Source organism: Carassius auratus, unplaced genomic scaffold, assembly GCF_003368295.1.
Source record: "Carassius auratus strain Wakin unplaced genomic scaffold, ASM336829v1 scaf_tig00217339, whole genome shotgun sequence".
NCBI classification, from domain to species: domain Eukaryota; kingdom Metazoa; phylum Chordata; class Actinopteri; order Cypriniformes; family Cyprinidae; genus Carassius; species Carassius auratus.
Genome location: NW_020529015.1, coordinates 1 through 66,555, shown reverse-complemented (window position 1 = coordinate 66,555; position 66,555 = coordinate 1). Strand labels below are relative to the sequence as shown.

The 66,555-nt window shown below is 36.9% G+C and overlaps 1 protein-coding gene across 1 annotated transcript; it reads right to left on the bottom strand.

Annotated features, from left to right (window-relative positions):
• Nucleotides 1–15,135: 15,135 nt before the first annotated feature.
• Nucleotides 15,136–50,928, bottom strand: LOC113100738 (ubiquitin domain-containing protein 2-like). Its single transcript, XM_026265328.1, has 2 exons — nt 50,303–50,928; nt 15,136–15,534 (listed from the first exon to the last, which is right to left on the bottom strand). Exons 1-2 carry the CDS (start codon nt 50,382–50,384, stop codon nt 15,224–15,226), a joined length of 393 nt encoding a protein of 130 aa, XP_026121113.1. The 5' UTR covers nt 50,385–50,928; the 3' UTR covers nt 15,136–15,223.
• Nucleotides 50,929–66,555: the final 15,627 nt, after the last annotated feature.

The window sequence follows — 66,555 nt, the reverse complement described above, 5'->3', positions numbered from 1 at the left end:
TATAGTCAATGAAACTATGCATTATTTCCTCAGAATGACTTGTCTTCTATGTGTAAATTTTTTTGAAGTGTTTAGAAGCTGCACTTTAAAAAAAAAAAAACATTTACTGGTTACTTTTTTACTGTTATTTTCAAAAAAATCACCACGACAAAACCATTCAAGCTATCCAAAATTCATTCGCATCTGTTCTGTAAGATAAATTCTTTAAACAGTGGTAAAAGAGGATGTTGTGCTGAACCTTCAATGAGTCACTCAAACGTATCTGTCCATAAAGCCTATAAAGAATTATTCTTAATATACAGTTCACAATACTTCAGCTTGTTATTCTAATTAAGTTGAGGGTCATTTTTATCAGTAAAATACATAAAATTCATATTATTTATCTCTGAAAGATTTCTATAAATGATTTTAAATCATACTTGTTTCTACAATAATTATTTAAAAGTAATCCTATAGCTCCATCTGGTGGCCATTATTGGTACTAAGAATTGCAAGCTTCATTTATAAGTTATGATAGTTTTAATTTTATGCTGGCTCTTGAAAATGATAAAGCTTTGAAACTTACTGTGGTTCCTTCAAATGATGACTTCTACGTATATAAAAAATTATGAAGAGTTTGGAATGAAAAAATTTAAAGATATAGTAAAATAACTATTGTATTTTTTATGTTACTTTAAATAAATCGCTATGGCCACACCATTTAAGGTATCCTAAACCCATTCGCAATTTAACATCTTCAGTATATTGGCTTCATGTTAAAAAAAAAGTTTGGTGTGAACTACTTATGTCTTCTTGGAGGAGAATGAATTCATTTACAGGCTGATTTATCATAAATCCACAATAGAATTTCTGAGTTCTGTATCAATCTGTGTTGTTGTTTGTTTATTTTTTATTTTTTTATTTTTCAAAGGAAGATAACTGATCCTTTACTCTCCTTTTTAATAAATGTGCTTATAAACCAAAAACAAGCTATTTATAGCTGTATTTATAAACTGCTTACTACTGACTATTAATATTGGGACAAGGCTTTATAAAGCATGAACTGACTATTTACTTTTTGAGTTTGAAATTATTTATTATTAAAAGGTTTTTTACGATTTTTAAAAATTCCTAAAACTGTAAGAAAAGGATAAGGCTTAAGATTTCTATGTGAGTGGCTAAATTTATTTGTTTTTATAACTATAATGCATAAACTATGAAATTATACAAAATATATAAAAAAGTACAACAGTTATTGTTTTCCAATGTTTTTTAGCCTACTGCAATCATTCTAAACAGCTTGAATAAAACCTGTTAATATTTATTATAGACCACTGTAACTGTGTATAATCTAACAAACAAGTTTATTATTGAAAATAAAAGTGTGTACACCAGATAAATTGGACGATAAAGAAATTGCTAACAATAGTATAATAGAGCATGTTTTATGTTTTTAGGCGTTTAGATGCAGAAATGGATAAATCAAATGTAAAATAAAATGTAATTGATTTAATTAAATATAGATTAATTCTTGTTAGAGCAAAATAATAAATAAATAAATACGTACACACATTAAAAACGCAGCCAAAATGAATGAATTACATTTTTTATATAGATTAAAATTGAAGACAGAAGCAGCTGGTATATGCGGTCACTTAATATTCAAATCCAGTAGATCCACTTCAGATATATTTCTCAACGGTTTATGTTCACGTGGCTGTTTTCGTTTATATTCGGCAAGCTATTTTGAAATAATCTTGTCCGTGATGTGTTCGTTTCGTACGACGAAAGGCAGAATCCTGCAGCTCGAGAGATATATGTTATTGTCCCAGTCGCGCTTTCAAATAGTCTTGCACACTTAAACGGGTCACAGACACCTGCATTTAGCTCTTGTAGTGTTACAATGGGTTTATTGTGTGCATTTGTGGTAATATTTTATTTAAAAAAGCTCTTAAACAAGAATAAATTCGTTTGTTTTGAGCTCGACACTGTAAGCGCTGATCGGAGGCGTGATTTCAGATAGGCAGCCGCAAATATTTCATTTTCACACAAACAGTTCAAAAACATCTGAATTTAGCTCTTGGTGTGTTCTAATTGGTGAATTGTGTGATATCGCTGCAATACTTTATTTTTAATAGCTATAAAACAAGAATAAACTCGTTTTTTCTGAGCTCATCATTCCAGATGCTCATGCTCAGAGCGGTGATTCATCTCTCGTGTTTCTCACGTATCACTGACCACACATCAATTATTAATGAGCCCTGACCCGGTAATAATCATATATGTTGGTTTAGCTTGTCAGTGTGAATTAAATCCAAGTATTTATTTGTATTTTAACCGATTTAAAAGAGAAACTAAATCTCCGGTAATTGCACCTGTAGGGGCGCAATTTCTCTCAGACAATGGAAGTCTGAAGCACATATACTCAAACAGAGGGACAGAGTGATATGAGATGTCTGACAGTTTTTTTAATTTTCTATTATCCATACAGTGTTGTAAAGTCGTGAAACTATCCATATTTACTCAGAATGACTTTTTGTCTGTATGAAAAAAGGTTTTGAAGTGTTTGGAATTTAAAAATGCAGGAAAATTAATAATTCCAGTTTTACTGTCATTAAAAAAAATCACCACGACAAAACCGTTCAAGCTATCCAAAATCCTTTGGCAATTTAAGTTGTTTAAAATGTTTTGGCATCATGTAGACAAAGTTTGGTGTGTATAGTGTTACTCTCCTCTGAGCAGTATGCATTAATTCACAACTAAATGTAAAAAAAAATCCACAATCAAATCAAAATAGCTGACTTCCTGTTGATCGTAGCTGATGACTGTGAATTAGAAAGTTGTCCGTCTTGATAAGAACAATTTTTTTTACCGAGTTTGGTGTCTGTAGCTAAAACTAACCCCCCCACTTTTGACAAAAGGTGGCGCTATAGAGTGCCTCTTCCACGCCCTCTTATGAACTTTTGCCAGTGTCTAGTTATCATAAATACTGATATGTGTTCTGAGTTTGATGAAATTCTAAGCATGTTATATGCCTCAAAATCACCTGAGAAGTATTCCAGTTTGACATGTTGCCACGCCAACAATTTTTTAGATATCAATATCCCCCTTGCAGATTTATATCGGCTGTGTTTTAACATTATTCTGATGAAGTTTGAAGCAAATCGAGTAATAATAAGATGCTGAATTCAAAGCATTTTGAAAATGACACACTTCCTTCTGCCAGTTGGTGGCGCTATAACTTTGACTCCTAATAGTCACATATATGCGATCGACATCATACAACGAATAATCTGATGAAGTTTGATTAAAATCAGGAAATGTATGTGGACGGTATTAGACACTTCCTGTTTCTCATTTCTCGCCATAATTTCAACGCCTCGCCACGAGCAAACCGTTCGAGATATCAAAAATCCCCTGGCAATTTTTCATCCCCAGTGCCTTGAGATCATGTTGACCGAGTTTGGCGGCAATCAAGAAAAAACCTATGACAAGTATTTCAAATTCCAGAGCATGCGCTTTTTACATAACTCTAAATAGCTGACTTCCTGATGGGCGGAGCCTATGACATGCAATACGAAAGTTGTTTGGCACGATGAGATCTATATGTGTACTGAGTTTCATATGAATATGTGCAAGTATGTGTGAGCTATACATCAACATTTCTGACTGTGTTCCAGGGGGCGCCGTAGAGCCCCTGTGCCACGCCCGGGTCCCAGCCTCTGCAGGCTCCTAAAGGCCACAGATTCCAAAGTGTGCGCAAATTTTCAAGAGTTTTTGAGTATGTTAAGGACCCCAAAAGCCCCCACAACTTTGACGAAAAATTTGAATACTAAACCCTAAATAGCCAACTTCCTGTTGGGCGGAGCCTATGATATGCAATACAAAAGTTGTTTGGATTGATGAGATTTATATGTGTACCGAGTTTCATACGTCTACGAGCAAGAATGTATGATATATGGCCCTCCATATTCCAGGGGGCGCTGTAGAGCCCCTGTGCCACGCCCGTGTATCAGTCTCTGCCCGGCCCTAATGGCCGCAGGTTCCAATCTGTGTGCCAATTTTCAAGACTTTTTAAGCACGTTAAGGGCCCCAAAAGCCCCCGAGACGTTGGAAAAAAAAAAAAATAATAATAATAATAATAAAAAATAATCCTAAGGAAAACAATAGGCCTCTCGCCCTTTGGGCTTGAGCCCTAAATATAGCTGCAAGCAGCGATGGCGGGCTCAAGCCACCAATCCCATCGCCACCCCCGGTGGCATCAGGTAAACTGTGCCCAGCGGGCACATGCATTCACAATATCCCTCTGGCAGTGAGATTTTAAATGATATGGCAGTTAAAGGGTTAATCCGAATCATCTAGACTTTAAAATCACATTCACAGAACAATATATATATATATATATATAACTTTAGTAACACTTTACAATAAGATTTCATTTATAAACATTATGTTAACATGAACAATATTTATATAGCATTCATTCATGTCAGTTAATATTCCAAATTAAACATTAAAACATTGTTTTATTGTGATTTTTTTCCAAGCACATTTTACCAATTCCAAACCATATCAATCTTAATAACTACCATTATTTTTTATTTAATCATTTATGAGTGCTATACAATAGTCCAGGAAAGCTGGAAGAGAAAAACAGGTCAAGAAGAACTGACAAAAATAATTGCAAAATAATTAGGAATTAATGTGAAGATTAATTTTTAGTCAATTCTGCAAGACAGACTTTCAGGAAAGGAGGTGGAATAAAAATGAGCTCCTAAATCTTAATCCCGGATTCTGGAAGATATATTCCTCAAACCATCGGACAAGAGGAGGTGGTGCTGGTCCTTCACGGGTCACTCTAATCTGTTAATTAAGCCTATATATAAAGTCTTAATATATAGTATTTCACAATACTTCATAGTATTCTAATTAAATAATTTTTTGGAATCTTAGATCTCTCAGAACCTGGCACATTGTAATTCTGAGACTCCAGGAAAGTGGCAGTTCTGTAAAATGTTGGCGCTGGAGACTAAATGCTCCCTGATAGTTTCACACCTAATTCACTTAACACACACACAAGCACACACACACACACACACACACACACATTAACCACAGTGACAGAGGGACAGAGTGACATCAGATGTATGATAGTTTTTTAATTTTCTATCATCCATATAATGTTGTATAGTCATGGAACTATGCATATTTCCTCAGAATGACTTGTCTGCTATGTGTACATTTTTTTGAAGTGTTTAGAAGCTGCACTTAAAAAATAAAAGACATTTACTGGTTACTTTTTTACTGTTATTTCATAAAATCACCACGCAAAATCATTCAAGCTATCCAAAATTCATTCACACCTGTTCTGTAAGATAAATTCTTTAAACAGTGGTAAAAGAGGATGTGGTGCTGAACCTTCAAGAGTCACTCAAAACGTATCTGTCCATAAAGCTTATAAATAATTATTCTTAATATACAGTTCACAATACTTCAGCTTGTTATTCTAATTAAGTGAGGGTCATTTTATCAGTAAAATACATAAAATACATATTATTTTTCTTTGAAAGATTTCTATAAATGATTTAAATCATACTTGTTTTACAATAATTATTTAAAAGTAATCCTATAGCTCCATCTGGTGGTCATTATTGGAACTAAGAATTGCAAGCTTGATTTATAAGTTATGATAGTTTTAATTTTATGCTGGCTCTTGAAAATGATAAAGCTATGAAACTTACTGTGCTTCCTTCAAATGATGACTTCTACGTATATAAAAAATTATGAAGAGTTGGAATGAAAAATTTTAAAGATATAGTAAAATAACGATTGTATTTTTTTATGTTACTTTAATAAATCGCTATGGCCACACCATTTAAGCTATCCTAAACCCATTCGCAATTTAACATCTTCAGTATATTAGCTTCATGTTAAAAAAGTTTGCTGTGAACTTGTGTCTTCTTGGAGGAGTATGAATTCATTTACAGGCTGATTTTATCATAAATCCACAATAAAATTTCTGAGTTCTGTATCAATCTGTGTTGTTGTTTGTTTTTTTTTTGTTTTTTTATTTTTCATAGGAAGATAACTGACCCTTTACTCTCCTTTTTAATAAATGTGCTTATAACCCAAGAACAAGCTTTTTATAGCTGTATTTATAAACTGCTTACTACTGACTATAAATATTGGGACAAGGCTTTATAAAGCATGAACTGAATATTTACTGTTTGAGTTTGAAATTATTATTTGCAGCACAAATAAGGTTTTTTAGGATTTTTAAAAATCCCTAAAACTGTCAGAAAAGGATAAGGCCTATAAGATTTTATGTTAGTGGCTAAATTTATTTGTTTTTATAACTATAATGCATAAACTATGAAATTATACAAAATGTATAAAAATGTACAACAGTTATTCTTTTCCAATGTTTTTTATTTATTTATTTATTTAAATTTTTTTTATTTTATTTACATTTCAAAACATTTGCCTACTGCAATCATTCTAAACAGCTTGAATAAAACCTGTCAATATTTATTATAGACCACTGTAACTGTGTATAATCTAACAAACAAGTTTATTATGAAAATAAAAGTGTACACCAGATAAATTGGACGATAAAGAAATTGCTAACAATAGTATAATAGGTTTTTAGGCGTTTAGATGCAGAAATGGACAAATCAAATGTAAAATAAAATGTAATTGATTTAATTAAATATAGATTAATTCTTGTTAGAGCAAAATAATAAATAAATAAATAAATAAATACGTACACACATTAAAAAAAGCAGCCAAGATGAATGAGTTTCATTTTTTATATGGATCAAAATTGAAGACAGAAGCAGCTGGTATATGCGGTCACTTAATATTAAAATCCAGTAGATCCATTTCAGATTTATTTCTCAACAGTTTATGTTCACGTGGCTGTTTTCGTTTATAGTCGCCAAGCTATTATGTATTTTGAAATAATCTTGTCCGTGATGTGTTCGTTCGTACGACGAAAGGCAGAATCCTGCAGCTCGAGAGATATATGTTATTCTGCCAGTCGCGCTTTCAAATAGTCTTGCACACTTAAACGGGTCACAAACACCTGCATTTAGCTCTTGTAGTGTTACAATGGGTTTATTGTGTGCATTTGTGGTAATATTTTATTTAAACAAGCTCTTAAACAAGAATAAATTCATTTGTTTTGAGCTCGACACTGTACGCGCTGATCGGAGGCGGTGGTTTCAGATAGGCAGCCGCAAATAATTCATTTTCACACAAACAGTTCAAAAACATCTGAATTTAGCTCTTGGTGTGTTCTAATTGGTTGATTGTGTGATATCGCTGTAATAATTTATTTTTAAAAGCTTTAAAACAGGAATAAATTCGTTTTTTCTGAGCTCTTTACTCCAGACGCTCGTGATCACAGCGGTGATTCATCTCTCCTATTTCTCACGTATCTCTGGCCAGAAATAATTTATCCATGAGCCCTGAACCGGTAATAATCAGATATGTTGGTTTAGCTTGTCAGTGTGAATTAAATCTAAGTATTTATTTGTATTTTTAACCGATTTAAAAGTGAAAGTAATTGAACCTGTAGGGGCGCTATTTCTCTCAGACAATGGAAGTCTGAAGCACATATACTCAAACAGAGGGACAGAGTGAGATGAGATGTCTGACAGTTTTTTAATTTTCTGTTATCCATACAGTGTTGTAAAGTCGTGAAACTATCCATATTTACTCAGAATGACTTTTTTCTGTACGAAAAAAGGTTTTGAAGTGTTTGGAATTTAAAAATGCAGGAAAATTAATAATTCCATTTTTACTGTCATTTAAAAAAATCACCACGACAAAACCGTTTAAGCTATCCAAAATCCATTGGCAATTTAAGTTGTTTAAAATGTTTTGGCATCATGTAGACAAAGTTTGGTGTGTATAGTGTTACTCTCCTCTGAGCAGTATGCATTAATTCACAGCTAAATGTAAAAAAAAATCCACATTCAAATCAAAATAGCTGACTTCCTGTTGATCGTAGCTGATGACTGTGAATTAGAAAGTTGTCCGTCTTGATAAGAAAAATTTTTGTACCGAGTTTGGTGTCTGTAGCTAAAACTAACCCCGCCACTTTTGACAAAAGGTGGCGCTATAGAGTGCCTCTTCCACGCCCTCTTATGAACTTTTGCCAGTGTCTAGTTATCATAAATACTGATATGTGTTCTGAGTTTGATGAAATTCTAAGCATGTTATATGCCTCAAAATCACCTGAGAAGTATTCCAGTTTAACATGTTGCCACGGCAACAATATTTTTAGATATCAATATCCCCCCAGCAGATTTATATCGGCTGTGTTTTAACATTATTCTGATGAAGTTTGAAGCAAATCGAGTAAAAATAAGATGCTGAATTCAAATCATTTTGAAAATGACACACTTCCTGCTGCCAGTTGGTGGCGCTATAACTTTGACTCCTAATAGTCACATATATGCGATCGACATCATACAACGAATAATCTGATGCAGTTTGATTAAAATCAGGAAATGTATGTGGATGGTATTAGACACTTCCTGTTTCTCATTTCTCGCCATAATTTCAACACCTCGCCACGAGCAAACCGTTCGAGATATCAAAAATCCCCTGGCAATTTTTCATCCCCAATGTCTTGAGATCATGTTGACCGAATTTGGTGGCAATCGGCAAAAAAACCTATGACAAGTATTTCAAATTCCAGAGCATGCGCTTTTTACATAACTCTAAATAGCTGACTTCCTGTTGGGCGGAGCCGAATGACATGCAGTACGAAAGTTGTTCAGCACGATGAGATCTATATGTGTACTGAGTTTCATATTAATACGAGCAAGTATGTGTGAGCTATACATCAACATTTATGACTGTGTTCCAGGGGGCGCCATAGAGCCCCTGTGCCACGCCCGGGTCCCAGCCTCTGCAGGCTCCTAAAGGCCACAGATTCCAAAGTGTGCGCAAATTTTCAAGAGTTTTTGAGTATGTTAAGGACCCCAAAAGCCCCCACAACTTTGACGAAAAATATGAATACTAAACCCTAAATATCCAACTTCCTGTTGGGCGGAGCCTATGACATGCAGTACAAAAGTTGTTTGGTTTGATGAGATCTACATGTGTACCGAGTTTCGTGTGTCTACGTGCAAGTATGTATGATATATGGCCCTCAGTATTCCAGGGGGCGCTGTAGAGCCCCTGTGCCACGCCCGTGTATCAGTCTCTGCCCGGCCCTAATGGCCGCAGGTTCCAATGTGTGTGCCAATTTTCAAGACTTTTTAAGCATGTTAAGGGCCCCAAAAGCCCCCGAAACCTTGAAGAAAAATAATAATAATAACAAATAATCCTAAGGAAAACAATAGGGCTCTCGCCCTCCAGGCTTGAGCCCTAATAATAATAAATGAAAGCTGCAAGCATCGATGAACGGGCCCTCGCACCCGGGCTCACCGGCAGCGAGTGGCTTTAGTAGATAGGTGAGCGGTGAGAAATATGCGTTTAAACTCAAAAATATAAGTAGAATATATCAATGTTTATTCCATATACGTGCCAATGTTCCTGTTGCCAGCAGGTGGCGCTATCATTATAATGGAATATTGGCCTTCAGATGTGTTCAAGGCAGGACTCTTATCGAACATGTGAAGTTTAGGGAAGATTGAACATTTTATGCCTGAGTTACAACAACTTCTCTTGCTGTGGCGAGACATCAAATTTTGTCATGGGCCATGGACACGCCCTTTAACAAAAACTCAAGATCTCCAAAACTTAACATTGCACAGGCCTTTAGATTAGACTGACCACAAAAAATACATTACTGTCAAAATATTTCTAGGAGTAGTTTGTCACAGCGTAAAACATGTCACTTCCTGTTGCCAGCAGGTGGCGCTATGACTATAACTGAATATGGGTAAGTAGATCTGTTAAGGGCAGAAGTCTTATCTAACATGTGAAGTTTGGGGCAGATTGGACATTGTATGTCTGAGTTACAGCAACTTCCTTTTTCATGGCGAAACATCGAAATTTGTCAGGCCGCCATGGACACGCCCTTCAACGAATCCTAAAGATCTTCGCAATTTAACATCGCAAAGTCCTTTAACTGACCAAGTTTGGTGTTGATCTGAATAAATCTCTAGGAGGAGTTCGTTAAAGTACAATCCCTGAAAATGAAAAAAACAACAACAATTTTGCAGGGAAAATTCAAAATAACCAACTTCCTGTTGGGATTCGGATTTCATACCAAGAGACTTTTATGTAGGTATTGGTGTGTTACATATGTGTACCAAATTTTATACATGTACGTGCAATATAGCTCGAGGCACACACCATTAAATCTGTATAGGTGGCACTATAGAGCCATTTTGCCACACCCGATAGACTATTGGCCTTTAGATGTGTTCAGGCCAGGACTCTTATCAAACATGTGATGTTTGGGCAAGATCGGACATTTAATGCCTGAGTTACAACAAGTTTCATTCCCATGGCGAGACTTTGAACTTTGTCACTGCGCCATGGACACGCCTTATAATAAACAAAGCAGATACAAGAGGGTCCTCACACCTCGGTGCTCGGGCCCTAATAATAAAAATAATAAACAAGCAGATACAAGAGGGTCCTCGCACCTCGGTGCTTGGGCCCTAATAATAATAAAAATAATAAACAAAGCAGATACAAGAGGGTCCTCGCACCTCGGTGCTTGGGCCCTAATAATAATAATAATAATAAACAAAGCAGATACAAGAGGGTCCTCGCACCTCGGTGCTCGGGCCCTAATTAAAGCTGCAAGCAGCGATGAAAGGGCCCTCGCACTCAGGCACACCACCACCCGGTGCCCATAGGAGGAACAGTGAACGTTGGACCATATGCTTATAAAATAGTAAATATTTTGCCACATTTCCTGCTGCCAACAGGTGGCGCTATGATTATAACTGAATATCGACATGTAAATGTCTTCAGGCCAGGACTCTTACCAAATATGCAAAGTTTTGGGCAGATCAGACAAGTAATGTTTAAGTATAAAATAATTAATTTCCCGTTGCCAGCAGGTGGTGCTATACTTATAATTGAATATTGGCCTTTAGTTGTGTTCAGGCCAGTACTCTTATAAAGCATGTGATGTTTGGGTCAGATGGGGAATTGTATGCATAAGTTACAACAACTTCCTCTTTTATAGTATTAATAGCATCATTTTGCACATACTAAGTGTTGCTAGAATGTTTGAAAATATTTCTAGCATGATTAGCACACAATGGCATATTTTACTGTGTTGCAAATGGTGCATAAAAGTGTTAAAAATGACACTTCCTGTTGCCAGCAGGTGGCGATATGACTATAACCAAATATGGGCATGTTGATTTATTTAGGACAGGACCCTTGTCAAACGTGTGAAGTTTGGGATAGATCGGTTATGCTTGCCTGAGTTACAGCATCTTCCTTTTTCACTGCATTAGTAGCATGCTTTAGCACTTAGCTAAGTGTTGCTAGCATGTCTTAGTATGCTTCTAGAAGGTTGCCAGCCCATTTAACACTTGTTGATGCTTTTATTTTCTTGCAAGGAGTCCATAACAGTTGTAAAATGCAATTTCCTTTTGCCAGCAGGAGGCACTATCATCGAATACGGGCATGTTGATGTGTTCAGGACAGGACTCTTATCAAACGTGTTCAATTTGGGGCATATTGGACACTGTATGCCTGAATTACAGTAACTTCCTAATTCACTGCAGTAATATGATGCTTTAGCATTTAGCTAAGTGTTGCTAACATGTTTCAGTATGTTTTTAGCATGCTGTCAGTGTATTTATTACTTGCTGGCACTTTTTAATATGTTGCTAGGATTCCATAACATTTTTATACATGCTAGGAGTCCATAACAGTGTTACACGTGACACTTCCTGTTGCCAGTAGATGGCGCTATGACTATAACGGAGTACGGGCATGTTGATGTGTTCAGTACAGGACTCTTGTCAAATGTCTAAAGTTTGGGGCAGATCGGACGTTGCTAGCCCGAGTTACAACAACTTCCTTATTCAATGCATTAGTTGCATGCTTTGACACTTAGCTAAATGTTGATAGCATGTTGTATTATGTTTCTAGAATTTTGCCAGCCTATTTAACACTTTTTGATGCTTTTTAATATGTTCATAGGAGTCCATAACAGTGATGACCTTGTCACTTCCTGTTACCAGCAGGTGGCGCTATGACTATAACTGAATTTGGTCATGGGTGTTTGCTCAGGACAGAACACCTATCACATGTGTGAAGTTTGGGGAAGATCGGACATTGCTTGCCTGAGTTACAGCAACTTCCTGTTTCACGGCGAAACATCAAATTTTGTCAAGCCACCAGGGACACACCCCTTGACGAAAACTCAAAACCTTCGCAATTGTGATTTAACATCACAAAGATCTTATATGACCCTGACCAAATTTTAAGATAATCCGATTAAAACTTTAGGAGGAGTTCGTCAAAGTACGAGGCATGGAAATGCCAAAAACTGCACAAAAATCACACAGGAAATTCAAAATAACTTACTTCCTGTTGGGTTTTGGATTTTGTACCAAGAGACTTTTTTGTAGGTAATGGTGTGTTACGGATGTGTACCGATTTTCATGAATGTACGTGAAACACAGCTCGAGGCGCACTCCATTGAAATTTAACAGGTGGCGTTACCGAGCCATTTTGCCACAACCACTTCTGAAACCTATATCAGATGTAAATGTTCGCCAGTCCTGATGCGTGTGCAAAGTTTTGTGAGTTTTGGAGCATGTTTAGGCCCTCAAAAATGTGATTCATTACGGTGAAGAAGAAGAAGAAGAAGAAGAAGAAGAAGAAGAAGAAGAAGAAACGGAGCAATTCCAATAGGCTCCTCGCACTGCAGTGCTCGGGCCCTAATAAACAAAGCAGATACAAGAGGGTCCTCGCAACTCGGTGCTCGGGCCCTAAATATAGCTGCAAGCAGCGATGGCGGGCTCAAGCTTATGACATGCAGGGAGTTTGCAAGATGCAAGTTGTTTGGTTTGATGAGTTATATATATATATATATATATATATATATATGTACCGAGTTTCATATGTATACGTGCAAGTATGCATGATATATGGCCCTCAGTACTACAGGGGGCGCTGTAGAGCCCCTGTGCCACACCCGTGTATCAGACTCTGCCCGGCCCTAATGGCCGCAGGTTCCAAGGTGTGTGCCAATTTTCAAGACTTTTTAAGCATATTAAGAGCCCCAAAAGCCCCCGAAACCTTGGAGCAATTCCAAGAGGGTCCTCGCACCATCAGTGCTCGGGCCATAATAAACAGAGCAGATACAATAAGGTCCTCACACCTTCGGTGCTCGGGCCCTATAAAACAGAGCAGATACAATAGGGTCCTCACACCATCGGTGCTCGGGCCCTAATAATAATAAACGGAGCAATTCCAATAGGGTCCTCGCACTGCAGTGCTCGGTCCCTAATAAACAGAGCAATTCCAATAGGGTCCTCGCACTGCAGTGCTCGGGCCCTAATAATAAACGGAGCAGATACAATAGGGTCCTCACACCTTCGGTGCTCAGGCCCTAAAAACAGAGCAGATACAATGGAGTCCTCACACCATCGGTGCTCGGGCCCTGATAATAATAATGATAATAAATATAACAATAAATGTTTGTTTGTTTTTTGTAGAAAATAAGATTGTTTAAAAGGATTTCTGAAGGATTGGGTGACTGGAGTAATGATGCAAAAATTTAGTTTGAAAGTCAGCTTTGATTGTTCCTAATAAACTGTTTAAATGCTCCCCCAAGTGGATATCAAATTATGTTGTGGGATAATTAAATATATTCTTAATAAACTACACACATAAAATTATATAGATTTAATTTGTCCTCACTTTCTTTCTTGTAACTCTTCCCTCTCAGTGGCACAAGCTGACTGAACAGCTCATTATGCAGGCCTTTGTCTTCTCCGGTGTAAATCACAATGATATTCATTATAGTTGACACCTACTCGCATATGACTTTTACCAACAAAAAGTGTCTTAGAAATTTTAAATCAATATATTGTTTTCTGTAAGTGATAGGGCCGGGATAAACGATTATTTTTTAAACGATTAATCTAGCGATAATTTTTTCGATGCATCGATTAATCTAACGATTATTTTTTTCGGACCGATTCGATTTCGATTATCTCCCCATTAATTGACTACTAACAATTTATACATGTTGAATTACATATCTGAATGAAAAAAAACATGAATTCCTTAGCATTGCAATATATGTTTATTGCTCTTAAAATTACAAAATAAAAGACTGACTAAGAATGCATTACTTTGCACTTGTAGAGAGATAGCATTCAATAAAACCTTGAAACCTTGAAAACACATAGCTTACTGAAACAAGCTTACTGAACACATAGGGCCTAGCTTACTGAAAAAAAATTCTTCTTTCTTGTCAGTTAATGAAGCTCTTTTTTACATCGTGTGCAATTTGTTGATTATTGTTGATTAGAACTTGAGTTTAATCATGAGGACGGTTTATTAATCCGTCCATTCTTAAGAGTTTCAAAGATTTAGCTAAATTGTGCAGGTTTAATTTATTTGTTTCTTGTTTTAGGCTAATTACGCATAATTAATGTGAACGAAATTATACAGCGCTTCACGTTTAAACATGCAACAATTTCTTAATCAGTTTACAGACAAATGTCTTTTTTCCAAGAAGTTATCTGTCAAAATAAAGGACAAGTAACGAATAACAAAAAATGCTTGTTTTATAAAAGGAATTTTAAAATATAAATTAAAATATAGGCATAATATATGAAAATATTGACATTGCATATTAATCCATGTAACCTACCCCCCTAAAATAGGCTATCACTTTTAATGCTCAGATGCAAAGTAAACCACAATTTCTTATGAATTATATAACACATAATTCATATAATATAAATAATACTGCACACATTTTAAATGTATCAAATCTAAAATATGGTTTAATACCACGTAGCTTAGAGAAAATATAATCACAGGTTCAGGCTTGACATTTATCCTGCTTGAATTCGTTCTAATAAATGCACATAACTTCATAAGTACCAAACTTTCAACTGCAAATATTACATTTTAAATATATAAAATATTTTAACTATAGTCTTTTTCTTTCATTTTCCGTGACTGAAGCCCTCAAATGTAACACATCAGCGAGGCAAAACTGACGTCTATTTGCGAAAATGTGCTGTGATGCGCTTGTTTGATAACTTGTGTTTAAAGCGCCACTCAGCGGTCAAAAGCTGCAAATGCACTTTACAGACGCAGAAGCGGCAGCCCTCATGGCGGTAAAAAGCACACGCCTCTTACCATGTGGTAATGTTATGCTGGCACCATCAATTATGGCTTGAGCAAGCTCATGGTCATTGCTTTCAAAGGCCTGGGCAGCCACCTTAAGTGCATCCCAAATTTCCTTGCGGCCTTCAAAAGCTGGTGCTGTATCCCAGAATTCATCACGCTTGCTGCGCAGCTGCCCATCGGTCATTGGGTAGTCGCTCTTCCATTTGGGCTTCTCTCTCTTCAGGGGCTGGTTTCGCCCCAGAGCAACTGTAAAACAGAGACAAAAAGGTCAAGATTCAATAGCATATGTAACACCAATATGTACCCAATGATGTAATAAAGCAAATTATCTAAATGTGAATGCCTGAAATCTCTTTAACCTTAATGGGATAGTTCACTCAAAAATGAAAATTATGTCCTTAATGACTCACCCTCATGTCGTTCCAAACCCAAAAGACCTCCGTTCATCTTCGGAACACAGTTTAAGATATTTAAAATTTAGTCCGAGAGCTGTTTTTATTACCTTTCTGGAAATGGACAGTATACTGTACACACACTTTCAATGGAGGGACAGGAAGCTCTCGGACTAAAATATCTTAAACTGTGTTTCGAAGATGAACGGAGCTCTTACGGGTTTGGAATGACATGAGGGTGAGTGATTAATGACATAATTGTCATTTTTTGGGTTAACTATCCCTTTAAAAGCACTGTATATAGTGTCACAGTTCTTGTGACGTTTATAAAATGCTAGTGTAGTGGACAGCACATTCCACATATCTCTCTGACCAAAATAGTGTACTAAGGTTTGCTACATTTGGATTGGATCTTGTAGGATTAACATAAGCAAACTGTCCAACACTATCTGATAAAGACACTAGGACAACAGCCACACACGTCTTACGAGGGCAAGAAGACTTTTGGCACCAAGCCGGGGAAGGACATGAGCTATTATTGGTCAAAATGCAGTTTCTGCCCTTCACCAACCTCAACCTCAAGTCAAGTCACCTTTATTTATATAGCACTTTAAACAAAATACATTGCGTCAAAGCAACTGAACAACATTCATTAGGAAAACAGTGTGTCAATAATGCAAAATAACAATTAAAGGCAGTTCATCATTGAATTCAGTGATGTCATCTCTGTACAGTTTAAATAGTGTCTGTGCAATTATTTGCAATCAAGTCAACGATATCGCTGTAGATGAAGTGTCCCCAACTAAGCAAGCCAGAGGCAACAGCGGCAAGGAACCGAAACTCAATCGGTGACAGAATGGAGAAAAAAACCTTGGGATAAACCAGGCTCAGTTGGTGGTCCAGTTCTCCTCTGACCAGACGAAACCAGTAGTTCAATTCCAAGCTGCAGCAAAGTCAGATTGTGCAGAAGAATCTTTTGTTTCCTCTGGTCTTGTCCTGGTTGTCATTTGAGACAGGGGATCTGTATCTGGGGCTCTAGTTCTTTCTAGTTGCTGATCCACCATCTGGTCTGGATACGTACTGGATCCGGGTGACTGCAGTGACCCTCTGATCTGGATACAGACTGCATCTGGTGGCTATGGTGTAGGGGTGGGCGATATCTCGATATTTAAAATATATCGAGATATTTTTTAAACATGATATGGATTTTGACATATCGTATATATCGATATATTGTTTATATTTAATTCTGATTCCGCCACTTTGCTTGTTAGTCTTTTCTGTGCTGTGCTCGCCCCCACCTCCTTGATTTTGTTCCCCCTCCCATCGCGTGTTGTCTGGGTGAACATGGCGGCATCCGCAACCACCCCGGAGGCTGCAATACTGGTATTTAAGGTGTTGGGTGAACAGCAGGCAGAGGTCTACTGTAGGGCCCTATGATTTCCACGATGCAGAAAACGCAGACAGAATCGCGGAATCCAGTCATAAAAACTGGATTTACAGTTTAACGTTGGGTGTCACGGAATTTGTCAAATTTTAAATTAATTATCAAAAGTAGGCCATTGCACTCACATCAAATCATGATATGGATTAATATCTACAAATATTAAGCCGGAAAAGTCTATTTAAATATGATTCCTGCATGTTCTGTATGTCTGTGTTAATGAATGGAGCAGAAGCGCATCTTCATCCATTAAACACACTGTGGCATCTTCATCCATTAAACACACTGTGATTTCAGCTTCTTACCTCTCACTAAATAAAGACGTGAACACATGAACAAAATCTCCAGAACTGCACTGAGAGTCACTTCATGAGCATCTGACCGTTTGATTTGAGTAAAACTAACCTCACATCACATCATAGACTGTAGTATCACATGCACAGAACTGTAAAGGTAAACCCGTCAAAGCAAAAGTATTTGCCAGAAATCTATTACTAGCCTATTGTTCTGCAGAATGTAGGAAGCCTACTACTATTAAAATGAAACGAACATAATTTAAGGAATAATCACACAACATTAGTAGTGCTTATACTATAGCTTCTGTCAAGATGATTTACGACTTTGACCTTTGACCTTTAGACAGGTTGAACTTCCGGTGACCTTATGATGGATGGGTAGAACTTTCCGAATTAGTTCATGGGTTAACCTATTGACTCCTTCCCACACATCGATCATTTGGTTTTGACAGAAGCTTTTGCCCTATTGACCTAGTTAGTCCTAAATCATAGTTTTGACGGGTGGTTTTATGGTATATGAACCCTCCCCTGCATCGATCATGTGGTTTTGACAGATGTTTTTTGCCGGTTGTTTGAACTTTGTCCCAGTTATATGGGTTTTGTGTGTGCGTGTGTGGTTATATGGCTTTTCCCCCTCCCATTACATTCCTGAGTAGTATATAAATGGGATCGGTTATTTCATGTGTGTGACATTCAGTTATTTCACATTTATATATAACACATTCTATAATTTATATAATTTATATAATTAATTATGTTAAAGTTGAAAACATGCCGTTCTTTATATGATTTATATAATATACATAATCTAAAGCAATTTAACTAAGGTTGAAAAAACATTCTGTCCTTTAAAAGAATTAAAAGCTTACTAAAACCAATTGTTTTAGGTGAATAAAATTGGCTTATTTTAGACAGAACCTACAGCTTGTGAAATGGGCTCGCAGCTCCATCTGTCGGACTCTCTCTGAATGAACTTACCCCTTATCTCAAAAGAGAGAGAGAGCGTTCTCACTGTCTGACACCCCCCTCCTTTTCATATCACAGTACAGCAGAGCTAAAGTTGAAAAACATGCAGTTCTTTATATTCTATCCTTTATATAATATACATAATCTAAAGCAATTTAACTAAGGTTGAAAAAAATTCTGTTCTTTTAAAAGGTTATAAATGAAACGGTTATAAAAAATATCCTTGTGTGTGTGTGTGTGTGTGTGTTTGCACGCCACAGTTCACTCTCGACTGAATTTACTACAAAATCATAATTTTTTTAAAGACGTTGTTAATTAAAACCATTGTATCTCATGCAGGAGTAGCATGTTTTTGACAGTTTTCTGACGGTTCCAGCTATGAATTCCCGTTGGTCCGCATCTAGCATCTCTTGTGCTCACGGATTTATGATGACACGCGCAACCCTGCTCAGTTTTCCACATATTGAACAGATCCATTCATAGAACAAGGATGACACACCTAGCGGTCACTCAACACCGATTTCTTTCACACAGTCACCTTTATAAATGCAATTTGATGTGTTCAAGCCATCGCTTGTACACAGCGATGTAAATGTATTAAATTGTTTATGCATATTAACCAGATCGCTGTCTTGGGCAAGCAAAGTTTGGTGCTTGTTTAACATAAACTGATGTCAACTGTCAGTGACCTGATGATTCAATCTGATCTGAAAATTAATAAATCACACCATCTCTTTACACTCTACCTTTTGTGTTAAAACATGTGAACTATCTATACGATGTGACTGTGTTTTTTTCTGGGTTATTGTCGGTGATTCGTCAATGTTATCCATAGCGCTCTCTATCTGAAGGCACATCTGTGGACCACATGGCACGGTTATTACATTGCATTCATCTCTCCCTCTCTCTCTCCCTCTCATGCGTGTGTACGCACATACATCTCTCCCTCTCTCTCTCACTCTCATGCATGTGTACACAAATTCATTCATCTCCAAGTCTTATTTTCTTCTTTTAATGAATATAAAGACATTATACATTCGCAAACAATATAAAACAAAACATTTACAATAGTTTTAGTTATCACTAAAAATAGAAATTTTACCAGGATTGGGGAAAAAAATATATAATTGAAGAGAACCAAGAATATGGTCTAATTTTTTACAGTCTATGATGTTATGGTGTCTTTAAACCATATTACATTTCATTCCTGTAATAAAACATGCATCTGTATTTTATCCGCTGTTAGTGACTATATTCATAAACTATGATATGCCGTTTTATTTTATCTGGCGATATAGATATTTTAACACTATATTCATAAAGTATGCCGCGACGTTTTATATGACTTAATAAAACTAAGTCAAATAATGAGAAAGAACCAAATTGCCTATCACAGCTATGCTGATGATACCCAGATTTACCTAGCCTTATCTCCAAATGACTACAGCCCCATTGACTCCCTCTGCCAATGCATTGATTAAATTAATAGTTGGATGTGCCAGAACTATCTTCAGTTAAATAAGGAAAAAACTGAAGTCATTGCATTTGGAAACAGATGAAGTTTTCAAGGTGAATGCATACCTTGACTCTAGGGGTCAAACAACTAAAAATCAAGTCAGGAATCTTGGTGTGATTCTGGAGACAGACCTTAGTTTCAGTAGTCATGTCAAAGCAGTAACTAAATCAGCATACTATCATATAAAAAACTTACATTAACAACTTACAATTACATGTTTTGTTTCCAGTCAAGACTTGGAGAAACTTGTTCATGCCTTTATCACCAGCAGGGTGGACTATTGTAATGGTGCCAGGTTACTGACTAGAACCAGAAAATCTGACCATATCACACCAGTCAGTCCTCAGGTCCTTACACTGGCTTCCAGTTACATTTAGGATTGATTTTAAAGTACTTTTACTCGTATATAAGTCACTAAATGACCTAGGACCGAAATATATTGCAGATATGTTCACTGAATATAAACCTAACAGAGCACTCAGATCACTAGGATCAAGTCAGTTAGAAATACCAAGGGTTCACACAAAACAAGGGGAGTATGCCTTTAGTTACTACTTTTATGTAAAATCATTTTCTAACTGTTTTTAAATGTTTTAATCATTTTAAAAGTTTTAAAATTGCTTGTTTTATTTTTGTTATTATTTTTCTTCATGATTTTTTTACTTTATTTTATGAAAAGCACTTTGTGAATTACCATTGTGTACGAAATGTGCTATATAGATAAACTTGCCTTAATATCGATGCATCTATTGCGCAATCATCGCCAGACTGTTTTGTATGAAAAACACTTTTATTTTGAAAAGACAACGACATCCAGTTGAAAATTCAGCTTGCTATGTATAGGATTTCAGAAAAACAATTCTGGGTCCATTAAATCGACGTTTTGCCACCGCATTATCCGTTGGTCATCTATGAACACGACATTGCGGGCTGTAAGCGCTCCCGGTTAGGAATGCACGGTTCTATCTTAGCATCATTTTCCCGGTTGCTAACTGCCTGAATTATGACTACTCAATAAATTTCATCATAAACCACATGTACCTTGTTATATCAGTGTAATATTCATGCAACTATACAAATTTGTATTTTGTTAAATCATAAACAAGCGGACATATAAATGAACATATCAAATTAAAAAGAGACTTATTTCTGTTTTAAAGAATATGAAAAAATAAAAAAAATTATATATGACAACGTGTTACTAAAGCGGAACATATATTTTAAACAAGTTCATCAAACATATTAAACACATCGCGGTTACAGACATGTCACTGAACCAAAGCAAATCATTTGTCATACATTTTAATGGTGTATTCAACCAATAATTATGTTTATTGAGCTTATAAAACACGTTTTAAACATATTTTAAACAACTTTTAACAACTTTAAAACTTGTCATAAATGCTGCCGTCTCGAAATTACAGACATGTACAATCACAATCATGCCGCTCGCATATTTATGGATATTCAGACTTTAGCCATTAATACGTTTTAGGATAATGAAAAAACACCAATGTCTGGGGGATGCCAAAATATCTCCAGTCCCCCAAAACCCACTCAGACTCCAGGGGTTAAAGAATATGGAAATAAATAATTATATAATGACATCAGGCCACTAAAGCAATTCATTCATTCATTCATTCAAAAAAGTATTCAACATTTAAGTTAATCGACCTTATAAAACACACCATTCTCTTCTTTTAAAAGAGAAGAACATTTTTTCTTATTTTAAATGTGATTATATATAGCATAGTATATAAAACTAGAATTAAAAGTTAGTGAGCTAACTTTGATGTTGGCTTGGCCATCTTGGCCATGGGGCAAAAGAGCCACAGTACTTGTGTGCCCAACCTTCTTGAGTTGCCCCGCTGAAAAATAAATAAATAAATAATACCATAAAAAAAATACACCTGCAACAGTCTTTTTCCATGGTCCCTTGCTGTTTTCTTTTTTTAATAAAAAGCCTAGGCTATGATAACAGCTATGACATGGTTGTCTAAATCTCCTAAATACCATTCAATTTGATCTTATTTTAATAGTACTGACATATTTTAAGTTATCACACATTACTGAAAAATAAAGAAGGGACACTATATATAGTATAGTTCGGTGAGTCAAGAGCTAAACAAAACGTCCTGTTTCATTACAAAATAGTGTAACTTTTATAAACTTTATACTATCACCACAAAATTTTAATTTATATTTATTAAAAAATAAATATTTCATAAAACTGAAACTTAAATATATTATTTCTATAGGCTATACAAAAAAGAAAAAAAAAAGACAAAATAATAAGGCTGAATAAGCTGATCTATGGCAGTGTTAATTTCGTTGACTAAATATTTTCGTTGACTAAATATTTTCGTCATTATTTTCGTCACGAATATATTTTTGCGGACGAAAACGAAACGAAAACTAAAAAAGAAGGCACTGATGGAGACTAAAACTATGACTAAATTGATTGACATTATCGTCAACGAATAAAGGACGAGACGAAAATTGACTGTGACGAAAATCAAATCAGCAGACGGGAGAGATGCGAGCAATCAACAAAAGAACCGGCAAAACGGAACAGGCGAGACTGCATGAGAGAAGAGAACCAATCCGAGCCTGACTTATTGAGACGTGAAGCGAAGGTTTTCAGTTTTTAAATGAGCTCCCGGGAAGTCGGCATTCGAAGAGGTGATGAATAAAAGAGCGACAAAATGTCCACAGCTCACTTCACGTTTGACGACGAACAAAACAAAACAAAGTGTAAAGCACGCGGAGCGCTCATTCGTGGCAAGAACACAACCGATTTGAAAAGACATTTACAGACGAGCCACCTGCACATTTTCTCAAATGTAATTTCACAACGATGTTCTTTTGTTTATTGAGCTAAGCAAAATTGGAAGACTGCAGTGCGTAGATGTTGTAGCATTAAATATTACGAACTGAAAAGTACTGTAAAATAGCCCCTTCTTCAAGTTAGATGAGAGCACAATACTAATACATAATATTATGATACATACATTTGATTAATACTAATTGTAGGGAGGCCGACCAGTTGGAGTGGAAAAGGGAAATGACGTGCTGTACAAAAAGTTGATGCAAATCCAAAAACGTTGTTTTATTGGAAGGTGCAAAAATATTTTCAGTGCAAAAGAGAAAACAAAAATAAACAAACTGTACAAAAAGAAAAGAAAACAGCAACAATGTGCTAATTTTGGCTAAACCAAACGGCCCAAGTTTGCAACACTGCTCAGCATTAGAGTCCACAATCAGAACTGAACTTCTTTCAGTCATACAGCCTATTTATAGGCTGAAGCCCCGCCTATAGAGCATACCAACTACGTACAAATGTTTTAGTCTTTGAGTGATCAAATTAAATAATATAAACACCCAACACAACAATCAAACCTTGCAAACAGGTAAAACAACAACCATTAACAGAGACAGAGCTGAACAACTAATCAAATGGCAAAAGAAGATTTTCCTAAATACCATCCCCCTCTGACATCACACCAAAATGGTATCTTCCACAGGAAGTGATGTGGCTATTGCTTTAAAAAGACAGATTGACCTGGATTATGGGTTTGGTCGTACAGAGGGTGAACCTGGAAGTTTAACTGCAAAAAGGTTTGTGGAAAATATGTGAAAAATAAAGGTAATTATCCTATGAATTATTAAGTGTCCTGGCATTCTGTTATTTTTAGAAAAATGATAGCAAACTTTAAGGAAAACTATCAAGATTTGAAAACTATGACTAACACAGATGCAACAAACTTTAGATTAAATAAAACAACAACTCCATAAAACTTTCCTGAGGTGTACACAGATGTTAATGATGCCGGCAATGCACAGTTTCAGTGAAATGGGTATATGTTTTAAAGTCCAAGTTTATATAGTCACCAGGCTAACCTGTGACACTAATGTTTAGTATATTTTATAATGTTCTACTTGTTGACAATATCACAAATATTTCTATATTAGTCATGTGAAACGTGAATGTTCACATCCTATCATTATACGTACTAATCTAGCAATATTGTAGTATTTAAAACATACAATATTGCTAGACAAATGAATACCTTATAAAATCGTTACTTTTTTTATCCACCCAACTTATTAAATATTTACTTTAAATGTATGCACTTATTGTTCAGCTCAGCTGTAAGCTTAAAGGTCCTGGACCTAATTTTATTTTTCTTTTATTGATGGTCAGTTGGCAGCTAGTTATTGTTTACATTATCATGACAGTGTTTGTTACTGCATAAAAGCTTGAATCGAAATAAAGACAGTTGTGTTGAAATAAAGTTGAATTTGTGTTTTATATATTTTGGTTAAGTTTGTTTCCTATACCAGCTGTAAAAAATTGTCTAGTAAATCTGTTATTGATTTTAGTCTTATTTTTTTAATAATTCTTTTTAGTTTTAGTCAAGTTTTAGTCATCTGATTTGTTTTCATTTTAGTCTTATTTTAGTCGACTAAAATTGCTTGGTATTTTAGTCGACTAAAATTGCTTGGTATTTTAGTCGACTAAAATACCAAGCAATTTTAGTCGACTAAAATAAGACTAAAATGAAAACAAATCAGATGACTAAAACTTGACTAAAACTAAAAAGAATTATAGTCAAAAGACTAAGACTAAAACTAAATTAAAATTTTGTGTCAAAATTTTTTCACGTGTAAACAACACATATTTAACGAGTTAAATACGTGTTGTTTACACGTGAAAAATCAGCGCGTATTTAACGTGTATTTCACGTGTTAAATACATGTTAAATACACGTGAAATAGAAGGGTGTACCATTCATAGACAGGCAACCACCATTTAACATGCTATAGATCAGTGTTAATTTTGACACAAAATTTTAGTTTCACCCCTCCCCTCCCCCTCCTTTCCCTCACACAGAGAGAATGCCAGAGAGTGAGATCAGATGTCTGACAGTTTTATAATTTTATTTTAATCATACAGTGTTGTAAAGTCATGAAACTATGCATATTTCCTCAGAATCGCATGTTCTCTAAATAAAAAATGGTTTTGAAATGTTTGGAAGCTGCAATTTAAAAATACTAGACAATTAATGTTTTCCTTTTTACTGTTATTTCAAAAAAATCACCACGGCAAAACCGTTCAAGCTATCCAAAATCCATTCGCAATTTAAGTTCCTCAATGTTTTTTCAACATGTAGACAAAGTTTGGTGTGTATAGTGCACTTCCCCTGTGAGGAGTATGCATTAATTCACAGCCGAATTTGCCCAAAAATACATATTCAAATCAAAATAGCTGACTTCCTGTTGGTCGTAGCTTATGACTGTGAATTAGAAAATTGTCCGTCTTGATAAGAACATGCCATGTTGGCCAGTTGATGTGTTCTTTGGCAAATTGTAACCTCTTCTGCACATGCCTTTTTTTTAACAGAGGGACTTTGCGGGGGATTCTTGAAAATAGATTAGCTTCACACAGACGTCTTCTAACTGTCACAGTACTTACAGGTAACTCCAGACTGTCTTTGATCATCCTGGATGTGATCATTGGCTGAGCCTTTGCCATTCTGGTTATTCTTCTATCCATTTTGATGGTTGTCTTCCGTTTTCTTCCACGTCTCTCTGGTTTTGCTCTCCATTTTAAGGCATTGGAGATCATTTTAGCTGAACAGCCTATCATTTTTTGCACCTCTTTATAGGTTTTCCCCTCTCTAATCAACTTTTTAATCAAAGTACGCTGTTCTTCTGAACAATGTCTTGAACGACCCATTTTCCTCAGCTTTCAAATGCATGTTCAACAAGTGTTGGCTTCATCCTTAAATAGGGGCCACCTGATTCACACCTGTTTCTTCACAAAATTGATGACCTCAGTGATTGAATGCCACACTGCTATTTTTTTGAACACACCCCTTTCATCTAATTCAACTAATTGCCCAATTGCACAGCCTTAAGAGCGTGCATATCATGAATGCTGGGTCTCATTTGTTTTCTGAGAATCTACTGAACCTACTGGTAACTTGTTTGCCACGTAGCAATAAAAAAATATACGAAAAACCTTGATTATTCTGGTTAGTCACATTGTACTGCTATTATTTTGAACAATACTGTATATATATATATATATGTATACTTAGTAACACTTTACAATAAGATTTCATTTATAAACATTATGTTAACATGAACAATATTTATATAGCATTCATTCATGTCAGTTAATATTCCAAACTTAAACATTAAAACATTGTTTTATTGTGATTTTTTTCCAAGCACATTTTACCAATTCCAAACCATATCAATCTTAATAACTACCATTATTTTTTATTTAATCATTTATGAGTGCTATACAATAGTCCAGGAAAGCTGGAAGAGAAAAACTCCTTATATTCATGTGCAGAATTATTAGGCATGTTTTCTTTTACAGATGAAATGCGCTAAAAAAGAGTTTTAACTCAAACTGTTTTACTCAGTCGAAAATTATGAAATACCCATGAGAAATATCAAACACAAATGCAATACAGAAATGGATAAGTTAAGACTTGACCATTGTACAAAAATGCTGACTGGGTCATGAGGTCCGAAAAGAAGAAGAAGAAAAAAAAAAAAAACAGGTCAAGAAGAACTGACAAAAATAATTGCAAAATAATTAGGAATTAATGTGAAGATTAATTTTTAGTCAATTCTGCAAGACAGACTTTCAGGAAAGGAGGTGGAATAAAAATGAGCTCCTAAATCTTAATCCCGGATTCTGGAAGATATATTCCTCAAACCATCGAACAAGAGGAGGTGGTTCTGGTCCTTCACAAGTCACTCTAATCTGTTCATAAAGCCTATATATAAAGTGTTAATATATAGTATTTCACAATACTTCATGGTATTCTAATTAAATAATTTTTTGGAATCTTTGATTTCTCAGAACCTGACACATTGTAATTCTGAGACTCCAGGAAAGTGGCAGTTCTGTAAAATGTTGGCACTGGAGACTAAATGCTCCCTGATAGTTTCACACCTAATTCACTTAACACACACACACACACACACACACATTACCCACAGTGAAAGAGTGACATCAGATGTATGATAGTTTTTTAATTTTCAATCATCCATATAGTGTTGTATAGTCATGAAACTATGCATATTTCCTCAGAATGACCTGTCTTCTATGTGTAAATTTTTTTGAAGTGTTTAGAAGCTGCACTTAAAAAAATAAAAGACATTTACTGGTTCCTTTTTTACTGTTATTTAAAAAAATCACCACGACAAAACCATTCAAGCTATTCAAAATTCATCCACACCTGTTCTGTAAGATACATTCTTTAAACAGTGCTAAAAGAGGATGTGGTGCTAAACCTTCAAGAGTCACTCAAAATGTATCTGTCCGTAAAGCCTATAAAGAATTATTCTTAATATACAGTTCACAATACTTCAGCTTGTTATTCTAATTAAGTGAGGGTCATTTTATCAGTAAAATACATAAAATTCATATTATTTTTCTTTGAAAGATTTCTATAAATGATTTAAATCATACTTGTTTCTACAATCATTATTTAAAAGTAATCCTATAGCTCCATCTGGTGGCCATTATTGGTACTAATAATTGCAAGCTTGATTTATATGTTATGATAGTTTTAATTTTATGCTGGCTCTTGAAAATGATAAAGCTATGAAACTTACTGTACTTCCTTCAAATGATGACTTCTACGTATATAAAAAAAATGAAGAGTTGGAATTAAAAATTTAAAGATATAGTAAAATAACTATTGTATTTTTTTATGTTACTTTAATAAATCTCTATGGCCACACCATTTAAGGTATCCTAAACCCATTCAAAATTTAACATCTTCAGTATATTGGCTTCATGTTAAAAAATTTGGTGTGAACTACTTGTGTCTTCTTGGAGGAGAATGAATTCATTTACAGGCTGAGTTTATCATAAATCCACAATAACATTTCTGAGTTCTGTATCAATCTGTGTTGTTGTTTGTTTATTTTTATTTTTTTTATTTTTCATAGGAAGATAACTGACCCTTTACTCTCCTTTTTAATAAATGTGCTTATAAACCAAGAACAAGCTATTTATAGCTGTATTTATAAACTGCTTACTACTGACTATTTATATTGGGACAAGGCTTTATAAAGCATGAACTGACTATTTACTAATGAGTGCAGTTATTATAAAGTGTTATCAATGCATTTGCTAATGTTAACAAATTAGACATTATTTTACAGTGTTATCAAATCCCTTAAATGATTTGTAAGTGTTTTGTAATGATTTTATTGACCTACAAGCATTTGTGAAAGTTCTGCTTGCATTAGAGCTTAGTCTTGATCTGTGAGCTGAACAGTTTTACTGTTACATCCATGAGATTATGTAAATTCAAATAAATATCATGTCGCAGGATGTCAGAGGTCAGTATCAAATTAATTTTAAATTATTTGCAGCACAAATAAGGTTTTTTAGGATTTTTAAAAATCCCTAAAACTGTCAGAAAAGGATAAGGCCTAAGATTTCTAAATTTATTTGTTTTTATAACTATAATGCATAAACTATGAAATTATACAAAATGTAATTTTTTTTTTTTTTTTGGATTTACATTTAAAAAAATTAGCCTACGGCAATCATTCTAAACAGCTTGAATAAAACCTGTCAATATTTATTATAGACCACTGTAACTGTGTATAATCTAACAAACAAGTTTATTATAAAAATAAAAGTATGTACACCAGATAAATTTGACGATAAAGAAATTGCTAACAATAGTATAATAGAGCATGTTTTAGGTTTTTAGGCGTTTAGATGCAGAAATGGACAAATCAAATGTAAAATAAAATGTAATTGATTTAATTAAATATAGATTAAGATATAATATTAAAATCCAGTAGATCCACTTCAGATTTATTTCTCAACAGTTTATGTTCACGTGGCTGTTTTCGTTTATATTCGCCAAGCTATTATGTATTTTGAAATAATCTTGTCCGTGATGTGTTCGTTCTTACGACGAAAGGCAGAATCCTGCAGCTCGAGAGATATATGTTATTCTGCCAGTCGCGCTTACAAATAGTCTTGCGCACATAAACGGGTCACAAACACCTGTATTTAGCTCGTGTTGTGTTATAATGGGTGTATTGTGTGCATTTATGGCAATAATTAATTTTAAAAAGCTCTTAAACAAGAATAAATTCGTTAGTTTTGAACTTGTGACACTGTGCGTGCTGATCGGAGGCAGTAATTTCAGATAGGCAGCCGCGAATATTTCATTTTCACACAAACAGTTCAAAAACATATTAATTTAGCTCTTGGTATGCTCTAATTGGTGAATTGTGTGATATCGCTGCAATACTTTATTTTTAATAGCTATAAAACAAGAATAAACTCGTTTTTTTCTGAGCTCATCATTCCACACGCTCCTGCTCAGAGCAGTGATTCATCTCTCGTGTTTCTCACGTATCACTGACCACACATCAATTATTAATGAGCCCTGACCTGATAATAATCATATATGTTGGTTTAGCTTGTCAGTGTGAATTAAATCCAAGTATTTATTTGTATTTTAACCGATTTAAAAGTGAAACCAAAAGAGAGTCTCCTCCCTTTTTTAGTCCGGGAATTGAACCTGTAGGGGCGCATTTTCTCTCAGACAATGGAAGTCTAAGCACACACACTCAAACAGATGGACAGAGTGAGATGAGATTTCTGACAGTTTTTTAATTTTCTGTTATCCATACAGTGTTGTAAAGTCATGAAACTATGCATATTTACTCAGAATAACTTTATTTTCTGTATGAAAAAAGGTTTTGAAGTGTCTGGAATTTAAAAATGCAGGAAAATTAATAATTCCATCTTTACTGTCATTTAAAAAAATCACCACGACAAAACCATCCAAGCTATCCAAAACCCATTCACAATTTAAGTTCCTCAATGTTTTTTCAACATGTAGACAAAGTTTGGTGTGTATAGTGTTACTCTCCTCTGAGCAGTATGCATTAATTCACAGCTAAATGTAAAAAACAATCCACATTCAAATCAAAATAGCCGACTTCCTGTTGATCGTAGCTGATGACTGTGAATTAGAAAGTTGTCCGTCTTCATAATACCAATTTTTGTACTGAGTTTGGTGTCTGTAACTAAAACTAACCCCCCCACTTTTGACAAAAGGTGGCGCTATAGAGTGCCTCTTCCACGCCCTCTTATGAACTTTTGCCATTGTCTAGCTATCAATAATACCGATATGTGTTTTGACTTTCATGTAAATCTGAGCTTGTTATCTGCCTCAAACTCACCATAGCAGAATATTCAAGTTTGACACGTTGCCATGGCAACACTATATTAGATATCAATATCCCCACAACAGATTTTCATCGGCCGTGTTTTGTCATTATTCTGATGAAATTTGCAGCAAATCGAGTAAAAATAAGATGCTGAATTCAAAGCATTTTGAAAATGACACACTTCCTGCTGCCAGTTGGTGGCGCTATAACGTTGACTCTTAATAGTCACATATATACGATCGGTATCATACAGTGAACAAACCGATGAACTTTGATCAAACTCAGGCAATGTATGTGGATGTTATTAGGCATTTCCTGTTTCTCATTTATTGCAATAATTTCAACGCCTCGCCACGAGCAAACCGTTTGAGATATCAAAAATCCCCTGGCAATTTTTTATCCCCAATGTCTTGAGATCATGTTGACCGAGTTTCGTGGCAATCAAGTAAAAAACCTATGACAAGTATATCAAATTCCAGAGCATGCTTTTTTTAAACAGCCCTGAATAGCTGACTTCCTGTTGGGCGGAGCCTATGACATAGAGCGCGAAAGTTGTTCAGCTCAATGAGATCTATAAGTGTACTGAGTTTCATATAAATACATGCAAGCGTGTGTGAGCTATGGTTCAAGATTTCTGACGGTGTTCCAGGGGGCGCTGTAGAGCCTCTGTGCCACACCCGGGTCCCAGTCTCTGTGGCGTCCTGATGGCCGCAGATTCCAATGTGTGTGCCAATTTTCAAGAGTTTTTGAGCATGTTAAGGCCCCCCAAAACCCCCGGAAGGTTTAATAAAAAATAAAAATAATAATAAATATAGCTGCAAGAAGCGATGGCGGGCTCAAGCCACCAATGCCATCGCCACCCCGGTGGCATCAGGTAAACTGTGTCCAGCGGGCACATGCATTCACAATATCCCTCTGGCAGTGAGGTTTTAAAGGATATGGCAGTTAAAGGGTTAATCCGAATCATCTAGACTTTAAAATCACATTCACAGAACAATATATATATATATATATATATATATATATATATATATATATATATATATATATATATATATATATATATTTAGTAACACTTTACGATAAGATTTCATTTATAAACATTATGTTAACATGAACAATATTTATATAGCATTCATTCATGTGAGTTAATATTCCAAACTTAAACATTTTTATTGTGATTTTTTTCCAAGCACATTTTACCAATTCCAAACCATATCAATCTTAATAACTACCATTATTTTTTATTTAATCATTTATGAGTGCTATACAATAGTCCATGAAAGCTGGAAGAGAAAAACTCCTTATATTCATGTGTGCAGAATCATTAGGCATGTTTTCTTTTACAGATGAAATGCGCTAAAAAAGAGTTTTAACTCAAACTGTTTTAACTCAAAGTCGTAAATTATGAAATACCCATGAGAAATATCAAACACAAATACAATGCAGAAATGGATAAGTTAAGACTTGACCATTGTACAAAAATGCTGACTGGGTCATGAGGTCAGAAAAGAAGAAGAAAAAAAAAAAAACAGGTCAAGAAGAACTGACAAAAATAATTGCAAAATAATTAGGAATTAATGTGAAGATTAATTTTTAGTCAATTCTGCAAGACAGACTTTCAGGAAAGGAGGTGGAATAAAAATGAGCTCCTAAATCTTAATCCCGGATTCTGGAAGATATATTCCTCAAACCATCGGACAAGAGGAGGTGGTGGTGGTCCTTCACGAGTCACTCTAATCTGTTCATAAAGCCTATATATAAAGTCTTAATATATAGTATTTCACAATACTTCATGGTATTCTAATTAAATCATTTTTTGGAATCTTTGATTTCTCAGAACCTGACACATTGTAATTCTGAGACTCCAGGAAAGTGGCAGTTCTGTAAAATGTTGGCGATGGAGACTAAATGCTCCCTGATAGTTTCACACCTAATTCACTTAACACACACACACACACACACACACACATTACCCACAGTGACAGAGGGACAGAGTGACATCAGATGTATGATAGTTTTTTAATTTTCTATCATCCATATAGTGTTGTATAGTCATGAAACTATGCATATTTCCTCAGAATGACTTGTCTTCTATGTGTACATTTTTTTGAAGTGTTTAGAAGCTGCACTTAAAAAAATAAAAGACATTTACTGGTTACTTTTTTACTGTTATTTCAAAAAATCACCACGACAAAACCATTCAAGCCATTCAAAATTCATTCGCACCTGTACTGTAAGATACATTCTTTAAACTGGTAAAAGAGGATGTGGTGCTGAACCTTCAAGAGTCACTCAAAACTTATCTGTCCATAAAGCCTATAAAGAATAATTCTTAATATACAGTCCACAATACTTCAGCTTGTTATTCTAATAAAGTGAGGGTCATTTTATCAGTAAAATACATAAAATTCATATTATTTTTCTTTGAAAGATTTCTATAAATGATTTAAATCATACTTGTTTCTACAATAATTATTTAAAAGTGATCCTATAGCTCCATCTGGTGGCCATTATTGGTACTAAGAATTGCAAGCTTGATTTATATGTTATGATAGTTTTAATTTTATGCTGGCTCTTGAAAATGATAAAGCTATGAAACTTACTGTGCTTCCTTCAAATGATGACTTCTACGTATATAAAAAATTATGAAGAGTTGGAATTAAAAATTTTAAAGATATAGTAAAATAACTATTGTATTTTTTATGTTACTTTAATAAATCTCTATGGCCACACCATTTAAGGTATCCTAAACCCATTCGCAATTTAACATCTTCAGTATATGGCTTCATGTTAAAAAAGTTTGGAGTGAACTACTTGTGTCTTCTTGGAGGAGAATGAATTAATTTACAGGCTGAGTTTATCATAAATCCACAATAATATTTCTGAGTTCTGTATTAATCTGTGTTGTTGTTTGTTTATTTTTATTTTTCATAGGAAGATAACTGACCCTTTACTCTCCTTTTTAATAAATGAGCTATTTAGTCTTGCACACTTAAACGGGTCACAAACACCTGCATTTAGCTCGTGTTGTGTTATAATGGACGTATTGTGTGCATTTATGGCAATAATTTATTTTAAAAAGCTCTTAAACAAGAATAAATTCGTTTGTTTTGAACCTGTGACACTGTACGCGCTGATCGGAGGCAGTGATTTCAGATAGGCAGCCGCGAATATTTCATTTTCACACAAACAGTTCAAAAACATCTTAATTTAGCTCTTGGTGTGCTCTAATTGGTGAATTGTGTGATATCGCTGCAATACTTTATTTTTAATAGCTATAAAACAAGAATAAACTCGTTTTTTTCTGAGCTCGTCATTCCACACCTCCTGCTCAGAGCGGTGATTCATCTCTCGTGTTTCTCACGTATCACTGACCACACATCCATTATTAATGAGCCCTGACCTGATAATAATCATATATGTTGGTTTAGCTTGTCAGTGTGAATTAAATCCAAGTATTTATTTGTATTTTAACCGATTTAAAAGTGAAAACAAAAGACAGTCTCCTCCCTTTTTTATTCCGGTAACTGCACCTGTAGGGGCGCTATTTCTCTCAGACAATGGAAGTCTAAGCACACACACTCAAACAGATGGACAGAGTGATATGAGATGTCTGACAGTTTTTTAATTTTCTGTTATCCATACAGTGTTGTAAAGTCATGAAACTATGCATATTTACTCAGAATAACTTTTTTTCTGTATGAAAAAAGGTTTTGAAGTGTTTGGAATTTAAAAATGCAGGAAAATTAATAATTCCATCTTTATTGTCATTTAAAAAAATCACCACAACAAAACCATCCAAGCTATCCAAAACCCATTCACAATTTAAGTTCCTCAATGTTTTTTCAACATGTACACCAAGTTTGGTGTGTATAGTGTTACTCTCCTCTAGAGCAGTATGCATTAATTCACAGCTAAATGTAAAAAACAATCCACATTCAAATCAAAATAGCCGACTTCCTGTTGGTCGTAGCTGATGACTGTGAATTAGAAAGTTGTCCGTCTTGATAAGAACAATTTTTGTACTGAGTTTGGTGTCTGTAGCTAAAACTAACCCCCTCACTTTTGACAAAAGGTGGCGCTATAGAGTGCCTCTTCCACGCCCTCTTATGAACTTTTGCCAGTGTCTAGCTGTCACTAATACTGATATGTGTTCTGAGTTTGATGAAATTCTAAGCATGTTATATGCCTCAAAATCACCTGAGAAGTATTCCAGTTTGACATGTTGCCACGGCAACAATATTTTTAGATATCAATATCCCCCCAGCAGATTTATATCGGCTGTGTTTTAACAGTATTCTGATGAAGTTTGAAGCAAATCGAGTAAAAATAAGATGCTGAATTCAAAGCATTTTGAAAATGACACACTTCCTGCTGCCAGTTGGTGGCGCTATAACTTTGACTCCTAATAGTCACATATATGCGATTGACATCATACAATGAATAATCTGATGAAGTTTGATTAAAATTAGGAAATGTATGTGGATGGTATTAGACACTTCCTGTTTCTCAATTCTCGCCATAAATTCAACGCCTCGCTACGAGCAAACCGTTCGAGATATCAAAAATCCCCTGGCAATTTTTCATCCCCAATGTCTTGAGATCATGTTGACCGAGTTTGGTGGCAATCGAGTAAAAAACCTATGACAAGTATATCAAATTCCAGAGCATGCGCTTTTTACATAACTCTAAATAGCTGACTTCCTGTTGGGCGGAGCCTATGACATGCAATACGAAAGTTGTTTGTATTGATGAGTTCTATATGTGTACCGAGTTTCGTATGTCTACGTACAAGTATGTATGATATATGGCCCTCCATATTCCAGGGGGCGCTGTAGAGCCCCTGTGCCACGCCCGTGTATCAGTCTCTGCCCGGCCCTAATGGCCGCAGGTTCCAATGTGTGTGCCAATTTTCAAGACTTTTTAAGCATGTTAAGGGCCCCAAAAGCCCCCGTAACTTTAGAAAAAAAATAAAAATAAATAATAATAATAAAAAATAATCCTAAGGAAAACAATAGGGCTCTCGCCCTCCAGGCTTGAGCCCTAACAAGAATAATCCTTAGAAGAACAATAGGGCTCTTCGCCCCTTAGGGCTTGAGCCCTAAATATAGCTGCAAGCAGCGATGGCGGTCTCAAGCCACCAATGCCATCGCCACCCCGGTGGCATCAGGTAAACTGTGCCCAGCGGGCACATGCATTCACAATATCCCTCTGGCAGTGAGGTTTTAAAGGATATGGCAGTTAAAGGGTTAATCCGAATCATCTAGACTTTAAAATCACATTCACAGAACAATATATATATATATATATATATATATATATATATATATATATATATATATATATATATATATTTAGTAACACTTTACAATAAGATTTCATTTATAAACATTATGTTAACATGAACAATATTTATATAGCATTCATTCATGTCAGTTAATATTCCAAACTTAAACATTAAAACATTGTTTTATTGTGATTTGTTGCCAAGCACATTGTACCAATTCCAAACCATATCAATCTTAAAGCTGCAGTAGGGAACTTTTGACGCTCTAGCGGTTAATAAACAGAACTGCTCGCATCTTGCGGAAGAACATTGTAGCTGGAGCTACTTCTCTCTGTTTATGTCTATGAAGAATCACAAAGGTACTGGGTTACTCCGCCGCGGTACCCCCGAAGCAATCTAAAATAGTCCGAATATAAACACTTATTATAGGTGTACCCTAGTGATTCAGGACAAGCTAAAAACACGGTTTGGAAAATGGATTCATGGTGTACTCGCTTATTATGTTCATTTTTCTACATTTTGAACACAAACAAAGTTATGGACCGCAGCTCTGATTGGTTGTTTTTTACCAGGAGCGCATGACTTCCTGCAAATGGCAATAGGACCACTGGGAGGAGCCAGAGGAGCTTGATTTTTTTCACAGATTATCTGTCTCATATTCTACTGTCAGGACATAATGACAGGTTTAATAAATATGTAAAAAATATTTTTTTACAAAAGTTCCCTACAGCACCTTTAATAACTACCATTTCTGACGGTGTTCCAGGGGGCGCTGTAGAGCCCCTGTGCCACACCCGGGTCCCAGTCTCTGTGGCGTCCTGATGGCCGCAGATTCCAATGTGTGTGCCAATTTTCAAGAGTTTTTGAGCATGTTAAGGCCCCCCAAAACCCCCGGAAGGTTTAATAAAAAATAAAAATAATAATAAATATAGCTGCAAGAAGCGATGGCGGGCTCAAGCCACCAATGCCATCGCCACCCCGGTGGCATCAGGTAAACTGTGTCCAGCGGGCACATGCATTCACAATATCCCTCTGGCAGTGAGGTTTTAAAGGATATGGCAGTTAAAGGGTTAATCCGAATCATCTAGACTTTAAAATCACATTCACAGAACAATATATATATATATATATATATATATATATATATATATATATATACATATTTAGTAACACTTTACGATAAGATTTCATTTATAAACATTATGTTAACATGAACAATATTTATATAGCATTCATTCATGTCAGTTAATATTCCAAACTTAAACATTTTTATTGTGATTTTTTTCCAAGCACATTTTACCAATTCCAAACCATATCAATCTTAATAACTACCATTATTTTTTATTTAATCATTTATGAGTGCTATACAATAGTCCAGGAAAGCTGGAAGAGAAAAACTCCTTATATTCATGTGTGCAGAATCATTAGGCATGTTTTCTTTTACAGATGAAATGCGCTAAAAAAGAGTTTTAACTCAAACTGTTTTAACTCAAAGTCGTAAATTATGAAATACCCATGAGAAATATCAAACACAAATACAATGCAGAAATGGATAAGTTAAGACTTGACCATTGTACAAAAATGCTGACTGGGTCATGAGGTCAGAAAAGAAGAAGAAAAAAAAACAGGTCAAGAAGAACTGACAAAAATAATTGCAAAATAATTAGGAATTAATGTGAAGATGAATTTTTAGTCAATTCTGCAAGACAGACTTTCAGGAAAGGAGGTGGAATAAAAATGAGCTCCTAAATCTTAATCCCGGATTCAGGAAAATATATTCCTCAAACCATCGGACAAGAGGAGGTGGTGCTGGTCCTTCACGAGTCACTATAATCTGTTCATAAAGCCTATACAGTATTGTTCAAAATAATAGCAGTACAATGTGACTAACCAGAATAATCAAGGTTTTTAGTATATTTTTTATTGCTACGTGGCAAACAAGTTACCAGTAGGTTCAGTAGATTCTCAGAAAACAAACAAGACCCAGCATTCATGATATGCACGCTCTTAAGGCTGTGCAATTGGGCAATTAGTTGAAAGGGGTGTGTTCAAAAAAATAGCAGTGTCTACCTTTGACTGTACAAACTCAAAACTATTTTGTACAAACATTTTTTTTTTCTGGGATTTAGCAATCCTGTGAATCACTAAACTAATATTTAGTTGTATGACCACAGTTTTTTAAAACTGCTTGACATCTGTGTGGCATGGAGTAAACCAACTTGTGGCACCTCTCAGCTGTTATTCCACTCCATGATTCTTTAACAACATTCCACAATTCATTCACATTTCTTGGTTTTGCTTCAGAAACAGCATTTTTGATATCACCCCACAAGTTCTCAATTGGATTAAGGTCTGGAGATTGGGCTGGCCACTCCATAACATTAATTTTGTTGGTTTGGAACCAAGACTTTGCCCGTTTACTAGTGTGTTTTGGGTCATTGTCTTGTTGAAACAACCATTTCAAGGGCATGTCCTCTTCAGCATAGGGCAACATGACCTCTTCAAGTATTTTAACATATGCAAACTGATCCATGATCCCTGGTATGCGATAAATAGGCCCAACACCATAGTAGGAGAAACATGCCCATATCATGATGCTTGCACCTCCATGCTTCACTGTCTTCACTGTGTACTGTGGCTTGAATTCAGAGTTTGGGGGTCGTCTCACAAACTGCCTGTGGCCCTTGGACCCAAAAAGAACAATTTTACTCTCATCAGTCCACAAAATGTTCCTCCATTTCTCTTTAGGCCAGTTGATGTGTTCTTTGGCAAATTGTAACCTCTTCTGCACATGCCTTTTTTTTAACAGAGGGACTTTGCGGGGGATTCTTGAAAATAGATTAGCTTCACACAGACGTCTTCTAACTGTCACAGTACTTACAGGTAACTCCAGACTGTCTTTGATCATCCTGGAGCTGATCATTGGCTGAGCCTTTGCCATTCTGGTTATTCTTCTATCCATTTTGATGGTTGTCTTCCGTTTTCTTCCACGTCTCTCTGGTTTTGCTCTCCATTTTAAGGCATTGGAGATCATTTTAGCTGAACAGCCTATCATTTTTTACACCTCTTTATAGGTTTTCCCCTCTCTAATCAACTTTTTAATCAAAGTACGCTGTTCTTCTGAACAATGTCTTGAACGACCCATTTTCCTCAGCTTTCAAATGCATGTTCAACAAGTGTTGGCTTCATCCTTAAATAGGGGCCACCTGATTCACACCTGTTTCTTCACAAAATTGATGACCTCAGTGATTGAATGCCACACTGCTATTTTTTTGAACACACCCCTTTCAACTAATTCAACTAATTGCCCAATTGCTCAGCCTTAAGAGCATGCATATCATGAATGCTGGGTCTCATTTGTTTTCTGAGAATCTACTGAACCTACTGGTAACTTGTTTGTCACGTAGCAATAAAAAAATATACGAAAAACCTTGATTATTCTGGTTAGTCACATTGTACTGCTATTATTTTGAACAATACTGTATATAAAGTCTTCATATATAGTATTTCACAATACTTCATGGTATTCTAATTAAATATTTTTTGGAATCTTAGATCTCTCAGAACATGATAGATTGTAATTCTGAGACTCCAGGAAAGTGGCAGTTCTGTAAAATGTTGGCGCTGGAGACTAAATGCTCCCTGATAGTTTCACACCTAATTCACTTAACACACACACAAACACACACATTACCCACAGTGACAGAGGGACAGAGTGACATCAGATGTATGATAGTTTTTTAATTTTCTATCATCCATATAGTGTTGTATAGTCATGAAACTATGCATATTTCCTCAGAATGACTTGTCTTCTATGTGTAAATTTTTTGAAGTGTTTAGAAGCTGCACTTTAAAAAAATAAAAGACATTCACTGGTTACTTTTTTACTATTATTTCAAAAAAATCACCACGACAAAACCATTCAAGCCATTCAAAATTCATCCACACCTGTACTGTAAGATACATTCTTTAAACAGTGGTAAAAGAGGATGTGGTGCTGATCCTTCAAGAGTCACTCAAAACGTATCTGTCCATAAAGCCTATAAAGAATTATTCTTAATATACGGTTCACAATACTTCAGCTTGTTATTCTAATTAAGGGAGGGTCATTTTATCTGTAAAATACATAAAATACATATTATTTTTCTTTGAAAGATTTCTATAAATGATTTAAATCATACTTGTTTCTACAATAATTATTTAAAAGTGATCCTGATCTGGTGGCCATTATTGGTACTAAGAATTGCAAGCTTGATTTATATGTTATGATAGTTTTAATTTTATGCTGGCTCTTGAAAATGATAAAGCTATGAAACTTACTGTGCTTCCTTCAAATGATGACTTCTACGTATATAAAAAATTATGAAGAGTTGGAATAAAATTTTTTAAAGATATAGTAAAATAACTATTGTATTATTTTATGTTCACTTAATAAATCGCTATGGCCACACCATTTAAGGTATCCTAAACGCATTCGCAATTTAACATCTTCAGTATATGGCTTCATGTTAAAACCGTTTGGTGTGAACTACTTGTGTCTTGGAGGAGAATTAATTCATTTACAGGCTGATTTTATCATAAATCCACAATAACATTTCTGAGTTCTGTATCAATCTGTGTTGTTGTTTGTTTATTTTTATTTTTTTATTTTTCATAGGAAGATAACTGACCCTTTACTCTCCTTTTTAATAAATGAGCTATTTGTAGCTGAATTTATAAACTGCTTACTACTGACTATTAATATTGGGACAAGGCTTTATAAAGCATGAACTGAGTATTTACTAATGAGTGCAGTTATTATAAAGTGTTATCAATGCATTTGCTAATGTTAACAAATTAGACATTATTTTACAGTGTTATCAAATCCCTTAAATGATTTGTAAGTGTTTTGTAATGATTTTATTGACCTACAAGCATTTGTGAAAGTTCTGCTTGCATTACAGCTTAGTCTTGATCTGTGAGCTGAACAGATTTACTGTTACATCCATGAGATTATGTAAATTAAAATAAATATCATGTCATCGGATGTCAGAGGTCAGTATGTTATTCTGCCAGTCGCGCTTTCAAACAGTCTTGCACACTTAAACGGGTCACAAACACCTGCATTTAGCTCGTGTTGTGTTATAATGGGTGTATTGTGTGCATTTATGGCAATAATTTATTTTAAAAAGCTCTTAAACAAGAATAAATTCATTTGTTTTTAACTTGTGACACTGTGCGCGCTGATCGGAGGCTGTGATTTCAGATAGGCAGCCGCAAATATTTCATTTTCACACAAACAGTTCAAAAACATCTTAATTTAGCTCTTGGTGTGTTCTAATTGGTGAATTGTGTGATATCGCTGCAATACTTTATTTTTAATAGCTATAAAACAAGAATAAACTCGTTTTTTCTGAGCTCATCATTCCACACGCTCCTGCTCAGAGCGGTGATTCATCTCTGGTGTTTCTCACGTATCACTGACCACACATCACTTATTAATGAGCCCTGACCTGATAATAATCATATATGTTGGTTTAGCTTGTCATTGTGAATTAAATCCAAGTATTTCTTTGTATTTTAACCGATTTAAAAGTGAAACCAAAAGAGAGTCTCCTCCCTTTTTCAGATGCTTTTTTTAGTCCGGGAATTGCACCTAGGGGCGCTATTTCTCTCAGACAATGGAAGTCTAAGCACATATTCTCAAACAGATGGACAGAGTTAGATGAGATGTCTGACAGTTTTTTAATTTTATGTTATCCATATAGTGTTGTAAAGTCATGAAACTATGCATATTTACTCAGAATAACTTTTTTTTCTGTATGAAAAAAGGTTTTGAAGTGTTTGGAATTTAAAAATGCAGGAAAAATAATAATTCCATTTTTACTGTCATTTAAAAAAATCACCACGACAAAACCATCCAAGCTATCCAAAACCCATTCACAATTTAAGTTCCTCAATGTTTTTTCAACATGTAGACCAAGTTTGGTGTGTATAGTGTTACTCTCCTCTGAGCAGTATGCATTAATTCACAGCTAAATGTAAAAAACAATCCACATTCAAATCAAAATAGCCGACTTCCTGTTGGTCGTAGCTGATGACTGTGAATTAGAAAGTTGTCCGTCTTGATAAGAACAATTTTTGTACTGAGTTTGGTGTCTGTAGCTAAAACTAACCCCCCCACTTTTGACAAAAGGTGGCGCTATAGAGTGCCTCTTCCACGCCCTCTTATGAACTTTTGCCAGTGTCTAGCTGTCACTGATACTGATATGTGTTCTGAGTTTGATGAAATTCTAAGCATGTTATATGCCTCAAAATCACCTGAGAAGTATTCCAGTTTGACATGTTGCCACGGCAACAATATTTTTAGATATCAATATCCCCCCAGCAGATTTATATCGGCTGAGTTTTAACATTATTCTGATGAAGTTTGAAGTAAATCGAGTAAAAATAAGATGCTGAATTCAAAGCATTTTGAAAATGACACACTTCCTGCTGCCAGTTGGTGGCGCTATAACTTTGACTCCTAATAGTCACATATATGCGATCGACATCATACAATGAATAATCTAATGAAGTTTGATTAAAATTAGGAAATGTATGTGGATGGTATTAGACACTTCCTGTTTCTTCCAGTTGCTCGGCTCAACAAGCCTTACTTTTGTAGGTCGCATGGCAGTAAAAAGTACGATGATGATATGATCATGCAGTCAATACAGATATTTAATAAAAACATTAAAAACAAGCAAGGCTTTAACATAACCCATTAAAAAACGCATGCCAGGTCTACACCGGACACGAGTGGAGCGATCCAACAAAATCAAATTTTTAATCTAATCTTGACAAACTATATATCGTTGGAAAGGTCTAAGACTCCCAAATATATATTATACCAAAATGTTTTGTAAAAAATTATGTAGGAAAAGTAATAGATAAATTTATGAAAAGAGTGCACCCTCAGAAATCTACATTACAAAAGGAGCTTTGACCTTTGTTTAAAAAAAAGACTTCCTCGTTGCCTTTTTCTCTATCACATTTTAGAAATCATCAGAAGTTATATATCACTTGAAAACATAAAATCTCAAAATTCATCCTTTAAAACCCATTTTAAAATCAGACATTGCATTACCATGTAAATGGCACATCAAAATCATGTTACAAAATGTTTTCAGTCGAGAAATATAAAAATTTAGGTTTGTATCATGCACATTCAAGTCTATCTTCAAAAACGTGAGTGACAGTTATCAGGTTAAGGGAATAACATTACAGTCTTTTTTTATCATCTTGTCTCAGATATAAATTTATAACTATATTAAAACTTGTTTTGAAAAATTTCTTTGTCATTTGAATCTTGATTTTAAAATCGATCTAAATCATTTTTTTTTTAGGCCACATGCTATCGCCCAGCACTAAAAGCAAGTAAAGAAGGCTCCCTTTAAAATCACTTATATTGTCAGTTAATGAAGCGTTTTTTTTTACATTGTTTGCATTTTGTTGTTTATAATGAGAGAATTTGAGTTTAATCGTAAGGACGGTTTATTAATCCGTCCATTCTTTAGAGTTTCAAAGATTCAGCTAAATCGTGCAGGTTTAATTTATTTGTTTCTTGTTTTAGGCTAATTAGCAGGGATGGAAATTTTCCATTTTGATGGATTTCAAAATCTACCAGCCACTCAATGTTTTTACCAGCCACTTTCTTGTTTTTAACCGACAATGTGTAACTGCATGTGAAAATTAATACTACAAGATCTACAATACTTAAGCAGTTTATTTAATCTCAAGTCTTAATGAAATACTGACATTTTCTCTTTCAGTGATGCTCAAAAATGCTGCCTATCTAGGCAGCTTACTAGGTTTTGAAACAGCCGACTCTTGCTGAAGCAGCTCATTCTCTCAACTCCGTAGCCCAACCGGATGATACACTGCACTGTTTTTGTATGGATTAATAATGTTGTATTTAATTCCAAAGGAAAGGATTCACCAGTATTTGTATGTGTAAGTGTATTTTTTTTTTTTTTTTTTTTGTGGTTGAGGGAACACATGGGGAAAAGTCCATACATCATTTTTACGTGTCTCATCACGCCAGAGCTGTCAAACGCGTGTAGAGATACAATGTTGTTTCTACATAACTTACAACCCTCTATGGACACCTTGGCAATTGAATCGCCATTGGCTAGTAATTATTTTAGTTTACTCGCCAGTCAGTCAAGCTTTATAATAATCAAGTATCTTTTAAGAATAGAACTTTAGTAATTAGAAGTAAACCTGATAACCATGTTTGAATGCTTAGTCGTTTTAACTGAACATTTTAACTGGACTGGAGGTGGTGCTTTTTTGGTCATTCAGTGTTTCTGTATAAAAAAAATAATCATAACAAAACAAATAAAAAAATATAAATAAATAATAAATAAATAAATTACAAACCCCTGATAAGATAATAATTATAATACGATTCCTACTAATAAAAACTATAAAACATACTAAGGATTACTAGGGCTGGGTATTGTTCAAAATCTTTCGATCCGGTGCCAATTTCGATACCTCAGTTTCGATACCGGATCCAAGCAATACTTTTTTCGATACCATGTGTTTTAAAATCCATTTCAACATCAACACAAATACATTAAACACAAAACTTTTATTTTTCACCTTAATTAAAACAAATTCTGGTAACATTTCACACTCAGGATAACATTATTAATACAACTGGTTGTGCTTTTTGGATAGGGGTGCGCCATTCAGGGGCGTACTGGGACCAAAAAGTTGCCCTGGACTTTCTGGCCCACAGCAGCCCACCACATCATAACGCAAACACCCCTGTTTTGATGTCATTTATTAATTTAATATTTAAGCAAACAGTTTGGGGTTTTTAACCAATAGGGCAACTGATCCTCCGTTGAGAAAAAAAAATAAAAAAAAAGAACAGCAGCTGTTCATTTAGCGACTTCTAGTGAACGATATATGTTCTTCTAGAACTCACACTTTGCATTCAGTTAGGAGATCCATACGAATCATGCATGAAATGGAAGTTTATAAACTCAAACGATAGCTTTATGTGCTTTACAGATGAACTTGAAGTCTTTATTCATTCGAGATGTTCAATAATAGATAATCTTTGGCTCGGTAATACAAGTTCATGATCCGATTAGTGAACCGATGATAAATAATAATTTATTTTGTTTAACGAAACCAATGTGGAAACCAGTGTTTCACAAACTGGATAGATCTGAGGTGTAGGGCTCGATAGCCCCACGTCCCAGGGCTATTGTGTTTTCCAGTCCGATGAGCTATTGTGAATGATGTAAAATTCCTAACTTGATTCGCGTCGTTCACTCGCTTGAAGGGGTGAAACGGATCATAGCTGATCGTTTGCACTTGTTTCTAAATATTGCTGATTCAAGCATTTTAAACAATTTGCGCACGTTCGAGGCTTGCGCTCACTCATTCACAGCACGCGCTGTGAGCAGCATTTCAGACAATGCGCGTACAGAGAATGAATTAATCTTTCGCATATCGTAACTTCTGAATGAACACATACACACACAGTTATATCAAAATAATTGTCTCTGCAAGTATTCTCGTAAAAACAGTCAGTTATGTTTTAAGTGAACATATACAGAGGCATGCTGCTCAGAGAAAAACGCTGTACCGGATAAATCTGTCTCTCTCTGTTTTTTTAGACGACGTGAAAGGCGGCGTGTTTCAAGATACGCAATGGAGTAGACCAAACTAAACAGGGAGGGAGGGCAAAACACTCATCCAAACAAATGCTTCATTAGCACCGGCTTTGGTTGCAATACTCTTATCGCATATGTTGCACTTTGCTGACTCGGCATCCACTTGAGCCGACAGACAATCACGGCGAATTTAGGTCCTTACATGCACATATGCTACAAGCTCAGACATAGCTGTGTCCAAATTCAGGGTCTGCATCCTCCTTAGGATCCTTCCTACCCGGTTGAAGGAGGATGGGTCCTCCGACGACCGCAAAAACCGGAAGTCGGTGTTTGTGAATTTGGACAGCCTACCCTTCTTTCAGTTCCCTCCCTTAACCGTTGCTCATATCCTGTCGCCTAGCAACCGTGACAGCCGCCAAGCAAGACGCCGGTGAAGAGCTCATCGTTCTCTCCCCGGAGCTTTATAAACACTTCTGTCTGCTCTTTCGTCCTTAGAAGCGTTAAAACAGCTTCAATCACTAACAAATAAGCTGTGTGTAAGGGGATATTCACACAGGCAGTAAGGAAGAAGCTAGTTTACAAAAGTAAACTTTTTTTTTTTTTTTTTTTTTTACATATACACGTACACATGTAAAAAAAAAATGCTTAACGCTAAAACAAAATGCCTAACTAGAAAACCACTGAAAATATATATTTTTGAAAAGCCAGTTTTTAAAAAACATCGAAAATAATACTCCTCCCCCACTCCGCTACCGCTCGCTTCGTCCTGCCGAAAAGAATTATGGGATAGGTAGGACGCGAAAGGATCCACCACACCCATCCTTCGAATTCGGGGAAAAGGAGGACGCATTTGTGGGCAGCATTTGAAGGATCCTACGAATTTGGACAGCCTTCGTCGCGGCGCTGTGACGTAACATCCTTCAAATGCGTCCTCCGAAGGATGTAGACCCTGAATTTGGACACAGCCAGTGTCGCTTGGCAAAAAAAAAAATTATAATAAAAAAATAAATAAACGGCCGCTTGGCTTTAGGAACCGAAATTGGGCACCGAAAGATCAATATTTTCTCGATACTCATAGTATCTAAGTTTTTCGTTCGATACCATAAAGGCATCGAAGTTCGGTACCCAGCCCTAAGGATTACTAAGGATTAATGAGCTGCTGGATTCATGATTATTAATTAGGTTTTGTGTGTTCGCTCGAACTGATTTGCTGAAATCAAAACAGATACAATAGGTGAGAGCCAGCCAATGAGATTGCCGTTCGCGCATTAACTCCACCCACTACCGGAAAACCCAGCTGTTCTTAAAAGCTGAAGTCTTCCATAGGAATGATGTTATTTTTACTGGAAAATACAACAAATAATATTGTTTAAATGTAGCACGTCAATCCCCTCTCTCTCTCGCTTTCTCTATGTAAGTGTGAGAGAAAGCGACGACGATTTGTGGTCCTTAACACTAGAGTTTACGGTACATTATACAGGTGCGTTGCGGATCCGTCGAGGAAAGAAAAGCACAGATCGTCTGACGGAGAGTCAGAGAGTGTTCTCGAGTGAAAATATCTGTGCTAAACTTAGCCTCCAACTAACACACTGGCGAGTAAAATCAGATAATTTATTAGCCATTGGCTCATATTAGACATCATTTAGTAGTCAGAAGGAAGATTTACTCACAATGTAGAGGGTTGACTTACTAGACACAGAGTTAACTTCTGAAAAAGCAGCTATTAGACACGCGACCGATATTACTTTTTGTTAGTTTGCTTATGATGTCGTTAAAAACAATAAGATAAACACAAACTGTCCACATAATCTAAAATGTTGCAGAATGCTGGAGGAAAATTAACTTACCAGGGTTTGACAGAGACGTGACAATATGCGGAAACTGGTGCACGATAACAAATTAAACTCTTCACGCGATCTTGCATGAGCGCGTGCTATAGAGCTGCAACTAACGACTATTTTTTCTGTCGACTAATCTAACGATTATTTTTTCGATTAGTCGACTAATCTAACGATTATTTTTATTACTATAAATAATTAATCTAATGTTTTTTTTTTTTTAATTAGCTAATGAATCCTTTGGATAACTTTACCCAAACAAATATAAGTACAACTTCTAATATAATATTTCAACCTTTATTCATTTTCAACTTATGTGGTTGAAGTTTTTACAGTATAAAATAAAAAGAGGCAAAGAAAATAATTTTACTATGGTAAATATGAGCTTATGATAGCATTTATAATTAAACCACAGTAGCCATAAATTTACAGTTGTCTGAAACGTCATGAAATGTTCTTTAGCATCACAAACCATAAAATGTAGTCAGGGTTCTGCTATGGTTTAGCATGGTTTACAGAGATCTGGAGGTGATTCGGGGTAGCTCGGTGGTTTGTGACTGTTGTCTCGCGGCGCGCTGTCTTTTAAGGGGCCGTTCACATATCACATCTATTGCGCGCTCAAGTCCGTTATTTCCAATGTAGGCGCTCGATAAGCGCGCTCATATTGGAAGCGACGCGGTCGTTTTTTCCAGGCGCGTCCCCACCGCATCGAGTTAAAAACACCTCAACTTTCCAGAATGCCGCAAGCACAAGAATATCAGACCTGAACCAGGAAGTTGGTCACCAGATCATGCGATAACCAGTTAAACCGTAACACCGGAGAGCGCCAAGATGTTTTCCTCTGAGGGGCTCGCGCAGCGCAGTTGTGCTGCTGTGGTTCACCATATCGGTTTTACAAAGGGAACAAAGGGCCATTTTATTTGTCCTGTGTTTAAAGTATTCACATACTTTTGATAACAATGGTCTCTGTTTTTGTGATAGAATGCAACTTTCTCCATTCCCAGTATGCCATTACGCGAGATGTAAACAAACAGTGTGACGCGTCGACGCATTTCACGCATATCGACGTATTTTTGTAGTCGACGTAATCGATGACGTCGACGCGTTGTTGCAGCACTAGCGTGCTATAAAACGTACTGTAAATAACCAACAAATATATCTCTCCACCAGCGGAACTAACTTCAGCTGCAAACACTGTACTCACTGGGAACAACACCCAAGGGGCAAGGAACTCTACCGGAAGTTGAAGTCGGGTGGGGGCTGCCATCTTTTAGCAGAACTTCACTTGCGTTAGCATTCCCATTGACTCCCATTCATTTTGGCGTCACTTTGACAGCGAATAACTTTATATCTGAGTCGTTTAAAGACTCTGTTTGTCCATTATTTATTTCTAAAGCTACACGACAATGTATAAAGGGCTCCATTACCTTCTATGTTACATTATGGCCCCGTATAAACAGTTTTTGTAAAAAATAGGCTAACGATTGCGTCATAACCACTCGGCTCTCTGTCGCATTACCGTACAGACAGGTGGAGAAGCTCGCAGGCAATTAACTTAATATGGCGTACTGGCGTTACATTTTAAAATACTATACAAAATAATTAATCAGAATACTTCCTCCTGCTCACTCACGACAAAGAACTCCCCGCTCAAGCTCGCCGTCTCTGCAAGATTAACGATGGCAGTCTGCACGCACAGCCACTTAGAAGATTTACATCTGGCAGACAGGTTGCTGACGTCGTCAAGCTTCGTTTGAGTCTGCGCGTCAGAAACGGAAGTGCTAAAAAACGCTAAAACTGGGCTTCATTTGTCTCAATTGAGTTCCAATGGGGTCGCTGTGTCCATTTCTTTTACTGTCTATGACAACACCGCCGTTTCGAGGCCCAGTTTACACTGACTTTCTCCACAGAGCTGCTTCGGATTATATTACACTTTATTGCGTGTTGTACACACACCAGGGATGAAAATTAACTTTTTTGTTAACAATTTGAACATGTGGTAGACTGGATGTTACATGTGACACTGAAGGCTGGAGTAATGATGCTGAAAATTCAGCTTTGCATCACAGGAATATATATATATATTTTAAAGTATATTCAAATAGAAAACAATTATTTTAAGTTGTAATAATATTTAACAATATTACTGCTTTTTTCTGTATTTTTGATCAAATAAATGCAGGCTTGATGAGCAGAAGAAACTTCTTTCAAAAACATTAAAAATAGTAATGTTTCCAAACCAGTTTCCAAACTGGTCTGTACTGTGTGTGTGTGTGTGTGTGTATATATATATATATATATATATATATATATATATATATATATATATATATATATATATATATATATATATAAGTAAGGGATAATGTATATCCAGCCGGTTGTACTGTAGTACTGTTCAAGATAACTCGAAATACCCGGATGAGTGGTGTGGTATTCAATTTGGAGGTTGATTTTTGGGAATTGCATACCGCTGGATGGGGATTGACCAGTCAGAAGCATGTATTCCACAGAGCAGTGTAATAACCAGGATTAACATTCTTATATCTTATGGCATATAACTTACAATATTTGCAATGTCATTGACTGGACAAAAGCAGTTCACAACCTGTTTAGTGTTAGTGTGTACATAACTTAAGCATCCTGTATTAACATTTTCTCAAATGGACTTTACAGGGGAATATAAATAATTTTTCTCTTCTTCACTCCAATTCATGTTTTCCCTCAAATGCTGTTTGTTACTAAAGCTTGAGGTACTAATCACGTTTAAGGTACTAAAGCAATATCCAACTGTGCTGTTGGTCTAAATACCAGCATGGCCTTGTGCTTTTTACAACCATATGACAGCCATCACAATATTCAGTACAACAGCACTCAGGAGTGTGACTTTGCTTAAATAAACAATGCAAATACAGCTAAAACGGTGTGCCATGATGTGTAAAAGCCTAATGGTGTGACAAAAATTATAAATACAAGACTAAGCCGAAGTGTTTCTGCATCTAAGGGCAAAATCATGACCTACGTTTTATTTAAAGGAAAAGCAGAGCCACACTAGCCATGCAAGCTAATACATTCCTTCTTAACATGTAATCCACAGCTAAAGCTAACCAGCTAACGTTAGTAGGAAGGCGTTGTATGCAAAACGACTTGCCAAAAGACAAAGGGCTGCGGGGGATAATTATGAAAACATTTGCATTATCACAGTCTTTACTATTCCTATAGCCACGCGCTGGTCTGATAGGAGTGATCGAGACTTAAAAAGAGACTCAATCCCCACTATGTTTTTAAGCACTAACTAGCCGAGAAGGAGACGGGGAGGCCGCGCAGACCCAAAACAACACAATTTGACTCGCATTTCCAGGAAATGCTTTATTTCCTACCTCCGGTTCCGTCCGAGTTTTCGTTTAAACTGCCTGAAGAATCATGATGACTGCCCACACAGCCACCCATGGATGTTTTCATGCGCCTCTTCCCCCCGCGGACCCGCTCTGTTTCGGTTTCTCCCCGTCCGCTCTCTGCTGGGGGATAGATTGACAGGGCGCGGGCATCCGTTGGAGAGAGGCGGTGTGTGCAGGCACACTCGGCTTTGCAAGGGCTGCAGACAGACCCTTCTCCGGCTTTGACTCAAAACAGTAAGCTGCCTGTTCACAATACAATCGGAACGCGCATTGAGGTTTCAAAATACTTTTATAGGTAACGTTAGGCAGCTTACTTTGTTTTGAGACACGGCCAGATAGTGTCCGAGATGGGTTTTGAATATGACGAACAATCCCAGTCTGCACATGACCGACCTTTAACGTTGATACAACGTTTAATGCTGAATGGTTGAAAACCAGCCGACATGACCAACATGCAACGTTTAAATATGTTTGAAATAAGGTCAGTTATTGTATTATCTTTGAATCAATGTTGATACAACGTTTAATGCTGAACAGTTGAAAACATGCCTGGGAAGAAGACATGGCATAGTGGCATGGTTAAAAAAGGTGAAAGTTAAGTGACATAAAGTGTGTGTCATAATAATACATTTAATGTAGCATATATGTATTATTGCATTTGTAATTTATTTTTTACATCCTATTGTTTTAGGCTATTGAACAGAACAGTCAAGTCATCTTTATTTATATAGCGCTTTAAACAAAATACATTTCGTCAAAGCAACTGAACAACATTCATTAGGAAAACAGTGTGTCAGTAAGGCAGTTCATCATTGAATTCAGTGATGTCATCTCTGTTCAGTTTAAATAGTGTCTGTGCATTTATTTGCAATCAAGTCAACAATATTGCTGTAGATGAAGTGACCTAAACTAAGCAAGCCAGAGGTGACAGCGGCAAGGAACCGAAAGTCCATTGGTGACAGAATGGAGAAAAAAAACCTTGAGAGAAACCAGGCTCAGCTGGGGGGCCAGTTCCCCTCTGACCAGACGAAACCAGTAGTTCAATTCCAGGCTGCAGCAAAGTAAGATTGTACAGAAGAATCATCTGTTTCCTGTGGTCTTGTCTTGGTGGTCATCAGAGACGAGGTCTTTACAGGGGATCTGTATCTGGGGCTCTAGTTGTCCTGGTCTCCGCTGTCTTTCAGGGCTGTAGAGGTCCTTTTTCTAGGTGCCGATCCTGCATCTGGTCTGGATACGTACTGGATCCGGGTGACTGCAGTGACCCTCTGATCTGGATACAGACTGGATCTGGTGGCTACGGTGACCTCGGAATAAGAGAGAAACAGACTGATATTAGCATAGATGGCATTCTTCTAATGATGTAGCAATTACATCAGGTGTTATGGGAACTGTTCCCGGTTCTGGTTTACCTAATTAATGCAGCTTAAAAATCCTTTAACGAATCTGGATATTAAGGCCCAATCCCAATTCTACCTTACCCCTTTCCTGTCTCGATTCTCTTTTGGTTGGAGGGGAGGGGTAAGGGGAAGGGCCAGATAGCCATTCAAACGAAGATTTTTCGAGACCACACTTCAAACGAAGGGGTATGAATTATCTCAGCAACATGGCTGCTACAGCGAACAAAAAGACACATCAATGTAAGCTTTTTTGGCATAAATAAAGATTTTAATGAAAAGTAATCATTTGTACATTCAATTGTGAGTACATTCAATTGTGAGTTCATATTAATGGTCATGTTACTCGAAATGTTTGCAAAACATCGCTAATATTTGCTAACGTCATATCAGACTGCATGATAGTGCCACAGCATATGTCTGTTCAGGGCGATAACTGCCGTAGACTAATCCCCCATTAATTAGAAATCACTAAACCATTTTCTCAAATATTGCCTATTCAAGAGAGAGAGAGCGAAATGGAATTTGCGTGTATTTGCGTCTGTGCTTTTATCTTTTTAGAGTGAGTTTACCCTTACGAAAATTAACCATGGTTTTACTACAAATAAAACCAAAAAACCATGGTTACTGTAGTTAAACTATGGTAACCACAAATTAACCATGGTTTTGCTATATTAACCATAGTTTAACCATGGTATTTGTAGTAAATCTGTGGTTTTACAAATGGCCAAAAAACCATGGGTTACTACAGTTTTACTATAATAAAACCATGGTTATTTTTCGTAAGGGTACTTAAAAACAGCGATTGTATCCTCCCTCGCTGGAAAATATAATGTAGCGATTCAGTATTTAAACTGTATTTAATAAAAGTCACGGGGCAGCGTTGACAAGTTTATTTTCTCCTGGATGTGTGAGCTGGGCGATTTCTGATATGTGTGTGTGTCAGTAAGCAGCGCATTAATATAGAACGATAATTAAAGGCTCTAATGCACACCAGTATTTGTGTGTATTGTGAGAGCTAGATGACGAATGATGACGTGTGACGTCATGGTAATGCTGTCCCAATCCTTAGGGGAATATTTTCTCCCCTACCCCTTGACACTCTGTTTCAAGGGACAAGGAGAAGGGGTATAAAATAGAATTGGGATTGGGCCTAAACGCATATTAGTACGCTATGTGTAAACCAGGTTAAAGAGATGGGTCTTTAATCTAGATTTAAACTGCAAGAATGTGTCTGCCTCCTGAACAATGTTAGGTAGGTTATTCCAGAGTTTAGGCGAGTTTTGAGAACGTAGCGGACGTAGAGGATTATAATGTAAAAGGAGCTCATTCAAATACTGAGGTGCTAAACCATTCAGGGCTTTATAAGTATTAAGCATGGGTGAAAATTACATCTAAATGTTGGGGGGGACAATAAACATAACATTTCTCACAAGCAAGTTTTGAAGGGGACGCAAAATTGTACTTAAGGATATGTATACAGAGAAGAAAGCCTTACTACTTATTTACTTTGCCTTCCTTTGTTCAAAAAGTGGACACATTCAGTCAGGAAACACCTCCTCAGTGTGTTTCTCAAAGACGCAATAACTGTTACTGTAGCTTTTTTCAACTTTTTTCTTTTGTAAAATAGAGCTAAAACAGGCAATATGGTGTCTAAAATGCACTTAATATTAACTCCTTGTTTATACATTTTTTTAAATAAAAATCTAAATCTCATTTGTTATGCTTATATCTGGAGAACAACTGCACTCTTAGTATGATGTTATATTAGATTAACTATATTAAATGAAATAAATGGCTCGTGGATTTTAAAATAGATGATGTTACTTTTCTCAGTACTCCTCAGCGCTGAAAGTGAACACTCGATGCTGATTGGTTCCCCTTGCCTCCCCTTCTCTTTTACCAGGCGGCAAGGAAGTCGACCGGAAGATGAAATCGGCCGCGTGCCCATTGACCTCCCATTCATTTTGGCGTTACTTTGACAGCGAATAACTTTACATCTGAGGCGTTTAAAGACTCCATTTGTCCATTATTTATTTCTAAAGATACACAACAATGTATTAAGGACTCCATTACCTTCTATGTTACATTATGGCCCCGTGGAAACAGTTTTTGTAAAAATAGGCTAACGATTGCATCATAACCACTCGACTCTCTGTCGCACAGTAGAGAAATTACCATACAGACAGAAGGAGAAGCTCGCAGGCAATTAACTTAATATGGTGTACTGGCATTACATTTTAAAATACTATACAAAATAATTAATCAGAATACTTACTCCTGCTCACTCACGCCAAAGAACTCACCGCTCAAGCTCGCCGTCTCTGCAAGATTAACGATGGCAGTTTGCACGCACAGCTACTAGAAGATTTACATCTGTCAGACAGGTTGATGATGTCATCAAGCTTAGTTTGAGTCTGGGCGTTAAGATACGGAAGTGCTAAAAATAGCTAAAAATGGGCTTCACTTGTCTCAATTGAGTTCCAATGGGGTCGCTGTGTCCATTTCTTTTACTGTCTATGTCTTTTACTTAGCGGTTGTAATCTATCAGCAGATTCGGCACATTCGCGATAGAAAAGCGGAGCTTTCATGTAATGGTACAACTGTGAAATTACAAACAAAAATATACACATTCTGAGACATGAACTGAAACGAATAGTAAATGTTATTTACATTAAATCTTGCTCATTTTCACCTTAGAATTTGGGGGAAACTGTGCCTCCCCTGCCTCACCTGACGAGCCGCCACTGAAACCGACTAAATCTTGTGATGTGAACTCGGGAAAATCAAAATGCGCACCCGCACTAGTCTAATCTAACATACAAGACTTGTATAAGCGTACACTATGAGTGTGTGTAAGATTTTTTTAAACAAACTAGGTAAACGCCTGTATAAAACATGGGTAAACATTATAATAGCTAACAGTGCAGACTACATCGGTGACAAAAGTAAATTGGTACACAATAATATTTTTTGGACCTGATTTATTAATGACTCAGCATCATCTATATTAAAGAGAAAATAATCACGTCATTCAATGTTTAATGTGAATAAAGTAAGCTTAGTTCCACAACTACTGAAACACAATGTTTTCTTGCACCGGACTGTGTGTGTGTCGGTGGTGGTGAGGTAAAAAGGGAGCAGGCAGTGGACCAAAGCAATGTGATGCAAAGCAAGGGGAACTCGAGGTGTTTAAAACTGTTTTCGTTGTTGCTCCGTTTGCATTTGTATTGTTTTACTACTTGCACAATTAGTTTAACTTTATATCATTATATTATTTACAATACACATATTTCAGTTATATTTTTTTTGGAGGGGGGGGGCAACCCTCAGATACGGGGGGTCCCGACCCCCCCGCAATTTCCGCCTATGGTAGAACCATCACTTGTACCACAAAAGACTGCTTTTTAAGTTATCTTCCTGATGTATCCAAATTCCTTAGCATATCCAAAACCTCAGAACAACATGATGATGTAACAGAAACTATGGACTCTCTCTTTTCTAGCATTTTAAATACAGTTGCTCCTTTACGCTTAAGGAAGGTTAAGGAAACCAGTCTGACACTATGGTATAATGAGCATACTTGCACCTTAAAGAGAGCAGCCCGAAAAATTAAGCACAGCTGGAGGAAAACAAAACTAGAGGCATTTCGTATTACTTGGCGGGAAAGTAACCTATCCTACAGAAAAGCATTGAAAACTGCTAGATCTGATTACTTTTCTTTTCTTTTAGAAGAAAACAAACATAACCCCAGGTATTTATTAAATACAGTGGCTAAAGTAATGAAAAATAAAGCCTCAACAAGTGTTGACATTTCCCAACATCACAGCTGTAATGACTTTATGAACTACTTTACTTCTAAAATCGATACTAATAGAGATAAAATTGTAACCATTCAGCTGTCAGCTACAGTATCGCATCAGACAATTCACTATAGACCCCCAGTGGAACAATTCCACTCATTCTCTACTATAGGAGATGAAGAATTGTATAAACTTGTTAAATCATCTAAACCAATCATCTAAGCAAAATATATAAATAAACTGTTTTAAAACCCTTTTTTGGGGTGAAAATACTAATGTGCCTAAGACTATACTTTACAAACGACATTGTTGCTACTTTATAAAGAATGAGTATACATTCATTCACTGTATCAACTGATTAAAGACAGTGACAAAGAACAAACATTTTAATTAAATATCAAAGTGATTGACAGAGATAAAGTAGAATGTAGACAGTAGAACCTGAGAGGAAGAATTGTATAAACTTGTTAAATCATCTAAACCAACAACATATATAAGACCTATTCCATCTAAGCTCCTAAAAGAGGTGCTTCCAGAAGTCATAGATCCACTTCTGAGTATTGCTTATTTGTCATTGTCAGTAGGATATGTCCCCATAACCTTCAAACTGGCTGTTATTAAGCCTCACATCAAAAAAACACAACTTGACCCCAAAAAACTAGTTAATTATAGATGGATCTCAAATCTCCCTTTTCTGTCCAAGATACTAGAAAAGGTAGTATCCTCACAATTATGTTTATGGTATTATGGTATCTGTGAGGATTTCCAGTCAGAATTTAGACGGTATCATAGTACTGAGTCTGCTCTCCTTGGAGTTACAAATGATCTGCTCTTATCACCTGATCGTGGTTGTGTCTCTCTATTAGTTCTTTTGGATCTTAGTGCTGCGTTTGACACAATTGACCACAACATTATTTTGCATAGATTAGAACACTTTGTTGGCATTAATGGAAGTGCATTAGCATGGTTTAAATCGCACTTATATGACCACCATCAATTCGTAGCAGTGAATGAAGAGGTATCATATCGATCACAAGTGCAGTATGGAGTACCTCAAGGCTCAGTACTAGGGCAGTTACTCTTCACGGTTTACATTTACCCTTTGGAGATATCATCAGGAAACATGGTGTTAGCGTTCACTGTTATGCTGAAGATACTCAGCTCTATATACTATGGCCCGGTGAAACATAAAAATTAAAAAAACGAATGGAATGCATAGTCTATATAAAAAACGGGATGACGAGTAATTTCTTACAGCTAAATTCTGAAAAAACAGAGGTGTTCATTATAGGACCTAAAACCTCTACATGTAATAACCTAGAACACTGTCTAAGACTTGATGGCTGCTCTGTCAATTCTTCGTCATCGTTAGGAACCTAGGTGTGCTATTTGATAGAAATCTTTCCTTAGAAAGCCACGTTTCTAGCATTTGTAAAACTGCATTTTTCCATCTCAAAAATATATCTAAATTACGGCCTATGCTCTCAAAGTCAAATGCAGAAATGTTAATCTATGCATTTATGACCTCAAGGTTAGATTATTGTAATGCCTTATTGGGTGGTTGTTCTGCATGCTTAGAAAACAAACTACAGCTAGTCCAAAATGCAGCAGCAGGAGTTCTTACTAGAACCAGGAAGTATGACCATATTAGCCCGGTCCTGTCAACGCTGCACTGGCTCCCTATCAAACATTGTATGGATTTTAAAATATTGCTCATTACTTATAAAGCCCTGAATGGTTTAGCCGCGTTCTCAAAACTCAGGCAATTTGATAATACCTAGAATATCAAAATCAACTGCGGGTGGCAGATCCTTTTGCTATTTGGCGACTAAACTCTGGAATAACCATCCTAACATTGTTCAGGAGGCAGTTTAAATCTAGATTAAAGACCCATCTTTTTAACCTGGGTTACTCATAACACACTTATATGCTTCTAATATTAGTTTTGGCCTAGTGGTTAGAGAGTATGACTCCTAACCCTAGGGTTGTGGGTTCGAGTACCAGGCCGGCAACACTGCGAATTAGGTGCACTTGAGCAAGGCACTGAACCCCCAACTGCTCCCTGGGCGCCGGAGCATAAATGGCTGCCCACTGCTCCGGGAGTGTGTTCACAGTGTGTGTGTGTGTGTGTGTTCACTGCTGTGTGTGTGCACTTTGGATGGGTTAAATGCAGAGCACAACTTCTGATTATTGGTCAGCATGCTTGGCTGAATGTCATGTCACTTTTTTAAATATCCAAATCCGTTAAAGGATTTTTAGGCTGCATTAATTAGGTCATCCGGAACCGGGAACACTTCCGGTAACTCCCGATGTACTTGCTACATCATTATAAGAATGGCACCTACGCTAATATTAGTCTGTTTCTCTCTTATTCCGAGGTCACCGTAGCCACCAGATACAGTCTGTATCCAGATCAGAGGGGCACTGCAGTCATCCGGATCCAGTACGTATCCAGACATGATGGTGGATGAGCACCTAGAAAGGACCTCTACAGCCCTGAAAGACAGCGGAGACCAGGACAACTGGAGCCCCAGATACAGATCCCTGTAAAGACCTGGTCTCAGACAACCACTGGGACAAGACCACAGGAAACAGATGATTCTTCTGCACAATCTGATTTGGTGGAGCCAGAAATTGAACTACTGGTTTCGTCTGGTCAGAAGAGAACTGGCCCCCCAACTGAGCCTGGTTTCTCCCAAGGTTTTTTTTTTCTCCATTCTGTCACCGATGGTGTTTTGGTCTCTTTCCATTGTCACCTCTGGCTTGCTTAGTTGGGGTCACTTAATTTACAGCGATATTGTTGACTTGATTGCAAATGATTGCACAGAGACTATTTAAACTGAACAGAGATGACATCACTGAAATCAATGATGAACTGCCTTTAACTGTCATTTTGCATTAATGACACACTGTTTTCCTAATGAATGTTGTTCAGTTGCTTTGTCACAATGTATTTTGTTTAAAGCGCTAAATAAATTAAGGTGATTTGACTTGACTTGACTTGACTAGAAACATTATGTGTGGTTTCGTATTTAATAACGACCCAGATCGTGAAATACATTTATCAGCCTAAGAGTACGGGAAGCTTGGGAAATGAGAGCATCAAGGAGCGTGTGAATGCTATGGATTTATTTTAAATCTTTTAATGTTCTTTAATGTTATCCTTTTTAGGCTTTTTTTTATTTTATTTATTTTTATAGAGGTATCGATTTAGGCACCGGTACCATTTTAAAAGTATCGAAATGGCCGGTATCGAATAAAACCCAATGTGGTCCAGTTCATGCTGTAAACATGAATTTTAAGTTAGGTAGGGCACTTTCACCTGTGATTCCCATAATAGGGGGTGATGGCTAACAGGTTAAACGGTTTAAAAGAATGAATAATCATTAAGTAACCAATGAGAGCAGGTAAATAGAAATATAATCACAGAAACAAACAAACAAGAAAAAAAATATTGTTTTATATTGTGATTACAATGTCATTCAGATGTAAAAAAATGCTCCCCTTCATGCTTCAGTGAAGCTAAACATTATTCCATGTTCAGATTAGTGTACAGTACTGTTAATATGACTCAAAAACACATATTATATGCATTATGCATGTTGTTTTACTATACAGAGCATAATTTACAGAAATTTCAGACTAACATGTCAGGGTGGCCTCAAGCAGTGCTTATCAAATCCAGTCCTTGGGACCCACCATTGCTCTACACATTTTGTATGTCTATCTTATCTTGACACACTCAGTTTAGTTGAAGTGTTTTCCTCGTGAGCTGATTATCTGAATCAGGTGTGCTAAATAAGGAAGACATGCAAAATGTGAAGAGCAATTGGTCCCATTGGAGATTGGGTGCTTCTCAATCAGCTCCCCAGATGATGCTCACTATGTTTCCTTAACTGACTTCTGAAGTGCTAAACTTAAATCGTGTGAGCCAGCTCATTACACATAATGACTGACAATGACACGCAATATATGTTTTAAAACAGAAACCATTGTTTTATTATATTTCATCATTAGACAGGTAATTTGAACGCAATCTAGCTTACATTTATAATTTATTAATTTATTTCTCCTCATGGATAAAATGTTGCACATATGTGACATGGATATACTGATTCATGAGTTTGGGAGCTGATTGAGATGCACCTATTGACTTACTATTGAGAGGGTCTGAATCTCTTACCATTGAAGAAGGCATAACGGATAACTTGGATCACGTGAGGGACTTCAGCCTATCGTGTAATGGAAGTGACATCAGTGCATGCTGTTGAAGGTTTTCTGACAGTCAGTTACAGTTTACATGAATCTATGCACAGAAACTAATGTTGAGAGCTTCAATACTCAGGCCGGGTTCACACCGCAAGCTGCAGCAGAGCAGAAGCAGCGCGTTAGCAGGAGGTAGGCAGAGCAGAAGCAGCGCGCGCCTATTTTGCTTTCACACCGGCAGCGGAGGCAGCGCGCAACTGAACAGCAGATTTTGGTCAGAGTGCTCTATAATGGTTACGTCCGCATTGCTTTATTTCCCATTTAAAATACATTTAAATAAAAAGACTTGGCAAGAAGCTTTTTAATTAATAATTTCATTGTTACTTTTGTTGCATCTTTGTTTTGCTGTCTTTGTTTTCCGTGCAGTAGCCTACGTGTTGTTGATAGAAGAAAGGCCATCGCGCTATATTTGTTATTAAGGAGACTAAAAAAGATGCAGACTTTGGGTTCATCCCATTAACCGACGTAGGAGAGAAGATGGTGCATATTACCATCTTGTCACTGTGTTTGTTTGCAATCAAATTTACCAAAGGACACCCTGAAAACCAATTTAATAAACGGTTTTAAATTATGTGTAATGTAAATGGTTCACAGCCTTGACTTCCTGCTCATCTTGAAATCAGCATTTACTTGTTTATTATATATGCATGTATCACCTGCTTTTGTTATTTGTGTGCTTATGTGTAATTTAGAAATTGTAAATAAATGGTTCCAATTGAATAAATTTTGAATCAAATATTGAGTTGTTTGCTCGTGTGCCAGCGAAAGCGTCAGAAACACTATAAAATTAAATGTGGTTTTATTAACAAAGTTCGGGAGAAGCACGATCAGATAATCATTCAATTTGGCACAGGTGCATCTCGTTTAGCTAATCATCCTAAATAGCACACAAGCTTATATATATCCAGTCTTCCTACCTCCTGTCCCACCACAGTTTTTTCGGCATCCCTCCTCCACCCCAACTCCTCACTTCTAATCTATTTATCCCAAATTGGGGATAGGGGGAGTTATATGGGTTCCGTCTGTGCTCCGGGCCCGGACCCCTCCCCCAGGACAGCACGCCAAAATATGCCTACTATTCGCCTTCAGATTAGATGTAAGGGTGAACTCGTGAATTACCATCTGCAATAAGAGCCGCTACAACTTCATCCCATGCTTTTTCCTTCTCCTGCAAGTCTTTGTAAAGTACATTGTGTGGATCATAAAGAACTTGCTATTTCTCAACTTCCAACAGACGAGAGTCGTCCATTATTGTCTTTCCAGGTGCACTCTGAAGACCACTGCCTGTGACACCACGTGCTCTTGTTTATGATTGTCAGCACGACATCCGTTCTTCTGCCAATATATAGGCCTAGTTAAAATAATACGACAACTACTAATAATAAATAAATCTCCAAGGCTAAACTAGCAATATAAATTATTTAAAGTTGTTTTTGTATTTTGGCAAAAAAGTCTATTTTTGGATAGAACTGTAAGTACTTTAACAGATTTTGTAAAAAAAAAAAAATATATATATATGTTAAAAATAAAATTATAATAAAAAATACAAAAATATGTGATTTTAAATATCATACATTTTTTATTTAATTTGCTAATAACACAGTAGATATCATTAATGCAAATTTTGGGCAAAATTCCTTTTTCGTTTAAGTACATGTGTATTTTGGCCATGATCATTGTCACTTTATCTTCTATACATATTTTTTTTATATTAATTTTCTTTCCTAACATACTCTAGTTCTTGTTAAAACACCCTAGATGTGCTTTTTTGTGCAGTTAGAGCACTTTTTGTGTGAACTCATATTTATTTTATCCATCAAAGGTGTACTTTCACTTTAACTGAGCGTCAGCAGCGCAGCAAAAATAGACCCAGCGCCGAAACGATCGCGGCACTGCTGCTTCTGCTCTGCTTCTGCAACGCTCTGCCGCGCAGCCTCTGCGCGCGGTGTGAACGCTCTCATCTGTTAACATAGGCACCGAAAAAAATACGCGCTGCTTCTGCTCTGCTGCAGCTTGCGGTGTGAACCCGGCCTCAGGCTTGTCACTTTAGAGATTCTGAGAACACAAATGCAGAGTTAGTGCTTCTGGGTAAATGAAGCTAAAACAAGCCCACATATGCTGAAAAGCTTCTCTCTTAGTGAGAGAAAGTTGCTTTTGTAACACCAATGAGTGGATGGTATTCAACCATCCGTTCCATATTAATGAATCCTGACTCTCTAACACATTCTGCACTCAAAGACCAAAACGTGAGTTAAAGAAAAAACAAGGCAAGGACCTTCGTTTTACAACATCTTCCAACATAACTCACCACCCGGGGCGCCGACATAGCGGCAACATCCTGGCGTGGATGAGAATTATAACGCCTTGGAGACTATCCCGAGATTCCAAGATCGAACTTCAAAGGAAAGACAAACACCCGCCCTTTTTCACTCACGGCGCCATCACACATTCCACAGAACAGACACACACGCATACACAAACAGGCATGAGCATTTTTGACTAGCACATGGACCTTTTTACTATAAAACTACCTCTAAATGTATTTTAATGTCTCCCTTTATGTGCTCAAATGTATATGTGTGGCATAGTGGAATATATGAATGTTACTGTTTAGTCAAACTTTATATGCATGTAGTTAGGAACAACTCTGTATCTTGATTTGCAAAATCATAGTTTTTGGTGTCTGTATAATCGTAAAAACACGACTGTAACGAATCTTGACAGCAAATTACAAAAAGATGCATTGTTTCAGAGGAACAATCTTGCTTAGGAAAATTTTTTAATTTTGTCATCGCCATAAATTAGACCAGTGGGCGGAAATCAGCAAACAAAGAAGATTTTTCCTGCCTCAGTTTCTTACACTTCATTGGTTCATATGGAAAGATAGGTGTAAACCTACTTTTACATAAAACCAAAGGGAAACCTGTGTTCTTGGCATTCCCAGCTTCGCAACCGGACTTCAAGAAGTTCTCCGTTTGTTCTTCTTTACTTTTCATTTCATTTTAGTTTTTCTTTATTGTCTTCTGATATTTGACTTCGTTCAATTGTCTTCATGAGCCAAACGAACTTAAGTCTAATCATCTTTTGGCAAAGTTGACATTCGCGTTAACCATCGAGCTCACGCATTATCTGCTCTGGAAAGAACAATGCTGAAGCCCGCACAGACGGACAATTTGAACTCCGCTACACACAAGAGCCAGATCAAAGCAAGTACTTTCTTATATCGCAACTTATATCCGCACGTTCACTCAGCCACGGACACTCCGCCATCAGCTGGATTCCTTACCTCTTCACAAAAATAAAGACCAAGATGGCGGCGCGAACACATCGCGAAGCTCAGCGTCTCTCCAGTTTTTGCAATTTTGCCGTTTTATTCCTGCTCATCTCGGGTCTGTTCGTACTGAACAGCTTTGCTTTAACATCATACACCCGACAGGAGCTTTTGGATATCGGTGAGGACTTTACCAGCAGTTTTATCACCAATCTTCGACTCATCCCTGAGATCGCTAGAACACCCGAGGCTTCGCACTCTACTCGACCGGGCGGAAGTGCTCGCAGGCGGCGTCGAGATCGTAAACAAAGGCGGGGGAAGCGCGGAGGTCTAAGAGCGAAGCTAAAGCTAACATCGCTCCGGCTCTCTTTACCCAGCATTTTTTCTCGCTAATGTGCGGTCACTGGTGAACAAAATGGATGAGTTACGACTCCGCATCACCCACAGTAAGAGACTTCTGGAATACAATGTCATGGTTTTCACAGAAACATGGCTACACAGCGACGTACCCAACAATGCTATTGAGCTAGCAGGACGCTACACGCTCCGGGCAGATAGAACGGCAGATGACTCCGGCAAGACAAGAGGTGGTGGATTGTGGCATTTATGTCCGACAAAGCTTGGTGTACGAACACTGTCATTGTTGGGAGACACTGCCTCAGCTAACCTAGAGTTTCTCATGGTTAAATGTAGACCTTTTATCTGCCACGGGAGTTTCACTTCCACCATAATAACCGCAGTCTATATTCCACCGGATTGCTAATGCCAAGCTTGCTTTGAACGAACTTCATGCAGCCATTAGTAAACAACAGACTGCTCACCCAGAGGCTGCTTTTATTGTCGCGGGTGATTTTAATCACTGCAAATTAAAACAGTACTCCCCAAATTTCACCAGCATGTTTCCTGCCACACCAGAGGAGACAAAAACGTTGGATCATGTTTATACAAACATTAATGGAGCTTACATCGTGAGCCCCCTCCCCCACCTCGGACAGTCTGATCACCTTCTTTGTTTCTCACCCCTAAGTATTCACCCCTCATCAACCGTGTGAAGCCATCAGTGAGGACCATCAAAGTGTGGCCAACTGGAGCTGACTCTTTACTTCAAGACAGGTTTCAACACACTGACTGGAGTATGTTTGCTTCTCAGGCTGCCTGTGGGCTCTCACACGGACATTGATATCTACACCTCCTCTGTACTGGATCACATCAACTCCACCATTGACAGTGTAACAACAGAAAAACAGATAACAACATACCCTAATCAGAAGCCATGGATGAACAAGGAGGTGCGACTTCTGCTGAAAGCCCGCAACACCGCTTTCAGGTCAAGGACAACGCTCAGGCCTACAGTAAATCCAGGGCTAACCTGAAAAGGGGCATCAAAAAGGCGAAGTACTGCTACAAGCTGAAGGTAGAGGAACACTTTTCCAACTCATGACCCCCGACGCATGTGGCAGGGCATCCAGATCATCAGTGACTACAAGTCAAGCAAACTCCACACCAACAGTCACGGACGTCTCCTTCCTTAACGAGCTAAATGACTTTTATGCTCGCTTCAACAGCGACAGCAAGGAGACGGCCACCAAAATCTCAGCCTCTTCAGACCACCAACCTCTCAAACTCACCTCCACAGATGTCCACACTGCACTGAGCCGGATCAACGCACGCAGGCTGCTGGCCCTGATGGCATTCCTGGACGTGTGCTTAGAGCATGTGCAGAGCAGCTTGCAGGGGTCTTCACAGACATTTTCAACATGTCCCTCATCCAAGCAACTGTGCCTACATGTTTTAAGTCCACATCCATTGTGCCAGTACCAAAACACTCCTCCCCAACGTGCCTCAATGACTATCGCCCCGTAGCACTCACACCCATCATTATGAAGTGCTTCGAGCGACTGGTCCTAGCACATCTCAAAGACTGCCTCCCACCCACACTGGACCCACACCAATTTGCCTATCGCAGAAATAGGAGCACAGAGGATGCAGTATGCACAGTGCTGCACTCTGCACTCACACACCTGGACCATAACAACACGTATGTTAGGATGTTGTTTGTTGACTTCAGTTCAGCATTTACACCGTCATTCCCTCCAAGCTGACCACGAAACTTGGAGACACTGGACATTAACACCTCCCTCTGCAACTGGATTATGGACTTTCTGACCAACAGGCCTCAGCATGTTCGGTCAGGCCACAACCACTCCACCACCATCACACTTAACACTGGCGTACCACAGGGCTGTGTGCTGAGCCCATTCCTCTACTCCCTTTACACCCACGGACTGCAAGCCTGTGCATGGATCCAACTCCATCATTAAGTTTGCAGATGACACCACGGTGATTGGCCTCATCAGTGACAACGATGAGACTGCCTACAGGGAAAGAGGTACAGCACCTGGCCCACATGGTGCGCTGACAATAACCTGCTCCTTAACACCAATAAGACCAAGGAGCTCATTGTGGACTTCAGGAAGAAGAAAGGAAGCACGCATGACCCCATCCACATTAACGGGATGGTTGTTGAACGTGTCTCCAGCTTCAAGTTCCTGGGAACCACCATCTAGGAGGACCTGTCCTGGACTACAAACACCTCCAGCCTCGTCAAAAAGGCTCACCAGAGCCTTTTCTTCCTCAGGACACTGAAGAAGAACCAAGCTTTCCTCAGCCATCCTAGTGAACTTCTACCAGTGTGCTGATTGAGAGCTATCCTGACCAGTTGCATCACAGTCTGGTATGGGAACTGGCTCAGTGGCTGACCGCAAGGCACTGCAGAGGGTGGTGAAAACATGCCCAACGAACACCAGGGACTACCACTGTCCTGCTCTTGAGGACATCCAGAGGGAAATGCTGTCTACGTCGAGCTCGGCAGCATTCGTCAAGGACCCTCTCACCCTGACCACGAAACTGTTTAACCTCCTCCCGTCCGGAAGGCGTTTCAGGAGCCTCCGGGACAAGGACCACAAGATTCAGGAACAGCTTTTCCCTAAGCTGTCTCCTTGCTGAACTCTGCCCTCTGAACCCCCCAACACCCCCCACACCACACACATAGACTCCTCCCCCTCTTCAACACTCTGATTTATTTATTTACTCACAACAAGCAAAAAGTAACTTGTTATTACTTGCACTACTGTCTTGTTCATCCAGGAACACTGTTATAATCCATTTGCACATTGAAATATTTTTTTTCTATGCACTTTACTGTCCATTGCAATACTGTAAATTATGTTCATAGTTCTGCCTATAGTGTACATACACTTTTACATAGCCCATCTGTATAGTATGTTCATAGTACACCTATCTGTTATATTGTGCTTATAGTATTTAATATCTGTCAATTATGTCCATAATACTTACCTGTATAGTTATTGTCCATATTATAGACCTTTATTCTGTACTTACTGCTTATTGCACTTCTGGTTAGATGCTAACTGCATTTCGTTGCCTTGTACCTACATGTGCAGTGACAATAAAGTTGAATCTAATCTAATCTAATCTAAA

Excerpts from the sequence above, each read along its gene's own strand:
- LOC113100738 (XM_026265328.1), bottom strand. The coding sequence starts at position 50,384 with ATGAAAACATCCATGGGTGGCTGTGTGGGCAGTCATCATGATTCTTCA. Across the intron at positions 15,535-50,302 it reads AAACTCGGACGGAACCGGAG|TTGCTCTGGGGCGAAACCAG; the intron begins GTAGGAAATAAA and ends TCTGTTTTACAG.